At 38.5% G+C, this 72,089-nt stretch overlaps 1 protein-coding gene across 4 annotated transcripts; it reads left to right on the forward strand.

Annotated features, from left to right (window-relative positions):
* The first annotated feature begins 5,228 nt into the window (after window positions 1-5,228).
* MAP3K7 (mitogen-activated protein kinase kinase kinase 7) lies at window positions 5,229-51,719 on the forward strand. Of its 4 annotated transcripts, none has more exons than XM_057379427.1 (17): window positions 5,229-5,532; window positions 16,456-16,566; window positions 17,772-17,837; window positions 18,722-18,767; window positions 19,427-19,565; window positions 20,733-20,857; window positions 24,132-24,260; window positions 26,250-26,380; window positions 26,781-26,862; window positions 27,855-28,006; window positions 28,584-28,743; window positions 31,274-31,354; window positions 37,450-37,517; window positions 43,062-43,170; window positions 45,982-46,043; window positions 46,582-46,697; window positions 48,664-51,719. In XM_057379427.1, exons 1-17 carry the CDS (start codon window positions 5,443-5,445, stop codon window positions 48,842-48,844), a joined length of 1,848 nt encoding a protein of 615 aa, XP_057235410.1. In that variant the 5' UTR covers window positions 5,229-5,442; the 3' UTR covers window positions 48,845-51,719. The 4 variants fall into 4 exon arrangements, with proteins under 4 accessions (XP_057235410.1, XP_057235411.1, XP_057235412.1 ...); XM_057379428.1 differs by having other exon boundaries at window positions 37,453-37,517; XM_057379429.1 differs by lacking the exon at window positions 31,274-31,354.
* The last annotated feature ends 20,370 nt before the right edge of the window (window positions 51,720-72,089 follow it).

The raw sequence follows: 72,089 nt of genomic DNA on the forward strand, positions 1-72,089 counted from the left end.
TTAACGATTTCCCACAAGACAATATATCAAATACATTCAAGATAGTTCTCCCCATTCCCCTTGCCTAAAAATATCACTGAATTTATCAAAAATGATCTTTTGTTAATCTGAGATAATCTACCTTTGATTAAAAAGATGTGACATTTCATTCCRTTTACCTCCATGCTCTTTATTATTCTCTCCTTCACATTTTATTTTAAAGCCTACTGAGAGCAGAAGAAAAGACACTTAGATGTCTGGATCWGTTTTTGCACCTTTCTGAAAAACCTTCACCACTTTACAGTTACCTAGTAACATTCATGCCTTTCTCTAACACACCTTCTATAAGCAATTTCATGTACCCTATCTTTCAGACCCCTCGGTTCAAGATCAGCCAGTCTACTGCCATCTGTCTCCTTCTTTGTGCTAAATTTGTTCCTCTTTTTCCCACTGGCCACTTAGCCAAGCCCAGCCGCTGATAGCTGCAGCAGCGGAAATGTGTTTCCTTGGTTTCAGGACTGCATCTCTCACCTCTACTATGCCCTTACCGCACAATGGCTGCGTTACTTGTCTTTCCTGGCTCTCTTGGTGGTTTAGACTGCTGAAWAACTCTGGGAGATCTAACATGCCTCACATTAGGAGGCAAAACAAGGTTCAGAAAAAACTGTGACCACTTGAGTTTCTGTAATACTCATACAATAAAAGTTTTACCGAAGTGAATACAACTGCTTGCATACAACTGAGTTTGGTATTTAGCAAAGCAGTTCATGGATTTATGTTGCAAGGCCTTTTTTAGGTTGTGTTTTTTTAATATATGCATTTTATCAAAAATAATAAGGAACACCACCACTGAATGAATTCAGAGTTGTTCACAATATTTTATATACTGTGGGGAAGTCTTCCCAGAAAGCAAAAGAAGCAATAAAAAGACACGAAGCACGCTGGGGCTGCTAGCTCAGTGTATTTGGCAGAAGACACTCTTGTGCTGCTTTCCAAGACTTTGCAAACCATAAATGCGAGACAGAATTGAAGAAATTGTTGAGATTCACAGTGCAATCTGACACACACAATATTGCAAACTGCTCTTGGGAAATATTAATGTACAAGCCTAAGGAGTTGCAGGAGAAAAGTGGATACGGCAACAACTCTGCCATGCTGAGAAAAAGAAATCCTTCAATATGATCACAGTGATGTGTCCTCATGAGATATTTTCACTGTATCTTCATTGGAAAAAGCAGTGGGCTCCTCTGGGGTCCCTTCCAGCTAGCACCAGAATTTGTAGGGCACATGTGTTCATAGTGTCCTCCCATACTGCTGCCACCAGGCACATGCTCTGGCCTTGCACTTGGAAGGCAATGCACAAGACAGTTCATCCATCAGTTTCTGTCAGTTATCCAGGCTAATTCCACTCTTTTTAATTTCTGCAGGTTGCCTATGAATAGCACACACCCAGACATTTTCCAACACACAGGTGAGATAAAGTTGATGACTCGCAATCAGTTCTAAGGGTGGAGTCAAGACCTTTAATCACAGAGGGATCCCACAAACCAATATGGCATAACTTTGTATTTACAAGACATTATTTAACAGGGCCAAAATAGAGTCAGTCTTGGCAGAAACACATTCCTATGCTTAATCTAGAAGGAAACCTTTTGTGTTGCAGGTATTCTAGTTGCAGCTACCATCCAACACGTCCCACCACCTYTTTGTAGTATCAATCTTCAATCACTTGAAGTATGACATTTTAACCATTTTTTTAAAAACTGCATATACTGAAAAAAACAACACAAAGCCTTTTGAAAGAAGAAATACTTCAGCTGTTTTCTAAATTAAGTTGTTGGAAAATAATGGTGGTTCACTCCCCTTAAAAAACTCCTACAATTATCAGAGTAATTTTAAGGGAGCTGGACAAAGGGTAGCCAGGATAATGCATCTGTGCCTTGGGCTGTATTCATGAAAATGTATCCAAATTCTAAGCTGSACAATTCTATATGTGTTGGATAAATTTTCTTTAAAATATGCAGATATTAGGGCTAAGTCTCAGATCTGTTAAGTGGCCCAGGTAGACTGCTTATATTTTGCATCAGACTTACTGCTGTCTCTTCTGAAAAAAACAGAGCTCTGAGCTCTAGGACAGGTGTGACAAATAGCTCTGCAGAGCTGTCTCGAGTTTGAGTGTTTGTGCACACTCTGGCCATGGTACCCAGACATTTCCAACAACCTTTAAGTGATCRCCTTCCAGCCAGCGTAGCCTCTTTMCAATGYTAGASGGAGGYGMCTGCGACCCAGAATGTGGGCTTCCCAGGTTCTAGATCTTTCTTCTAAACACAAGAGTGGCTTTTCTCCAAGATAAACACAGCAGGTGCRGCTTTTCCTTTTTCTCCTGTATTTGCTGCATAAGTATTTGGGGGCTGTACAACAAATACCCAGTTTGCAACATAGCTAATCATAGCTAATTAAGACTGTGTCAGTCAGGAAAAGAAAAGAAAAAAAAAAAAAGTAATATCAAAATTACCACATGCTTAAAACCCCTCCTGATCTTCACAGCAGTGACATTTTGATAATGATGATGACTCTGCCTTCACAAAGAAAGAGCTCATTATTTTTGAGATACATATTTCTACATCAATTTCTGAAAGGAAATGAACCTTACAATCAACTATAATTGGAATGCTCTCCTCTGCTGTCTTAATACTCATCAACAAAATATAACAAAGGTAACAGAAAAAATCTCTCCATCAAAATATAAAACACTGCAACTGCCACTTGCTTAATACATATCCTCAAGAGAGGTCTGTGAAACATAACAAAAAGCTAAATATTCAGTTACTTTATCAGAGACCCCCAACTGCCATGCCCCAAAGTACAACTACCCACTTGGCCATCTTTCTAAAGAGCACTGTAGTTTCCCTTCCCCAATGCAGAACACGTGTCCAAAAAAGAAACAAAATTTTATGCTTTCCGCCTGACACCATGCTCATGATTGCAACTAGGTATCAAGACCAGCACCGATAGATTTTCACACACCCTTTTTCTTCATTCACGGCTTTTCCTTGGCTTCAGTCAACTTTGTTCCTTGCCTTGATCCACAAGTGTKTAGGGAACTGAAGCAATTTATCCACCAGAATGAAGCAAGTATGAACCACTATGAAGTATGAACCAGAMTGAAAGGAGTCTGGTTTTCTTCAGACTTGCAGTTTTCTCAGTACCTCAGACATCCATATTCTCCATCTTCCAATAATCAGTATATTTATTACACACTTAGCAGCTGAGACAGCAGCAGCTGTTTACACAAAAATTCTTTCCTTTAAGGAGTTGTGAGGTCCAGGTATAAACATAGTACTTTATGACTGTGTCACAGCATGGCCAAGATGTGCACTAATGGTGGCTTTTGAGAAAATGAAAATCAAATTCATCTCTGGGTTTAAGGGGGTGCCAGGGTCAGTATGAAAATCCAAACCTATAAACAACTTGAGAAACTAGGGGSTCTAAATAACCCAAGTGCTGTATGAAGCAGGTATTAGCCAGATTTTGTGTTACCTGGAAATTTCTTGTGTCTAACAGAAGACTCTTTAGATCTTTCTAGATGAAACYGTATCAGAAAATCAAAAAGCAAAAGATTCAGGATATGAATCTGCTCYCCACGCACACACAAATTGCTTGGGCAATGTAATCGCACTGACCCAGCCAGCTCTGCATACAAGTTTCATCTTGCACGCAACAGAGTCAACATGCACTGTGACTGCTTGGCTGGGMTTTCTGGATTGTTGTACATCTGAAAATCCTGAACAAATTACAAAAGCTGACAGAAAAATGCAAGAGGGGAGCAAATAACCCATAATGGCAACCTGTCACAAAGTACAACAGCTCTGATAGAGGTACCTTCACTTTGGCTTTCTGAACAACAGCTGAGCCACCATGACATTAGGACACCACCCATATTCATCCTTGGTGTTTTCCTTCCTAGTTAATTATTTAAGTGGCTTTCTCAGGCTAGCTCTGTAAACCAAATCTGTCTATGAGATTTCCTTGTGAGGCACATTCACTAGCATGCTAGCAGAGGAAGATCTAGGAAAGCTTACTAGATCTACTAAAATTATGTACTATTAATAGTATTGTACAATAACATAACTTTTTATATATAGCCTCAAGGCTAAACATATCAAAATGAATCACAGCTGTTTCAGTGAAACACAGCAGCTCTATTCACTCATTCCAGCACCAATTTCACACCGTGGATCACACTGAAGCATCAGCCGGAGGCATTTACCACCAAAACACTGATGGGGTGGGTGCTCCAGCCAAAAGCAGAAGGAGCAGGAGCTAGGCTTGGGAAAGAGTGGGTCGAGAGTCCCTTGGAGAGGGGGCAGTTAAGGTATACGTTCATCCCCGAGCTCTATCCTTTATTACTGTTCACATCAACTGCTCAATTAGCCTCCACTCCACAGCCATCCTCCTACACACAGGTTTCCCCTAAGAAAGCACCGCTGAAGAGCACAAGGGCTGCCCTCGTCCCAAGATCCCAAACAATACCTGCTCTGGAGAAATATACGCATATATACATAGGAAAAGCATACAGATATAGATAGATATATATATATATATTTCCATACATATGAGGAAAAGGCCTGCGCCCCCGCACCCTCATGGCGGTAACACACGGCCCTGAGATGGGCCCGTGCCGGCTAGCCGCCCCCAAACCGGAGAGCCCCGCTGGACCCTGTCCGTCAGCCCCAGGAGAGAGCTCCAGCCCAGCCCGGACCCGAACCGCCCGCCGCTCTCCGCTCCCCGCGGGCGGCTCCGGGCCAGCAGCAGGAACGGGAACAGGAAGCGGGGCCGGCGGGGCCGCGGCTGCTCCCCCTGGCGGCGGGCCGGGCTGGGGCGGGGCGGGGGCGGTGCCTCCGCCGGCGCCCGAGAGGCCGCTTCTGCCGGCGCTTCCCTGCCCGCCCCCGCCTGGCGCTCCCTCCCTCCCCTACCCCCTCACTCCGTCCCTCCCTCTTCGGCCGGGGCAGCAGGAAGCGGCTCTGATGTCAGCGGCGGCGGCCGCGGCGCGGCTCTGAGCGCCTCTCCCACCCCCGCCGCGGCCCCCTCGCCCGCTGCCGCCGCTGGGGCTGGCGGAGGAGCCCGGCTGCGGCCCCGGGGGCGCCGCCTTCTCTCGCCCGGGGACGCGCTGCCGAGGCGGCCCCGAGCTGCGCAGAGGCCGCGGCCTAGGGCAGTCGGCGCGGCGCCCCGCGGGGGTGCGGGAGGGCGCGGGATGCGCAGCGGCGGCGCCGGGGCCTGTGCCCGCCGCCAGTGAAGCCCGAGGCCGCCGCGGATGCGGCCCCGGCGGCGCCTGGGCCAGGCCCGTCCCGACCTGCGCCAGGAACCGCCGCCGAGCCCCGCGTAGCCCCGGCCCTCGGCTGCCCAGTGCCGGACCCTCGCGTAGCCCCGGCCCCCTCTCCTCCCTGCCGTGAAAGAGGAGGCATGTCCGCTGCCGCCTCCGCTGAAATGATTGAAACCCCCCCGGTCCTCAACTTCGAAGAAATCGACTACAAAGAGATCGAGGTGGAAGAGGTGAGTGAGGGTCCCGCCGTCTCCCTCACCCCCTCGCTCCCCGGGCACGGCCAGCCCGGCCCCCGTCTCGCAGACCCCGAGCGCCCCCGGGTTCCTCTCCCCGGTGCCGTCCCCACCTCTGCGGACGGGGCCGTGGGCACTTCCCGGGTGCTCCGGGATGCCGGGACCCCCCCAGTGTACCTGGCTGGRGGTTCTGTGCTCCCGTGGATGCTGCAGCGGCTGGCACCAGCGAACAAAGGCGGTCTGGCTGGGAGCGGAGGTGCCTGCTTACTCTGCCGGCCCTGCTGCCGTATGCTTTACTGTGGAGTTTTATTTAAACGGGATAGATTTAATCAGGACTTGAAAGTTTCTCTGCCCATTTTGCCACCCACTTTAGCCTCGATGGCATAGTTGCCAAGCGTTGTCCCAAAAGGGAACTGTTAATTCTGATGTCTCTTTCGGATCTCTATYTCTCTATGCCCCTGCATTCACCTTTTGCCACCAAACTGAGCTATTGCATATATGATGATCATGCCACTCTTAATGATTTGCTAAATTTACAGCTCTACGAGCTGTAAGGAAAAACAGGTTTTTTTCCTTACTATAGACTAGTGATGTTGCACTCACRGATGTGTGCACATTTCRTTTGTGACCAATGTATGTTACCCAGGAAATTACATTCAGTTACTGTATAACATGGTTGGAAGSAAGTTTTTCTTCTGTGGAAAATCGCGTAGTAAAGTTATTTCAGATGTACCTTTCATCTCTCTGGGATTCCTGTGAAAGTAGGGTGGGTGTGATTTAGGATAGCTTGCGTGCTTTAATAATGGGCACAATAGTATCTATATACTATAGTGTTGCTTAACTCTCAGAATCACACGGAAATATTGCTACTATTGAATTTTTCCCGTCCTAGTCTCCTAAGTTCTCTACAGTACTGAAGTTGTTTTAACATAGATCCATAATTAATTTGATGAGGCCAACTTGTAGACCTAACAGGCCAACTCTGGACCTAACAGGCATCCAAGGCTATGAAATAGTCTCTGCTTTTATTTGTAGATTAACATCTTTCTTTTTCAGTAATAACTGCCCTCTTTTTCTTAAAAAGTTTGTGTGGAAGTGGACTTAGTTTTGTGGAGTAGCTTTTATAGGTAAGACAACCTGTGTTKGTTCATAATTCAACATACTGGTCTTGGGTCATCCTGGGAAAGTTCACAAAGCTTCACAAAAAAACTGTTAAAATCTACAGTGTTTCCATAGAACACCAGAGTACTTTCTGCTGTGTTCAGATAGTACTGCATTAATGTTGGCTTTCAGCATAGCAGGAACTGGAAATTTTCAGAAGACAACATCTTTCAAAAGATTGCCTGTATCTCTTTCTATGAATATGGCAATCATGATGCTTTGTAAGTCTAATTGTTCCACTTCCTTTTATGCATGTAACTGTTCTGAAGTGAAGGTATTTTTGCTGGTTTTGCAACACTTACTAATAGCCAGGGATCAAATCACATGTTTTGGGAGAAATGGCRTTTCTCACCCAACAAAGAAAGTTTAACTGGCTAAGAATTTATTCATCATAAAAAGGTACCCAGTGATGGCTCATAGAAGTGAGTAGCACATCTGCTGTGTTAGATATAGCAGTTTGAATGAACAAAGTGCTGTACAAATTGTTAATCCTCACAACACCCTTGGGGAGGTTGTTAGCAAGGATTATATTGCTATTTTACATATAGGAAAYGTGGAGCTGTACAGTGTGTCAGTGGTGTAGTCGCACAGAGCTTGTCTGTGTTCCGTGTGTGTGCCTGGCACTTGCAGAAACAGGACTATCTGCACAAAAATGTACCTAGAGACGAGGCCTAAGTAGAAATTTCTTTAATGTAGTTGTTGTATTATTTTCAGAACAGTATCTTTTTTAAAGATGTATGTCACAAAACTCATGTAATAAAAGCAGGAGAACTCTGATAAAGGGCTGTCTCCATAAAAAAAAATCTGGGGATAGCTGACATAGTCTTTTGAGTGTACCTGTCCTGCCAAAAGTTCTTATACACAATTGGGATGCCATAGTGCTGAAGACAGTCTAAATGTCATTGCACAGAGGAAGAAATAAGACCTACTTYACAGTAAAACAGAATTGGAAACCATACTTAGACCTTGCTTTTCTCAGCTGTGGATGTTGACCTCTTACTCATGATGCAGTTACAGCACAAATAGTCAACTTTGCCGTCATAACAAAACACACATCCTTCTGAGGATTTGTTCTCACTTTGGCCTGGAAGTTTTCAAGTGGCTGTAATATCTCAAAATGGTCATATTTATGCTTGGCAAACTTCAAATATTTCAAAGTAAAATGTTAAGATATCTWCATTGGAAACTCGAACACTATTATAATCATAGCTTTACTGTTGTATTAKCAAGGCTGTCTGGTCAGCAGATAGCAGTCCCACACTGCCACTGGTTTATTAATAGATATTGAAGTTCTGGAATGCTTGTAGGCCTGGAGACCTTGCTAATAAATGTAAGATCTGTAAGTGCACTTTCATTTAGGTTTGTCTGAACTCTAATGGATAAAAACAAGAATATACCATATTTTGCTTTAGCTACCATGCACATGACTAACTACTATAGTGTTACTTCCCTCCWGTCAAACATGTCTACAGCTGGATTCAGGCTGCCTTTTTGTTATTTCAAGTGCTTAAAAGGGGGTAAGATATAGAGACAATTATTATGGAAGTGTTGGAGTCAAATCAAAGTTGATGTGACAGCATGAGCATCTTCAAAACTAGGAGGGGAAAAACAACATAAAACTTACGTTCAACAGAAACATTCTCTGTTTTACTATGCAAGTTTTTGATTGTGAAAATGTCCTTTTTAAAAGCTTTTAGATATTAGACAAATCATTAGAAACTGAACTTACAAAATGTAATATAACTGAAATCAAGTTTACAATAAAAAGCCTAATAGCCTTATTTGAAAATCTCATATTCAAATCTAGCTTAAACACTCCTGTCTTTTCGTYCCAGAGGAGTTTCCACATCTAAGCAACAAACACTGTTTGATTTTTAATTGTTCTGGCAGCCTATTCCCTGCCACTCTCCCCTGAAAATTCCACAGGCCTTCCTTCATCATGTAACTGGATAACAGTTTCATACATGATCAAAACATAGACCTCTTCATCACATGATGTGTTATGCCTTGGATTGCATAGCCAAAGATACATGTCTGGTCATGTATACAGTGGCCCTGCCCAGTTCCTCCATGATGTAGCCAGATTAAAAACTAATGCCATATTTGCATAGTTGCAAGCTACAGTTGGGCAGTCTGAAAGTGTAAATTACTTGAAAACTGTTGTTTAGTGCTCTGCTGGTATTTTGCAGTTTACAGTGAAGTTTATTTTCAACAACCTGGTGGGCAACAGTAGTTAATTATAAGAGAATTAGGGTAATGTTTTCTCTAAGATGAAGAGGTAAGCTTTACAAATATTTCTTTCAAAAAACTTATTTAAGATCCCGGCAGCTAAGGAGGTACAATTTATGGTATGTCMACCTATCTTAGATATTTTTGAAATAGTTGGATTGTTTCATTTACTGAGTAGCATGCAGAGAACTACATGTGTTCCTTCAGATTCTGAAGCAGAGCAKTTCAGAGGCAAGAGAATAAGCAGTACAGCAAGGCAACTGCGTTTTGCTCCCCTTTATATAGTTAAGTTTTAAAAGTTAATGAGATGCAGTGGCTCATTATGTCCAYTATAAGGTAAAGCAGATTTGTGTAAGCTGCTGTTGAGCATGAAGCTGTTACTACCTCTGTTGTTTCTATATGCTGGGGAATCATCTCTAGTTGTAGAATAGCAACCTGAAAAATTGAATAAATTTGGACAAGAAACAGATGGGATTTGAGATCTGAACAGCATTGCAGAATGTTGACATGAGTACAGAAGGTTTGGTTCTCAAGAACCAAGGGTGGAAGTTAGAAATCCATTTGAAATCAGTTGAATTTCTCAGCCTTTTTCAGTAAGACTTCAAGATKCAAAGCTGGATATTCAAAAACAAAGGCAAAAAAAAAAAAGTACATGGTGAAAACATATGCCAGTATTTTCTCTGATTTTACTCTAAATACATTTTTGAATTAATTCAAATAACTATTTAAATTTTGTTTAGTTACACCAATGGAAGATTCTCTTCATTCATCTACATAAACAAATAGCTGAAGTGTCAGGTGGGTTGTCAATTTATAGTAGAAGTCATGCAACACCAATTCTTTGTGGATTTAATTTACTGTGCAGTAAATCAGAAGATGGCTAACAAGACTGTTAACAAGATAGTTAAACAGTTAACAGGACACTTTACACTTATTTCTAGTCACACAAATATATTCAATGAATCAGTTTGTGTCCTGTAAAATAGACTCATACCTTASTCTCGTAAAGAATACATGGGAAAGAAACCGCAGAGACCTTCCTGTTCCAGTGATGAAAGCAAGATCCATATTTATGAGATAATAATAGAGTTCTATGTCTAATGCCTTTCCCTAAGAAAAACACTAAAACAACAGAGCAAGTTTCAGGTGTCCCTTATTTGTTCCACCCGGTAGATTGTAYCAGTATTTTACTGGCTGCAGAATATTTGTTTCTTTCTTGATTTGGTTTGTTTTTTTTCCCAAAGACCAGTAATTTTAGACAGTGCCAGACCAGGAAGCCCAACTCACTTTGGAGTCCTGCTCCCTGAGTGCCTCATTACTCAACATTTCATTTCTAAAACAATTATCCGCTCTCTGGGCTGCTCTAGCAGAACAAGTGGATTCATTCTAGAACATGAGACAGTTGTTTTGGTAATTTTTTTAAATTGCTGGTAATTAAAATGAGTTCAGTTCTCAAGATAGATGTATAAAACCCTATCAGTGCATAAAAGCTTTTCAGTATGTAATAAGCCAGAATGAAAGTATAACTTGATAAACTATTATCTTTGTGATGCATGCATTTCTAGGAATGACTTCAGCTATCAAAATGCAGAGAGGGTTCATTACATGTTCAGAGCAAAGGAAGAATTTCTGGAAACATAATTTTYGAGACCGGGCTGGTTGGGGCTCTGAGTATCTATAAATTTTACTGAATGAAAACTGCCCAGTGTTACACAGCTCTAAAAGATGAAACCATAGATAGGGACCAACTGCTTGAGTTTACATCAAGCAGAACTTACATGTATTTATTAGGAATCTAAGTTGATTTCAATAACCAATTTCTTTCAGGAAAAAATACCTTTTTCTTACCCTTTTTTGCATAACTTTTGAATTGAAACTTGGAAACTAAATCTAAACTAAATTACTCAGTTTACTTAAAATTAGATTAGTCGGATTGCTTACAGGGGTTTTAGGCGTGAGGGAGTAGAGAGGATTTGGAGGTTTCTTCAATGCTGTATGAATCCCAGAAAGGAAAAGCAACATTTAGAGCTGGGCTGACACTAGTACAAGTAAACTTAACCAGTCAAAGAACATAGCTGTAAGAACTGGCAGATAGATCTGAACTCCTTCTTAAAAGTRCTGCCAGGGTATTGGCCACAGTAATTTGTGGCACGGGGCCGATTTGCTTCAACCTACTTAATAAAGCATAGCACACACAGAGGAACCAAAGTTGGAATTTGAGGCTAGTTGAATGAATGATAGAAAGTGCAGGCATATATTTTTAGAAGCTGTAAACTGTTGTTCATGGCTTTTTTTGGCACTTTTTAAATTTATGTTCCATGTGTCATACAGGCAGATATGTGAAAAACTGAAAATATTAGTATGCTTTGTTGGTGTTGCTGGAGCTCTGGTAGACAGAGAGAGTAGAAGCCTTGAATTTAAAAGTGAGATTCTTTTTTGTGCTTTTACAAAGTATTGTGGAAMATTTCTTTTTTTTCCACTCTGTCTTGCATAGTGTCTGAAGCTTGAGAGATCCAAAAGTTCAGTTTGCATATATACCATTTCATTGGCAAATAATACCAGTAAACAAAGCAACATAAATATTAAAGGTAACTTGAAGCCTGCTGTCAGTTTGGAAACACAGGTTTTGTTGGGTTTCTGTTGCTGGATTTTTGTAACTGCTTGTCTTGCTTCCCGAAATCATAAACAAGCATGTCATGCAGTAGATACTGCAAATTATGAAGTCAGTTCTCCAAAGAACACTACATCTGCTAACCACGGAGCTATTATATTTTATTGCTGTCTTATATATCCAGCAAGTTTTTTTTAGAAAGAAAAGCACTAGGTATCCTGCATGCAGAGCTACCTTACATGGAAACTTTATGGGTATAGATGAAAACTTTGCATTTTTATGATTCTAAGTTAATAGAAAACCTGTACAGTTAGGGCCAAGTTGAAGTTAATTCTTCCAAGTTTTTGACATTTGTTAGGGAATTATGGTGCATCTGAACAAACAGAGATGCAGTTTTCTTGTTTTACTTTTACTGGGTGAGGAGAAATTATTGGTCACATCCCTTAGGACAAAATACATCCTTAAGGTCTTAACATATCTGCAGTCTCTATTTCCTGCATGATTTCTAGTCTACATAACTTACCAGTCAGTATAGTCTACATACYTACAAGTCAGTATCATGTATCTTTGTTTATGTACAGCATTTGATACTATTTGTACACAGAGACAGAGGTAATGCTTGTTCCAGGGCTCTTGTATGGTTCATATTCTTTAAATAAGACTCTAAATACATTATCTGGAAAACATGCAAGTGGCACTGTCCTTCACCATGTCACTTWGTCACACGGTAAAATGTAACATTTTACTGGTATGAATTTTATAGGTAGAATAAATTTTAATACACTTCTAAATCTTCAAAGCTCTTTAGTTATTACTCCCAGTTTAAAATGTTTTTGTGTCATGTGCCAAATGGTTTTTGACAAACTTAATTCTCTTCTGTGGGAAAGGTAGAAGCACACTTGTTCTTATTCTAKTTCTAAATGTCTCATCTGCCCTATATTTTCCTTTTTTTCACCTAAAAGGTATTTAGAGGAGCAAAATCTTTTACCACAATAATGTGTTTATTTTTAGATCATTTTCCAGACACACACAGTGCTACAGATCAACTGCTGTTTATTGATTTGTTGTGTCAATAATTCCATTAACTGTGCTTCATATAATTCCGAATATGCACTATTGCCCAAACATATGGTGTGGCACCAACAGCAGGGGACAAGAAGGAATGAGCATGAAGAAACTAAAGTTCAGGCAGTGCCTCCCTCCTGTGCTATTAAATTACTTAGTTCCAGTACTCAGTGCTGAAAGAAACTGCAGTGTTTAAACCGTTCTGACAAGATCTAAGACTTACTGCTTTAAAGAGTAAGTTCAAGGGAAGAAAATTATGTGTAAATGGACTCCACCATTAGCATTCCGACGATTATAAAGGGGTTTTTTGCTATGAATAAGGTACTTTTTCCAGACTAAGTAAGCAAAACATCTTGAGTTTTCACATATGGTAAACTTTAATTTGTATTAGATCTGTCATTGTTTCTGATGGTTGCTCCTTTCGTGTGCTGTCCAAGAGCCTGGGCTGCTTTAATGGAGGATCGGCTCTTCTGTTTTCCCTGTATCCTAGGTAAATATTCACTACATTCATGCCCTCTTCTCAAGTTCAACCCTCTGCTTAAGCAGGCACCAAGTCACTGATAAATTGCTATGAAACCTTGACTGCATAATCATTTATCAAACTATTTTCACTAACAGTAAAATTTACATACTTCCTGGTCTCACAGCTTTTATTATGACATTAAGGTTTAGATTGCCTGATAAACTCTTACTCTTGGTGCTTGATACTGATTTTATTTACTGTTTGKTTTTTTTCCAGTGCTCAGTGGGACTTCTTAAAGTGCATCTGATTCTTGGAATTTATTCCACTTTTCAGCTAAAACCCAAATCTTGTGACATTCATAGCACAATGTGAAATGTTATATTGGGCAGTATACTTGATTTTCTTAGTTTGTTCATTTAATAGAAGCACTGTTAAAAGTACAACAACATTGAAAAACAATGATTTTTTAGTATATGAGGTGGACATATATGTATCAGTTCTCAGGATGTAACTTGCAAATAGTCATGGATTTATCTGYAGGGAAGCAGTATGCATTTATATTGAGTTATGAACTGAATTATCAAATGCAAGAGATAAGTGGGCTTTCTTTTTTTTGTTACAGATGTGAAAAATATATTTAATATATAAAAATATATGTAGTATATATATTGCATAATCATAATATTAAAATTATATACATAATACATAGAGTGTATTTGTACATATGGACATATACAAATCTTTTATCAAGGACAGATATGACTAGCCAGAAAAAAAGTAAGCCTGACCCGTCACAACCTGCTATAAGTGATTCAGGCTAAGTCAAAAAAAGGTCAAATTACTTCATTAAATTTTGAGACCATCTTTTAACTGATGTATATKCACTGTTTTCAAATAGTTCTTTATGTTTCTGTCACTGGATTAAATTTAACAGAGTTGTAGTCAAAAACTGAAAGAATATGAGAAAAGGTATATTAAGCAAAGGAACCTTCTAAAAGGAGGCTCACAGAGGCTTGCACTGTAGTCCAATTGTATCCACCTAGGAGAATTCATTATATGCCCACCTCCTTTCCCCTAAATGGAGGGCAGAGCTCTTTGCACTGATTTGGTTAACCCTCTTTGGGTTCCTTCACAGTGTAGRGGAGGAAGAAATCTGGAAACGGTATTGCTGCTGCCAATACACTTCTTCCTGCATGAGCTACTCTGTGGCATCCTTCTTTTATTAGCTGTCCTTAGCATTTCCCCAGTGTGAGCAGGCTGCTGAGCTTCATGTGCTTGCACAGTGGATTTTTAGGTGCTCAATAATCAGCACTTCTGGGAAATGCAGGTTTWATGGCATACACACCGATGAGATTTTTCTTACTCTGTAAGTCTGGTCATGTGCTATGCAAGGTGGGTAGATGCATATTACTGGACAACTCTTGTGGCAATAGAAGATGGGGGGCCTGCCAACCACAAGAAAATGGGCAATTTTATTCAAATCATGGTCTGAGAAAAGGAAATAACRGCTAAGACTGAGACTTTTATGTCTTCCAGTGACTCATTGTTTCCAATTTGTTTATATGAGCTATTTTTGTAGGCTGCTCGGCRATCATTCATATGGTTTGGTGTTTCCAACCTCCCTTGTGGAATGCAAGAAAATAGTGTGTGTTATGACAGGACAAGAGTCAAGGCCCTGGACTTTGACTGGAGGAGGGGTTACARTCGACAGGTTCCATTCTTAAATGGAGCAGAATGGGGCATATTCTGTGCATATCTTGTGGACATCTTATGGCAGACTCAGTCTGTGAAACACTGTTGTGGAGGGTAAAGATGAGAAGGCTGGAACTTCTGGAAGGCTAAGTGCATGCTGTAATATAAGAGAGAAAAATACTTCTTAATGTAATAAGGAAAGCAGGAGAAGAAAGTGCCGTTGATCACCATGGCTGTCATGGGCAGCTGTATCTCATATCCACATGAAACCTTTCAAAAATATTAAGCTTAATTTCCCTTATTTGATCGTTCTTAATACAAGATYTTGGTGTGTTTTTTTACTTTATATTTTTCATCTCTTCAGATTGGGGCCTGGATTGCAGACTTTCTCATATCCATAATGACAGTTTTGCAGGTCTTGAGTTAGGCACCTGCAATCTTTTCTACCCCATTCCCAGGGGAAATCAGTTTCACTATTAATTCATTTGGAAAGCACGCAGTAAGAACCTAATCCAAGAAYGGATCACATTAATAGTAGTCAGCCCCTTGTTTGTCCTCCCTTCTCCTCCTTCTCATTTGCCCTGCCTTGCATTTTCTGGATTTGGAGGAGCCCCTTTTCCTTAGCTGCTTCTGCGCCWTTGTGTACCTTGTGTTTTCTCCTCCTCACCACTTTTCTTTTGAGCATATAAGTAACAACTCACTTGTCTGTGCTCTCCCATAGCAGCTGCAGTCACTGTTTTGGCAACACCTTTATTTCAATTTTACATCTGTGTATATGTTTTAGTATTTCTATATGTTGCCATTTTGCCTCTGAAGAACAATTAAAAGAAGCAAAATTTTAATTTACCATCATCTGTAACTCAGCAGTAACTGAAAGTGACTTTCTCTCTATCCTGCTTTATTTTCCACGCTTGGTTTCAAAGAGCTTCTCTAAATAATGGTGGTATTAGAGCTTCTTCACAGCAAAGGTTAAAAGATTAATTGAACACTATAATATGCAGAAGCTGCTATTAGTGCTTCTGCAAAGTTACAGTGAAGAGTTAGGACTCTTGTCTGGGGTTGTTTTTTTTCACATTTTTAGGCAGCGTTAATTCTAAACGAGCTAGAAAGCAGACTTCAACAGAAACAGAGAAAGCTTAGTTTATAGACCCTGTGCTTCTTTGGAGAACTTGCAGGAGAATTTACTGCTATCCCACTCTTGAATCATCTGTGAGAAAAAAAAGGGATAACTGATCACACTGAAATCTCATCCTGACTTCATCATGGTCCTGTGGAGTTGTTTGTGTATGCATTTAAATTTCAGAAGTTTGAATTCCTGTTCTTAGCAAGAATAAACAAACACAGCAGATAGATATTTCACAGTTGAAACCTAAAAAAAAAAATTGCTCTCATTCCTGTATTTTTTTCCTAAGCAAATTTTGGTCTAATTAATTGAGATTATACTTTTCTGAAATACTGTTACTGCACATTAGTAATAAAATGTTTTGTATGTGTGTTATCCAATTCTTCAGATGATCTCTTGAGGAAGCTTAGCTAACACCARTTATGTTTTGATGGGATAGTATTCAATTTTTGCTACAAAACTTGAGCCCGTGTATCTTTGGTTTTCTAAATTAAATTTCTTTTTTGTTTCWGAAGTCCTGCACAGTAGATGAAACAATTTCAAGTTTTAATTGTAGTGTTCYATGTTTTGTTCTAGGTTGTTGGAAGAGGAGCCTTTGGTGTGGTCTGCAAAGCAAAATGGCGAGCTAAAGATGTAGCCATTAAACAGATAGAAAGTGAATCTGAAAGAAAAGCCTTCATTGTAGAGGTACAGTAAGTTTGATGAAAAATGTGGGATTTGGTAGAGCTTGTTTCCTTAAATTCATGGGTGCATGTAGTGTACTAAMAGCTAAGTTGTTATCACAAGATAAATGTCGTGTGTGGTACCCCATTCAGATCKGGATCCTTGTCTTGCAGAACAGGAGACCTGTCAAAGCACATTGCAGCTCCTTTAGTTTGCTTCTCATAAAAACTGGGAGACAAGGGTAGGGGAGGGAGGAGGATCACTGCTTTCATTCCATGTCTGCTCCTTCAAAAATGTCTTGAGTAGTTGAGATATACTGACAAACTTCCCAAGATAGTTCTAGAATCAAAAGTTTAATTTAAATGAGATATATTGTGACATGCTGCTTAATATTTATCAGTTATAATTTAGGATGTTCAAGATACACAAAATATGTTGTAAATAAAACTCTTCAATTTAGAACTAACTCTAGTAAAATGTAACACACTGAAGGTCGGAAGAAAGCATGTTTGTAATAGGCTTCTCTGTAAATATTTATATGTTGTTCATTACCATGGAAAGTTTTTAAGGTTATTAAACCAAGTTTAGTTTAATACTGAGTAGATTTGATCAGTCTCTTGGGATTTTTGTGTTCGAAAAASATCTGAGTCAATAATCCCAGAAATGCTGCAGTAATTACTGGTATTTAAGAAACCCTGGACAGTGCAAGCATCAGTTGAAATATTTCACTCTGAGGTAGAACATAGAAAAAATAGCATTTGCTCATTGCTGGAACTGTGTCATCTTAATATTAAATGATTTTATAAAGTTGTGGTCTTGGGCATTTTAGCACATTAATCTTCTGTGTTGTGAAAACAGCCAGTATGATTCTGATTTTTTAATGTAATCGGACWATTTTTATATAGTCCAAAATTGAAGGCTCTAAGAAGAGCACCAAGTCTATAGAGGTCATGGTTACATAGTGCTTGTGACTCGAATGACTTTAGTAGAACCTGAAAAAATTCCTTCTTTATATGTGATTTCTTAAAACTTTTTTTTTTTAAACACAGTTCCAGTTTGACACAAACCTCATTACATAAATTAAAATGCAAAGAGGGACATCAGTGCTAATTCCTAAAAACCACTATCTGGGGTTATGCAGACATAGAAAATTGTACTTGGTGTACTTGGTGTGGTGGTGGAAAATAAAACATTAGCCTTTTTTCCAAATTGTGTAATTTGTATTGCAGCTTCGACAAYTGTCACGAGTAAACCATCCCAATATAGTCAAGTTATATGGAGCCTGTCTAAACCCGGTAAGTTATAGCTTTGTCAGTATGACAGAAGGTGACCAGCTTAACATATGCATGCATCAATGCACAGAATGTGTATTTTATATAAAAAAATGTTTATTTTATGTATTTTTAATGTTTTAGCCATAAGAATGAAGTATACAGCTATTTAGGTTGGTTGATATTTTCAGATATTTGTTTTTTCTTTCTTCTTCTTTCAAGAGCACCCCAAAGCTATTTCTAAACACCAGTTATACTTCAGTTTGTCCAAATGGCATCTAGTGTATAACGGATGTGGTTACATTCATATCTACAATCTTATTAATTGCACATCAGCAATCCAAAAAGTAAATGCATTAGCAACACATGATTATAGATTGTAAATCAGTTCCTATTTTCATACATGGAATTTTCAGGATTTACTTGCTTTCTGCCCTACCTGCAAACAGTCCCACAAATTCTCAAAGCAGAAAAGAGTGTACTGTGACAGGACAATATTTTTCACTAATTCTTGTATGGGATATTTAATTGCTTTAAGTAATGCTGTGTCACCTTTCTTAGTACTAGTGAAATTCTTTTGATATRGCATTTAACGAATTTTTTTTTTTAACCATTAAAGGAAAAAAGTAAAGAACAGTGATCTGCAGTTTGAAGACAGTATTTTCTTTTTMAGACTGAGGAGGGGGGAGATCATTGTCTTATTTTCTAACTTAAAATGAGAACTAMGTGTAAAACTGATTTCTCTTACATGTAAATACATACATTTCAACTTGACTGTTATGTTTTCTAATAGCTTAGGTATAGAGGCTTTAGAGTTGCTCTCAAAGAACTTCCCTTTCTGCTTACAAAAGCTGTTTTCTGCCCCTATATTTAAAACATCCCTATTTTTGTCCCCTTCCCCTCCAAAGGTGTGTCTTGTTATGGAGTATGCTGAAGGAGGTTCCCTGTACAATGGTGAGTATCATTTCAACTTCCTGGAGCTAAAGGGCTAGTATTAWTGCAAACGTAATCTAAACTACAAGTTGTTTCATAAATATATCTCCATTCTTGGAGCTGTTCAGAAGCCACCTGACCACAGTCCAGGGCAACCGGCTGGAGGTGGCCTGCTTGACCTGCTTGGTGGATTTCCAGAGGTCTCTTCCAATTATTACGTGGTTCTTTGAAATTCTTGAAATAATTTTAAGGAGAAAGGAGTGTGCTTTTTAAAACCTCTCTTCAGTCCACTGGTTTGTTCTTGACRCCAGTTTGTTATATTTTATACAAGTAATTTTAGATTTTTCCAGGGAAGATCTGAAAACATTCTTCCTAAATCTGGAAATTCCCTGAGCATTTGTTTAGTATAGATTTACTAGGGAGAGCAGAGAACAAGCAACACCTTTCAATTCATATTGAGTTTAACATAAAAGATTATGGAAATCATACTAAAAAAGTGGAAAATATTTTGACATTTATGTTATTTTAACAGACTGGAGAAGGATATTTTTAGTTGCAGTAATGAGGCTTTGGTAATTGCTTAGATTCCATAGAGCTTTGTGACTGGTATTTTATTAATTCCGTTGTATCTGTTGTAATATGCAATAAAGTTCTTTTTAGTTTGTGCCTTTGTTTTGCAGTGCTGCATGGTGCTGAACCTCTGCCTCATTACACTGCTGCACATGCCATGAGTTGGTGTTTACAATGTTCCCAAGGAGTGGCATATCTCCACAGTATGAAACCAAAGGCTCTAATTCACAGAGACCTGAAACCACCAAAGTAAGTTTATGGTTCGTTTTTCATATTTTCTTGTAATTAGAATTTAAGATAATTTTTAGTGGTTTCATTGCATTTAAAAGAAATAACTTTTAATTGGTACTAACTTTTGGAAGTATTGTATTCCAAATGAAAGCTGTGCATTTGAAACTTCAATTACAGAATGATGTTATGTGATATAGAAATAGATAAAATAGATATAGATATAGAAAATGAACTGTATTCAGTTACTTTCTCTTAAACTGAAAAAATACCCTGCTTCTGCCCTCTGTCATGGAAGAGGATTTTATTAGGAACGGGGCTTCTAATCAGAGGCATTTAAAATCTTCCAGTTTTGCAGTGGTTATGGTGTTCAATAAGAGAACATTGTGGGAGTGTTGATTGGTTCTAATGTCATGTTTAATCTGTTGTGTTTGACCTCTTTTGCCACATGGCTGTCCTCCTTTAGCCTCTCCTGCCTGTTCCACTACCCCTACCAGAAGCTCCCATCACTTTCCACCAAAACAAAATTTAGTAGTTTTCTGCCTAGTCAGTTTGTTATCCAACTCATTTTACAGCTTCAGATATGGCTCCACAGATTAGGTAGAACCAGATATTTGAGGATCAGCAGAATCATCCCTTTTTGGTGGTAACCTGCAGTTATTACCAGGTAAAATTATAACATGAAGCCATAATTTAAATCTTTAGTTCTTTCTTGGATTCCCCAGTTTTGATTTAGAGAGTTGTTCACATGTAACGTCAAGTGCTTCCATTTAAATAAATAGCGATGTTGACTGRCATTAATGGAAGTCTTGATTGTTCTTCTTTTATTAAAATTGTTTCAACGCTTGTTGGTTTTCAGTCCTGGCATCTGAAAGACTAATTTTGTCAGTATATGYTTAGTAGTTTACTGTGACTAAAGATACTTATTTAAAATCTAGCATGTGGAAATATCAATTACAACAATTAATTACAACATATATTGGATTATTTTAAAATATTCAATATGTTCATATTAGACACAAATGACCTTACTTCCCAGATAATSAAACAAAGCACTGAGAAGCAAAGCCTAAGATATTCAGCTATATTAGAATGATAGTTGTTGGGATTAAAAACAAAAAAAATCCGGTGGTTTGTTACCAGACTACTTGATTCTACAATTTTAATATCCTTTTTTTTCTTTGACAGTTTACTCTTGGTAGCTGGGGGGACAGTTCTAAAAATCTGTGACTTTGGTACAGCCTGTGATATTCAAACACACATGACCAACAACAAAGGAAGTGCTGCTTGGATGGCACCTGAAGTTTTTGAAGGTAATAAAAATTCACAGCATCAGTATTACATTTTCTTTTCAGGGATGCAACTATGAGTTAATGTGATGTAAGCATAAAAGTATCATGTAATCTTTAAAATAAAGTTTACTTAAGTTTGTGGTAACAACTGAAAGCATATTGGCAGAAGTCTAACAGTCTGTGCAATTGTATATTGTCAAATAGTTGTGCAGAGGTTTGAAGAGCAGCACTGAACCAACTCTCTGATGTTAATATTAGACATTTAATTATGTGAAGATGTGGAACCTTTGTCATTGCTAAGATTTACATAAGGAATATTTTAGACAGCTGCTGTTCCTTAGTTTGTAAGAGCCAGAGAGCTCTTTTTCCACAGTTTTGCTGTTTCTGAGATTCTTAAATCATTTCAAACTCTTCTGACATTTAAATACACTGTCATTACTTTCACTCTCTGCTCTGATCAGCTTTTAACTTTAGAATCTGTTAGTATCTCTAAATTGAACATCATTGCCTACTTTTTTGATCCCCCAGTTTCTTGTAATTTGATGTTCATCTGCTTTTTGTGTAATCTAGAGATTTGATGTACTTCCTCTTTCCTACATACTGAGGAACTTGTTATTACCAGTTATTTTGGTTAAGTAGGAAAACAAGCTGTTTCTTGGAGTATAGTTGGGGAAGACTGATGGTACTGGATAATCAGATAGGTATAAYTGCTGCATGATTATCAGAGAAATAGTCCTGTAGATATTAAATTKCAGATTAAACACCTTTTAACCAGTCAGTACCTTAAAGGTTATTTGTTTCACTCTGATGCCTGAAAATTTTCTATTATGTCATTTTATGTTCAGGTACCTACCTGTATTTTTAGCCAGGTGTGCTCCTTTCTTAACACTTGTTTATTATTGAACTAAATTTTATTAATAGGAGATTATTTTTCTTTTTAAAATAAGCARTTGGAAAATCATTGTTAAAGTTAGATTTTTTTTGTGAAAAATCCTAATCTAAAAATGGATATAAATAAATGTATTGTAGTAGGGATTTACAGTTTATACATTCCTCTGGTATATGAGTCCAGCAAAGCGGAACAGAGAAATCTCGTGTTGCAGTKGTATCGTTGGACAGCAACAAAAAGCCTTCAGTTTACAGTTGTTTCTATATACTTTTAACTGAAAGCATTTACTGATAAATAGATAATTTGTTATAAATGTGTATATTTTTTAATTAAAATAAGACAAGAATCTAGTAGCTTCTATGATGYAGCGTATCAAATTACTCTTGAAACAGTCACCACTAAGATAACCACTTCAAATGTCAAAACTTAAAAATTCCTTTGCTTATGTTACTGCATCCGAATTCAACAATGGAATAAAGGCTAATATTAATTTGGTGCAGTTCTAGTACTACGGTTCTTAGATGAGAGCAATAAAGGCATGAGAAGTATCTGTTGSAGAAAACTAKGCTCAGTAAAGTAGTTGMCTTAATATTAAGATTTTCCCCCTGWTTTAAACATTAGGACTTGTACAGATCAAATAATCTAAATGAAAATAATATTATTCAGGCCAGGATAAAGTGAAAGAGCAATTCTAGAATCAGAACTTTCATTCAAAGAAACTGTTTTAAAATTGCTTTGGGATAATTGGATAAATTGAGGAATGATTGTGTCTATCCAATCTTAGTCTCTCACATAAGAAACAATGCGAATACTCTCTCTCACTTCTTTTGGACTCTCAGTTTTCAGAACTAGTCCAAGACTTCTAAGCCGCAAAACAGAATTTCATTGCTCAAGCAGGGAAATAGCACTATTTTAGTTTCATGGGCTGTGTGTCACAGTAGTGCATAGGTGAGACTTTTGCTTCCCTTCGTGATCTGCCATTGTTTACATGACTTTAAAAATAAACTGACTGATAAAGTTGACTTGATTTTTCTTATTCCTTCCTTTTGAACTCATTAGCCACACTCAGCTGCTATGATACAGGTGTAAAGAGTTTTGGAGAYCCACGTTCTTAGAGTGTTTTGTAAAGTCCAAATTAGTTCCTTCACTTAAAGAGGGCTTGTGGTTTGTGCTGCAGCCTGTTTCTTATGTTGGTCTTGCAAACTGGCTGGGCTTCAAAAACTGGCCRGAGAGAGCAGTTTGCCGTGCTCAGTTTGTCAGAGGTGTGGGGGCAAAGGAAGCTGGCTCACAGGTAGTGGAGCTTGTTGCAACAGTTGCTATATGGTGAGTATTCACAGGAAACCAGACTTCTGTAATTCCACKGTTATTGAAATGATTTGTCTGAATAATGCTTTCTGATTAGGTATTAACAAAAAAAATCTCTTGGCCACCATATGCCAATTTAAATACTTGTTTGAAGACAGATGAGCAAATTTCCTGTAATTTCTATTCACACATTTCTCATGTCATTAGCCATTCACATTTCTTATTAGCATTTGGATGAGTTATGGTTTCAAAGCACACATTCTTTCTTTGCAGCCTCTGAATATTTTTATATATTATTCTAGGACACTTACGTGTCTTCAGCACCTTAGGAGTCTTAGAAATATTTAAGTTATGGTCAAAGAATATTAATAAAATAATGACATTACAGAAAGAATAAGAATAATAAATAAAGAGGAAATAGGATGGTAAGGAATTGAGGACTCTCCTGATTTTTCATATGGTAACTTAGTAGTTCTTCTGAAGACTTGTAATTAATAAAGAATAATGCATATGACACATGTTACTGGCTGGCATATTGTGACTAAGCTTGGAAGAAGTGAATTGAAGAATATTTAGAGGAAGCAAATATCATGAATTCAACCCTGAATGCAAGAGATTTTTTTAAACCTAATGAGTTGGTGTTTATATTATATAAGAAAACTGATTCATTTTATGATTTCAAGATGACTCCCAGTGAAGAGGATTGATTCCCAGAGGGAATTATTCCCCGGGGCATTCTTAACAGTCATACTGTCAAGGGATTTCAGACTTAGGTTAGCATGAATCAGCCAGATTTAGAAAACTGGTCTTTCTCAGAAAAATAAATGTGAAGTAAAAGTAAGTATGCAAAGCTATTTATTTGTTGGAGCAAGMTGCCCAGGGAAGTGGTGGAGTCACCATCCCTGGAAGCATTGAAGAAATTACTCAGAAGGGCACTTTTTGCCACAGTTTAGCTGACATCMTGGTGTTTGGTGAAAGGTTGGATTCAATGATCTTGGAGCTGTTTTCCAACCTTACTGATTCTATGATCTGCTCAAACTGTATTTCTTTTTACCATGTTACGTAGAAAAGAATCAAATTATATTGATGGTTTTCTTTCAGGTAGCAATTACAGTGAAAAATGTGACGTTTTCAGTTGGGGTATTATTCTTTGGGAGGTAATCACCCGTAGGAAACCTTTTGATGAGATTGGTGGTCCAGCTTTCCGAATAATGTGGGCAGTTCACAATGGTGAGTTGAAAATACTTTGTTGCTTTTGAAGTTGTGTATATGACCTATAAATTTGCTAAACACTCCTAATTATACATCTTTAAATTACTAGTGTTTCCCATTTTATGGTTTATTAAATATGTATTTTTGTTACAAAGACTAAATAGATACTGCCACATTTGTGTCAGTGTGGGTTTTGAGTTACTTGGCAGCTACAGTGCTTGCTCCATGTAACTGGTGTATGAACAAAGAGCGATAAAGAGCAACATCCKCATTGCTACAACACTCCATTTTAGAAGTGATCTGAGAAAAATCTTACCTGTGAATAATAATTTATTAGCTAAGTTGTCTTTCTTTTATAATTTTTTAATTGGACATCTATAAGAAATATATAACTTGAAGTAACTTCAGTAGAAATGTTAGAAACTATGAAACTCCTGCAGGACCATTAGGCATTAAAAATGTTTTTCATCTGTGGTGGTTTGGGTTTTGGTTTTGCCTTTATGCCTGTGCACTCATGGAGCACCACCCTACTGTGCTAGCTACCATACAGAACAGATTTTCAGGAGCTCAGGCTATRAACAGGACACAGTGGTTGTGTTCAAACAGACTGCTTTCTTTAAAGCAGTGGTATAATGTGGGTCAGGGTAGTAGAGTAGACAGTTGTATCTTCATGCTGGAGGTGTAACTCTTTTACTGCTGTGTTTTTAGGTACCATGGCAAAACAGAGTTTTATGAGTAATGAAGTAATGATAGTGAAGTAGTTCAGTGAATGTCTGCAAAGAGTTTCTGCCATTTGTGAGATAAAACATCAAAGCAACTACAAACTTCTTTGGAAGAAGAAATTAACAGGCAGTGAAGGCTGGTACTCTGGCCTGAGTGACATTGCTTCAGTAGTAAATGATAGAAGCTTAAGGTGAGCACAGGCATATCCTGTTCAAAAAAGAGAATGGGCCAGACAGTGATAGAAACAATGGATATCATAGTTATAATAATGCACAAAGATAGATGTTTGCAAATGGAATTTTTGAAYGAAGAAAGATTCCCCAGTTTTTCAAGGACACTGGTCATTGAGATTAGGAGTGATAAGTGTCTTGCATAAAAGCATTAACTGTAAAACTAAGTATAAATCTAATAGTTGTAAATCAAAAAGCCTTAGTAAGGTGTGGGAGGATCCTTTAAAATTCCCTATCTGTACCTACTTATGCTATAAATTTTATCTTTTTTATCTTTTTCCCTTTTTTCCTTCTCTAAGAAGGAGGTTTTAGTGCACTTCATCTCACTTAAAACTATTGTATCATTCTTCATGTAGTATTTGTTCTGTTTAATATATCTTTAAATACTTACTGCTTTCTTTGTGAGCCATCACTGTATCTCATATATCAAACACAACTGGTTGTCCATTATTTGTTCTCGTTGAAATTGTATAAGAGGAGGAACTTGAACCAAAAATCACCTGAWTAGTTATACAACAGTTGAAGTAAAATGTTATTAAACATATGTATAGGCCATGAAAATGTCACAAAAAATGATAGTTCGAGTGCCTCATAATTTTTCAGGATGTTCTTAGGAGCAAAATCAGTTTTCAAAAAGACTTTGAGTCTTTTGGGGTTTTTTTCATATTTTTTTCCTTGTGAAGACAKCATTAGGAGCCAAAGATTGTTATTACTTTCTTCCTAGTTTGGCCTAGAACTTTATTCTTCAGAAAGAAATAATAGTTCATTAGCCTTTGTCATATGCTGTATTTGGTCAGTCAGTGWATATATTAAAACCTGTACTGAAGGAAAAGTTTAATTTTTTTTTCTATTGCTGATGTGTAATGCAAAGGAACTTTTTTTGTCAGTTTTTGTTTGTAAGACAGAAAATTAAGTACAAGCCAGTACATTCAGATTTACAATTTACTCTGTGTTTGCCTTTATTTTAGCAAAATACTTGTGATAGATCAGACACTATCAGTTGTTTCATAGTCTGTTAAAAAAATTTAAGGGTATTTTCTAATTTCAATTACAGGTACTCGGCCACCACTGATCAAAAATTTGCCTAAACCAATTGAGAGTTTAATGACCCGTTGTTGGTCCAAGGATCCCTCACAACGGCCATCCATGGAGGAAATTGTTAAAATAATGACACATTTGATGCGGGTATAAAAATTTATTTTAGTATTTTAATAATTTCTTAAGTTATTAAGGTGGGAAATTGATTTGCAAAAGGTATGCTTTTCATTCCTCTCAAGGTGGGCTTGTGTATTTTCTTTTTCCTCTCTCTTTTTGACAAAAACTATCAAATTATTACAGTGGAGAAGGGAAATAATTTGTCTCCTTATGGGAGGGGTATAATAACTCATAACAGATTTGAGAAAATAAAAATATTCATAACTGTATCTAATGCATTACTAAAAATAATTGCATTCATTTATCTTCTCAATAAATTAGTATAAATGTAATATGTAATTTACACTTATAAATTATGAGGTACTGTTTAAGTAATTTTAAAACAACTGTTATTTACTTTTTTGATGAAATGATTACTGTTTTTTCACAGTACTTTCCAGGAGCTGATGAACCTCTGCAATATCCTTGCCAGTATTCAGATGAAGGCCAAAGCAACTCTGCCACTAGCACAGGTACATTTGTATAACTTAAAGAAAAAGAGCTGCAACATGAAGTTATGCAGATAGATTATAAAGCACATTCTTATATTGATTTTGAATTCAAAATGGAAAAGATATCCAAAATCTGAAGCATCAGCAGACCCTCTTTGTTTTGTTAATACCTCATACCACATCAAAGATAGTGTTCTCAGTTAAATGGTTTTGCTGAAGTGTACCTGGAGTGAAGAAAAGCTCATAATAAAAGCTGTCTCCAAATGCCCAGGTTTAATGTTTCCTTTTTTCCCCCATGTATGTTSCTAGCAATTGGCATTTTTTTACTCTTAGGAGTTGTCAATTTAAGATTTTTTACCATTCTTGAAAGCTGCCCCTGCTTTCAGTAGCAGTCTCCACAATTTAAACTTGCATTTGTTTCATGATTTAACTGCAAGAAAAATCACTAGAAAGGTGGATGGARCAAAATGTGGGCCAGACTTTCAGGTAGTCCTTCCCTCTGTCTCCAAAGAAATTGCTGTTATATTGGATAAAGCATCAATGGCTACTTTGCAACCTAGTGATCTTCATATTAACAAAATCTTTGCAGCTGTAGCATTTCACTGACTTTAGTAGTAGTTATTTATTTCTCAGCACATGATTTTAAGACATAATTTATCACGTCAAACTGAATATATATTGGCTGATAYTTTTCAGGTATTTGTGCTCCTCTGTAGTTAATGATGGTCTTTGTCATTAATTGTGAATGAGGTTGCTGTTCTATTGTTAATATARTAGCTGTGCTAACCATTTCAAAGAAAGCTAAAGATGGACTAGTTACGTATTCTTTTTTCACTCCTCTTGCTTYTTATATTAATTGATCTGTAGTAGTCTTGCAACTTGTCTTGCATTAAAAGTTTTCAGAAGTGTTGCTTTAAAGGCAAGTTAGACTTCTGAGAGCTCTTCTGTGAAGAWATGCACTTCGGTATTTTAGTGGCCATTCTAGAGTGCTTTTTCTTGTTACTGGTTTCTAGGTTCATTCATGGACATCACTTCTACAAACACAAGCAACAAAAGTGATGCTAACATGGAACCAAGTGACTTCCAAGGGGCTTCTACCAATGACACCATTAAACGTTTAGAGTCAAAACTGGCACAGCAAATCAAAAATACAGCCAAGCAGCCGGTAAGCTAATATGTGCAATTTTGAACCATAGTAACAAAAGGGACATGAGTAGRCATAAGTGTTGTATCTGCTCTGAAACATCAGTGTCCTCATTCAAAAATAGTGCAAAAATTGATCCAGTTAGTTATAGGAAAAGAACGTGAAAAGGGACAGAAAAATGTTGAATGATTCCAAAAAGGTAAATTGGAAGACTCCAATAAGATCTCCAATGGAATATAAAAAGTAGTTCATTTTATTTACCAGGATTTATTAGATTAAAAAAAATAAGTTTGAAAATTGCTGCCTTAATTTATAGCCAAAATGTTAGTATGACATGAAAGGATTAAACATTTAGGTGAATTTTAAAAATGCTGTGGATTATTTCAAGTAGAATATCTCTTCTGAAATAATGGCCTAATTCTATTGACTTTTTCATCTGTGTAAAATTAGATTATTTTCAAAGCAGCAGATATTTCATTCTTAGATACCAATAATAGTTAAATTATCACCATTTATTGTGTTATAAATTTTAAATCTTGTCACTTTTAAAATGTGCATTGTAGCAGAATTTTCTTTTTACAAATGTGATTGTTAACAGGGTGATCCTGGCCGTTTGAGTTTGCCCCCATCTCGTGGGAGCAGTGTTGAGAGCCTGTCAGATGTTCGTGCACGTCCTACATCAGCCCTTGTTTCTGGAGAAGCCAAAAGGATGAGTGCTGACATGTCTGAAATAGAAGCAAGAATAGCTTCCATCACAGGTAAAATTTAATGATGTTTGGGGAGTTGGAAACAAATAAAGGAGAAAGGAAAATGTATAAAAAATGTCTTACGGAAAGTTAACAATAGCCATCTGAAAATACTTCAGCAATTAATGTGGTTTTTATTATCCTTTATTGATTGTGGGGGGAAATGCCTTTGTTTATGGTTGTACACTCAGCAAGACTTGAGTATTTTAATTGAGTTTCATAAAGATTTTAGAGATTTTGTTGAATTAGAGTTTTACCTTTATAAAAAATACATTATGAGACTTATAAATATCAGTCCTGTTTCAAATGCACGACTTTCTCCTTTTTATCTGAGATAGTGTCATTCCATCTCTGCTAGCGTAATTATTTATATAATAACATTTTCTTCAGGGTTGTCTCTGTAATATTTTTGAAATTAAGAGGTAGGTTTAAAGTACAGCATGCTCCCAAATAAGTTTTAAAATCCACTTTGACAGATTTCAAAAAGAGAAATSTAGTTGGCTTTTATTCACCAGGTTGAGAAAGCATTGTCTTTTGTTGAAAAAAAAAGCTACAGGTGTTTTGCCAGGTTTCCTCYAGATGTAAACTATCATTTCTGAACCTTAAATCTTTGAGAGAATTAGAATTTATCTGTAAGTATAAGTACATAAGTMTTGATGCATCCCAGAAGAGTGAATTAATAAAAATGTGTACACTTGGCAAACACTTTCTTGTCTCTTTTCTTCATCAAAGATATTGTTTGTTAATMTATGTAAACTTCAGGTTTTAAGTTTCATGTGTGGATTTTTTTTGTGTTATGGCATATAACCGTATATTTAAATAATGAAACAAAATTATCTTGATCAGTTCAGGGTTATTTAACTGTTTGAGTATTTTTCARCCAATCTGAAAATTAGGGTAGTCGATTAGTTGCAATTAATAAGGATTTACACATCAAAATTCTGGCTTTCTTGTGCACCATGACTATTTCATTTTTGTTCTTCGTTGTATTATGATTACTCCAGGATCTTGTTTTACTAAATATTGAGGTACTGAAATAATAYTTATCATGCCCTAAATTCTTTTTATTTTCATGTTTTTATTTTAAACCCTTATTCCAAAATCTGTCTTTTGTATTGTAAGTCCTTGACTGGATGATTGTGTAGCACATTTCACCCTGAATATCTCTAAAGGTTTCTTAACACAGAAGGCAGCTGTGTACTTACCTGGTAATATCACCATGCTGGTTTTATTTTAAAACATATCAGGACTCACTATGGTCGCTGACATTCTTAAAATAACCTTTTGACATTAGCAGAGATAACCTGGCCCTCCTTTGTATGAGTTTTTAATTTTCCTAGTTTGTCTTTGCTCTGAAATAATAGTTGCTATTAAGAATAGTCTAAGGATTTCTTTTGGTTTTTTTGTCATGACTGTAGGGCTTCTTTTTCTTGAAATAAAAGTACATATTGAACGTACTATTTTTGGTTTGGGATTCCTTGGGTATTTTTTTAACAAATCACTTCATGCAGTAATGGACKGTGAGAAATGAGGTCAAATGCATCTGACCATAACTTTTTCAAAAAGAGGTGAAACAGCACTGTATTRGTTTTGGTTTCTTTTTTCTAATCTTGTTAACTGTGATAGAAATAATATGCTGTGAACCTGAAAAAATATTGCGTGGCCGGGTGAGATTTAGGTTGTTGTTAAATCAGGTTGAAAATTATTTAATGTTGTTCCATTCTCCTCTAGATTAATTTAAGAGTGAATCATGTAATACACATCACCATTAGTTACTGAGATGAGTATGCTACAATGTTCTACCTTTGGAAGATGTATTCAGATTTTTCTCTAAATAGGAACTATTTATGAGCAACTACAGAAGTAGTAAAAATTTTTAAAATATGATTAGATTTTATTTCAAAGTGTATAATGTTTCTTGAACATTATTCAAAAATGAAAATGTTGGTAGTGATACCCAGTTTTCAAAACAAAAARTCTTCACTAGTAAGACAAAAGAGTAATGGCAGGAATTATTGTCAAATGTAATAAAAGTAAGTATTTTTTCAGAGGTAGATGAGATTTGCTTTAAAAGGAGGTGATTTAAAGAAATAGAAGTATCTAACTGTTAGACTTTTTTATAAAAAAAAGTTTGTACCCAACACTGAAGAGAAAATGTTAGTTAAGTTCAGGCAATCAAGGATTTTTTTTCTGAATGTACAGGTGAACTGAAAGAATTTAATTTGTTCTCTGTTTGGATAATTACATTTGGTTTTCCCTTCTGTGTTGCCATGCTGCTTTCTGTGTTTGACTTTTGTGTTGCTAACTGTAACTAATTACACTGTGTTGTAATGATGGCTAGTTTTGCATTTTTTGCTTTTTAACAGTTGCTTTACTATGTGTAAGCATGAGTGGAAGGCAATGCAGTTTATTCTGCATGACACGTTTTTGCATGAACTCGAGTTTAACCAAGTATATGAACAATGCAGTATTAGGAATTTAATATTTTTGCTCTTGCCATTTTAGTGTTTTGCATGTGTATTGTATATGTGTATTTTTTCAGCCTATTCCAAGCCTAAACGAGGCCATCGTAAAACTGCTTCATTTGGCAACATTCTGGATGTCCCTGAGATCATCATACCAGGTATCGCAGACCAGGTGAACGGGGCAATTGGTTAAGATGCCGGAATAATGATCAGACTGCTRAAATACTTCTTGCTCCAGTTGCTGTAGGACAGGTCCCAAAATTATCCCACTAAATTTTTCATAATGCTTCTGTAAAGAGGAGCATGGTGTTTTATTACAACCTTACTTTTGTCAGTGAAGGATTCAGTCTTCCAGTTCAAATTTACTTCTACTGATAAAGAGTTTCTTCTCTTATGATCTTGATGTTCTGAGTCTTCTTGTAGAGCAAAACTGTATATGYAGTCTTGTGTTACAGTATCTCATTTGATGAAAATGGACCTAGATCAAAAAATTCCTGTCTAGGTAATGGTTTTGCTCTGATCTTTGTTGTGTTTAGGCTCCCATTTTTAATCAATTAATAGTAGCACAAAAACTAAGATAAATYAAGTGCAGAATTTCAAATCCATTTGATATTTGTGATTAAAACATTAACACTTAGTCTGTGTAATTCTTATATTTGACTGCACTTTTCTAGAGCTAAAATGTGTGTGCATGAGRTATTGCTGTTGTGTTTAAGTTAATGCCAACTAAAATTATTAGGAGAGGCTTCTGATAGGAAAAAAAATCAATATAACCAGGTACCACARATGGTAATATCATTTGGGACTTTAATGAATAATTCTCATGTATCCCAGKTCTAATTTTAGTTAGTAGCATGTCATTTTTCTTTCTTTCATTTCATRTTTCTTAAAGCCTAAAAATAAGTATAATCAATCTTAAACTGTGATAGGTGTACCATTAGCAGTATGCAAGTCACTTCAGAATGRTATGTCAGGGGTAGGAAACACAAGTGATAGAATCTAGAAATCCATTAAAAACTGTGGCCCACATACTCTAAATTTRTGTCATCTGAAAAAGTTTCCTTGTAAATCTTGATCCTGTTTGGTATTATAAAGTTAAATGCAAAAGATAGTTTTGTACAAAAGTCTCTTTCAAATAACTCTGTTGAAGGTTACATTAAAAATACAGACTATGAAAAAAGTGTATTCCAAAGAGCTGTTGTGCCTATGAAAAGAAAACCTCTTTGTCATTGACACTAACAAATTAGCGAAAAGCTACTAGGGTAGCTTTCCACTGTAACTTCCAAGTGGGTCTGGCCTACACTGAAATCCTGAGAAAGCGAGGAAGGCAAAAATGAAGACATCTATCCAGTTTCAGTGTTAACGCATGATGAGAACCTGGTAAATAAGGTCTAGAAGCTAATGAGTGCCTCTTGTCTGGGTACACTGCCCATAAAAACACTCAGGCTTCCAAGAAACACTTAAACTTTTATGCAATAATGAAGAAGTCAATGAAATAAAAAAACWTGTTGTTTTCACAAAGTAGATTGTACCAGTCTTTTGGTTTCTTAGTTAGGCAGAGGCAGTCATTAAAAATTCTTCACCTGGTCTATTTTAACTGAACTTGACAGAATGGGAATTCCAAGATAATTTGGAATACATATGAAGAAAATAGCAACCTGTAGAAATGAAAAAATACATAGGGTTGGAGCAAGCATATTAATGAATTTTCTCAAAATTTGCTCCTAGGGTTTTTAAGTCAAATAAGGGATAGTAAAATTCCCTATTATTGCTTTATCAGAAGCAAGTATTGACAAAGAGGAGGATTAGAGTATCACATAGGGAGAATTTTGCTGTGACTGAATAGAAAATAGGGTAAAATCCAGGGTCATGCATTAACAGTAGTTTCTTTAAATGAGATGACATGGGACCATAGCACGTGCATGCAGATTAATCCCAGGTAGTATGAGCCATTAATCTAATGCAGTTGTGAAAAACTGTGACATTTTGAAGTTCATTTTCAGGAAAGAAGCACTGACACTATTACTGGCCCTTGTTGGGTTTGAATCAGGAATTCAACATACTGTTCTGGTCAGCCAAATAACACAAACATACATGCATTGAAATAATATGAAGAAGAGTTATTAGKATAAGAGGGGTATAGAGAGTATAAAAACAAATCTGAAAGCATGGCCTTTTTTAGCCCACAAAGTGAAAGCTGAGAATGAATAATTATTTTCTGTAATRTTGGCACTATAGAAAAAATACATAAATTGTCTGCAGAAAATCTGAACTTTATATTGAAAGTTTTCTGGTTGTCAGAACAGCTTTCCACTMATAATCCCAAAGCCAGATAGAATGTGATTATCTGCCCAGTAAACTAATTGTATTCATCTGTACGTTTCTCCCTTCTTTCTTCCCTTACTCTGTCAGCTAAAGGCTCTCAGTTCTGGCCTCTGAATATGCTTTTCGCTTTTTAGACCCCTCAACTTCCAAGACCCCCAAACTGTYACCACCATCTCAGTCCCACCCAGTTACATTCCATACTGCTTCTGCCACAGACCCCACTCTTCCGAACTTCCCTGGGCATGTCCCTCGATGGGGCAAGCAGCTCGTCCCTGTCCTTGGAGCCACACAAGTGCCGGTGTGTGCTGCTGCCTGGAGTTGTGCTGAGCACATGGTAGAGCAGCTGCTGCCCGGAGAGGGGAGGCACCAGGCAGGCATGTTACCGTGAGTCAGCTGCTTTGGGCAGGGCTATTTTGGAAGTATGAGTTCTACATCTGCTATCATTGGGGGTTTTCGTAATGTGTTGCCTCAACTGCATTTCGTCCATGAACTGATTATGCTACCAAGGTCGTAAAATACATGTTTTTATCAGTTAAAGGTAAAATATTGGCAGAAGGGGAAAATTTTAGAATATATTTGTTCTTCTTTCTAAATAAGTACAGTAAGGATGAATAGAAATATTTGTTCATTTAAGATGCTATTTTGTGTTACTAGCTTGCAAAACTTAGAAACTGAAAAATGGATTGAATAATTCCTCCTTTGTGTAACAACTTAGCATATGAGTTTGCAGTGGTGGTATCCTGCAGCCAGATTGCCTAGTGACGTATCGGTTTGTTTTTTTTTTAATTTACAGTATGTATAGTACAAGTTACAAGCACCAACTTTTTAAAATATATATATATAATTAAAACCCTAGTAAGTAAAAGGTTTAAATATCTTTATGTGTAAAGAAACAAACAAAAAAAATTCTGAATTCTAGTTTGTATACCTTTTTAATGGAAACAATTCAGGCATCATCTAGCAAATGTACTTACCAGTGCAGCCTTCTCTTCAGTGGCAATGTTAGACATTTCATGCATTTAGCATGTGTGCATTTGGCTTTGTAATTTTGTCATCTGAAACTGTGCCACAGCGTTACGATTTTTATAGCATTGACACTGCATAAATGATTACTCAAGATACAYGCATTTTGTAGAGGGTCTTTAGAAGGTAGATAGGAATTATGGATGCTATCTGCTTTYAAAACCAATGTATGCCAGAAATCCTACCCTTGTCTTCCCAGAACRCTTCGTTCTTCTGGAATTCAGATCAGTATTTTAACTTGTTCAAAATGTCTTGTAGCACTGTTACAGTCACTGATCATCCTGCATGGTGAGAGAGGCTTGAGTCTTGTAGGTGTGTAAGGAARAGAAGAGGACTGTGTGTAAATAAGGAAGTGTAAAAGGAGATGCAAGTATCTACTAAAGGGCAGGGAGAAGAGGTCATAGCTAGTCTGGATATTTGGCGGCCGGGTGGGGGTGGTGATCAAAAGCTTTAATAAGTTGTAGAATTTATTTTTGCCTGGAGTATGTGGGGTAGGACATGATGGAAGTTTCCTGTTCCTTTAGAATTTAATTTTAGAAAATACACAACAGTATGTGAAATGGGTTTTTTGAGGCCAGGAAGTATGTTTGTGACATTTGCTTTTCAATCTTAAAATCCTGTAAAGTACCAAAAGCCTGAGACAGTGCATCAGGCTACTGTGGATTAACTTCTGTGTGTGTACAAATCTCTTAGTTTTTATAATGAGGAAAAATTATTTTTAAATGGACAGAGGTAAGAACAAGATCAAAGCTGGGAGAGGAAAGCATAAAGAAGTAGCAGTGGTATTTTCAAATAACATTTTCTGTTTTATTGTATAGTGTATTTTTCAATTGACATTTGTCTTGAATCTGGAGCAATAAGTATTTGTTGATTCGTAGTCTGTTTCTGCCTTGTTGAAGCTATTTGCCGATGTCTGCAGTAGTTACACTAATTAAAATGGCATTGCCTAGTAGAGCTTGCTCTTCCCTCATGCTACTAACTTGAAGATATTTCATTTAAAGATGTTCATTTTTTYACAACACAGTAGTTTTGGCCCTTCTTCTCCACACCCCCCCCCCCTTCACTTCCCACAAGGCATTTTCTTTTCTTTCTTGCACCCCACCCTGATTATTTTAACATTTTGGCAGCCATGTTCTAATATTTCAGCAACACATGTGCTGGGTTCTTTAAATTCACAAATGTTGCTAATCTGAAATGAGAATTTCAGATATTTTTGCAAGCCTATTTCAGCTGAGCTAATTTTATAACAATGTTGTTGAATGAAATGTGCACATAATTTTGTATTGGTCGTGGGTGGATCGCACATATCTTGAATATTGAGATGAGCTGTGGCAGCCAGATGAAGTATCCGCAGCACAGAACTCTATTAAAGGTATAATCTTGTTTGTTCAATGATTAYGTAGTGAAAATGTTCACTGCAAATGAACAAGTTCAGACATTTTCACATAGATTTGTCATTCACAAGATCCCTAGTATCAAAGTATTAAATGTAACTTAGCCATTGTTGGTTAGGTAAGTATGTGCTTTCCCTGAGTTTCAGAAGATCAAGACCACAGAGCAGTTGCAATTCARTGCATTTGTAGTCAGAGCAAAAAGTATACTCTTGTTCTAGAATGCTGCTTTATTTTCTTATATGCTTGTTTCTTAAAGTACTTTCTATAAATTTTTCAATGTCATGACAAATTGATAAAGTGACACAAAAAGCTTTGTATTGCTGTTTTGTGGTAGTGTGTTCCTACATGTAATAATACATATATTTAAAGACCTTAAGGCTTATTAAATATACCAAGCAATATTAAATAATCTTGTACTTTTGTAGTAACTGTTGCAATTCAAAACACGTGTCAGGATAGGCTTGGAGTCGCGGGAATGATGCTGAATGAGAAGTATCTGAAAGGTCAGCAATGTGATGCCTCTTGCMGGGCTTTGAATGAGCTGTGTTGGTTGCAGAGTGCAGGACTGCTGGGCGAGGGGCTGCCACGGCTGCAGTACATGTTTCAGATGCTCCCCTCCAGTAGCAGAGTTACGTAATGCAGAGCTAACAGCAAGAATTTTGAGCATTGTCAGCTGTTACTCAGGACATTTTGGTGTTTCCTTTTGGACAGCTGACTTGCTCTCAAGAGGTAATATAAACAATCACTGTAATAAAAATCAAAGTAGCCAGGGAGATTCTGTTGCATAATCTCCTTTTATTTTTAAAAAGATTTTGTTTCCTGAAAATGCCTTTGATTGCGTGTCAGTGCTAAAATTTAAACTGTTTTATGTAGCTGTCACTGRTGGATAATTGCGAACAGGTGGAAGGAGAAGAGGAAAAGATTACAGYGTTGTGCTTCGTAGGTTGATGGTGAGATGTGATTTAGCTGAACAGTCCCCTTTTCACACTTCTCAGAGCATGAGAATAGGACATAGTTTCCTTCCTCTGAAGGAGACAGGAGACCAGAAGGAAGTGCTTTCACTTCTTGGTTTTCCTGAGGGGAGCAGCATACAGGCTAAARTCCTTGCTGTGTTCCTTGAGCAAGCCAAAGAGCAACAGGTTAAAGCTGGCAGCCTGTTATCTTCGCGGTTTAGCTTTTAGAAATCCCCATAACGTAACGCACTTGAAATAGATGTCGTCATCAGCTCCTGCCCCAAGTACTAAGCCTGACCAAATACATGTGACAGAAGATGGTGGAGTAGARTGCAGCAGCTATTCATGTGGTAGGAGTGGTTATTGTATTAGGGTATACTTTTTGTTGACAGGCCAGCATGTTTTGAGTTAAAATTCTGCAGCTGTCTCTCTCTCCCCCTCTCTCACTTTGTCTCTGTGGATTTGTACAAATTCCAAGCTCCTCTGCAACAGTCGCACCCTTCTTATTTTGTTCTGAATATATTTCACTGGTTTGTTTTTGTTTTGTTTTTTTCCCAGCAGGAAACGGACAGCAGAGGCGCAGATCCATTCAAGATCTTAGTGTTGCTGGAACAGAGTCCAGTCAGGTAATGTCCTTCTCATCTCTTCTTTGCTTTTCAGTAAAGTCAGCATCAAATCTGTACTGGGGAACTGATCTGGAAATCTTCACCTTTGATGCTTTCATAGAAATTATGTGGAAGCTTGGCAGACTGTAGTGTTGTTTGTATTGCATTGAAATGAGATTCCGTGAGGGTAACTATGAATGGGCTCTAGATGAGAAGCATTTTCAATACAGCTTATGCAATATTTAGCATTTTTATGTACACATGTTTTTTATGTACCGCTTAATTTGGCTGAGGGCAGATATTACACAGGAAAGCCTTTTTGTCTCTCTGTATGTAGAAAACAAGTGTAATTACGACTTATTTTCTGAAGCAGTTACACAYAGACTCACTTTCTGCAGGAGAATAAAAAGCATGTGCATCAGTATCATAAATCTTATTTATTATCAATCTCTGACTCCTGAATAGTAACTTACAGTAATATATCTCTATTTCTTGTGATACAGCAGGGTGTTGTCACCAAGTTTTGTTTAAAAAAATACTATTTCAAAAAGATATTTTATAACATACCTATTTGTCTGGTATTGTAACTGCCATGGTAACAGAAACAGTGGSATTCTACATAACATGTTTCTAGTTTCATTTCAATTTTAAATGAGAAAAGTACAGCTAATGCTTCATTCAGATGTGTTTATTTTGTGGTTTTAGTTCCTTTAATAATTCACAGAGTCCTTCTTGTGAATTGGCAATTTTGAGATACCTACTATTATTTGAATGTGGCATACTGGCACTTAGCATATTCATCAGGTTAATCAGGTTTCCATGTTAAACAACCTACTTCTGTGATCTAAAATAGGTGGTAATTCTTGAGGTGTAGATATCAGGAGATAACCTTTGATTTTTCTTTAATTCYGTGGAGAATGATAGCCACAGAAACCTCATAAATCCTGTATGATTTGGTAAATTTACTATGTACATGTATCAGAAAATAAGATATAAGTCTAAAATACATTTTAATATTGTCAGAGAAGACAGGTTTGTTACAAAAGAAAAACTAATCTGCAAAATTTAGGAAAGCATTTAGCCTATTCAGATAATTGTAGAATTAAAATTATGCAAGWCTTGGGGGAAAAAATTAAGTGACAATACATGAGTTATACCAAATTGTGCTGATTGATGTATGAATTATTTAATTATAGCTTTTTTATTTCWAAGTTTTCAATCTGTTCATTTTAATGAATGGTTGATACTTCAAAATACTGATTTTCATCATTTGCTTCATGTCTTAATAACTATTACAATAATCTTTGTTTGAAAGCTGTTCTCCTGCTTGTGTAGATGTTTTTGCTAAACTGTCCTTGTGAACAGAAGGATACAGAAATTTTGTTCTATGTTTACCTCACCAATTTCTCATGTGGGTCTATGGAAGTTCTAGGGTCCCATTTTACTTTCTTGCTTCTGATAGTATACATAATGGAAATATAAGTGGAAATATTATGGTTATCTGTTGCTATCATGCAGTTTCTTTGGAAACATTGTGGTAAAATCTGGAAAACATAATATTTTAACCAGCATGAGAAATACAATTTCAAAGATCTTTTTGAACTGTCCATATAAACAAATAATTTTTATCCGCTTTTGGATGTGAGAACAGATAGAAAAGTCCACTGAAACTAATGCTAACTTGATGTACGTGTGCTTGTATATTAAAAAAAAATTTGGAAAACCATGAAGAAACAGAGCACAAATGAAACTATGGATAAAGACTTAAGATTAATATTTATGGGTTTCTATAGCTCTGGACCTCGGTGCCTTGATTTTTTGTTAAAAATTTTGGGCTGCTATCCGTATAGGCAATCAACAAGCCAAAGCAAAAAAACCTGTGTCTTGTGTAGTTCTGATTTATGCACTATACCATATATAGGGTATCCCTTCTAATGTGAAAATCCCCTTCCCACCCTTCATTGCAARCATCCTTCTTCCCTGCACTCCATTCTCCCTTACACTTACCTGCAGCACAGCCTTCTTCACCAAACAGCCATGGCACTGCGTGCCACTGCCCCTTCACCCAGGCCGTGAAAGCCCCTATCCCACTCAAAATGAAAGGATTGCCATGGTASCTCTTTTCTGGCTTTTAACTATTTGATTGACTCAGTAAAGCTGATCAGAAATCTTTTTATTGAACATATTTTRCCTGGAGATTGCTGCCCTGTCAATAGAAAATTATTCTGTTAAAACTACTGATTTTTAATTAGAAAATTTTTTCCAATTCAGAATGGATTTTTTTTTAACGTGAAGGAAAACACCAGGGATGTATATGGATATCAATTTTTATATATATATATGTGTGATGTTAAATAATATACAATAAAATATATGCTATATATATATCTAAATATACCATACTTAATAATAAATATGCCAAAGTTTGGGTGCTGACCTGAAAGGGTAGACCAAGACTCTTGTTGTCCTGTTTAACTGTTTGTCTGTTTTAATTTGAGCACTTAGTGTGTTTTATGATTGTATGTCTGTTTTATTTCTGTGTGCTCTTAGAACAATTTTTTTGTGTGGCTGTATGGCTGACAATTGCTATGTTTATGTTGTTGAGACACTTAAGGCACTTTACAGTATTGCTCTTACTGTTCTCAACAGCAGACAGTAATAGTGCTTTACAGATGGTTTTGCCACTGAGTGTGGACAGTTTAGATAGGAAAATTTGCTAGGTCAAAGGTTTTCCATCTTTGGATCAGCTGTTGGAATGATTTGGTGTTGAGAACCTGTGTTTAAGTCTAAATTTTCRCAGATTTTAGTGCATGGTGACCTTAGACTGGTCCTTACTCCAAGTGACATGAGCAGCACTKATGCAACCATCCCTTCTAAAATCGAATGCTACATTTCATTTTCAATGCTACATTTGTTTCTCTCAATATACTGTGATACTCTATTAATTTTTCCTGTTATTTTCCCACTGAATTGTTTCTTCTGTCTATTTCCCTGTACATGCATTTCAAAGCATTTTAGTGTGTCATCTACCTAGTGCTATTGTTCTTGCCTAAACACCTTTGTAACACAGATGTGCAGACTCCAAACTGCAACTACTAATACTTTTGGGTGCTTGAAGAAACACAGCATATTGCTCTTTATGCTGCATGCACTTTTTACAAAATTTAATGTTTTATACGCATACTGAGAAATATATGTATCATAATGACTCAACTCTGCGATTTGTGATCAGATGCCCMGTGTGGTATCCATCTCCTGGCCCATGTATGTTTTATTGGTTTAGTTGTTTTGGTACCTCATCTTTCAYAGAACTATCATAAATACCAAAACTACCTTCTACCTCTTTTAAACATTTTTTTTGTTTTGTTTTGGGATTATCAGCTTTTGGAGGAGAGGGTGTGTTGCAACTGTTGCTGGGCCTTCATAACTCTTGTAGTTTACTTTGAAGTGAAAAAAAAATTAGTATATTAAAGCAAACCATGTACTGACATGAACAGTTGAGAAGCAAGGTCAGRGTGTACATGCCCACATGCATGCAAGCTAAGTGGGATAATTTGGGGATCTGATATTATACACATGAATCATTCTGTCCATGAGATTGTGAAATTTGTCACAGATGCAGATTTGGGTTTTTTTCTTCCCTTTCACAGCAAGATGAAATTCACAGAGATGAGGAAACAGGACTTGTAATGATGATTTCTTTAAATTGTGTTAAAAGAAACATTTAAATTAAACTTCAGGGGGGATTATTCCTCAGAGCGCACCAGCTTTTCAATACTCAAGTCTTTGCGAAATGGAAGCTAAGAACATCATGTGGGTTTGACCACCAGGCAAAGATGATTTGAGAGTAACCTGCTAGCAAGTTTGGAGGATGCAAGGATGAAAGGGTAGCAGAAATCGATTGCTGAAGTACAGACACTGGTTTACGTGTCACAGGGGCTGCTGTCCACGAGGCCTAAAGCATCTCTCACACTCAAACGCTGTAATCTAACCAGTATTTGGTTTGGGCAATTCCCCATCAACTTTGTGGTGCTTTTTAGATATGCTTCAGATGTGATTCCTTTATTTCTATATCTGCTGAATTTCGTGTAAATAGTGTTATCAAGGAAATTTTTTTGSTTGATGGACCAAAACAATCTGGTGTAAAGCACTGAGAAGTTACTGCAACTAAAGTATTTCTCAGGAGCCCTTCACTATCCACCATAGATACTCAGCAAATCTCTTTTTACCTAAAGGACTTGCATGCTTTTAAAAGTGCTTTCTCTGTCTTCTGATCTTTTACATCAGCAGGGTGTGTTTATCATTCATATCTGAGRACACTAACAGTAAGCTCAGCAACTTAAACCTTGCTTAATGTCAAGAAAAACTCCAATACAAAAGATTTTTCAGAATGTTTGATGCCATTATCTTGTTAATATCTATCCGATTATTTCCACAGTAGTTTATTGTCCTCTTTCTGGGTATTAACATAAAACACAAAATGCTTAATAAACATTACAGAAGAAAGAATTTGCATTTGAACTAATGGATCTTTCAGTATGTAGAATTTTGTTATTCTTTGGATTGTTATTTGATTGAAATCCTAAATTTTAAAACTTATAGTAGGATATTTAGAAATTAGAATCATACAGTTTTTTGTTAATGTATACTTGAGTGCTTCTTTTGAAAAATTGAGTCATTTAGTGAATCATTTCATGATAAATACACCATCTTGAAAATAGTTGTATTTTAGTAGTATCTTTTTATTTACTTATTTKCTGAAAATCTTACTGGAGCTTATAGTCTTGAATCCTTTATTGTGTTAATTTTATGTCACTGAAATAGAAGCATATATACTGTAACATTTCTGAAAAAGCTAATAGAATAATCTATTCTGTATTATGATTTTCTGTTTTAGTAAACAAAAGGATTAGAGGAGTCAAACAGTATATAAAAAAAACATCCTACAGAATTTTGGTTTAGTTCTTAATTTGCTTCATGTGGGAGAAAGTACTCATTTTCTGACAGATGTGCTTCAATTGATTGATCCTTTTTGATAAGCACTTTTTTCATGCTTTCTGATTATTCACATAACCTCTGAATTACCAAAAGAAGAAAACTGTAGATAAATACATGATAGTCTAGTGCAGCTACTCAGCTGTATTCCTTTAATTGAATGTAGTTCCATTCACTACTTAAACATTGAAAATAAACTGTATTTCTTCCTTATGTTATAGAGCTCCTAGATTTTGCTGAATGATAGTGTGAAAATTACTGAACATGTTGTCATGATTTTCTGTAAAGATCTTTAGTACATTGTTCAGCATTGCTTTTTATTATGCTGAGTAGAAAATTTGTATTAATTTCTTTTACACTGTAGAGGTGTAGAAATGGGGATGAAATTATCCCTGCAAAGCATGTAAAGTTGATCAAACTATCAGGAGAGATTCAGGGTAAAAGTTTGGGGAGGGAGAGTATTTTGGATGATTATAGGTTCAGATTTCTTCAATTTTTTTTTTCTTTTTAATGAACTTTATAAAACGTCTTCTGTTAAACTTGTAATTTTATTTTATTTTGTCATTTCAGGAGAGTAGAAACAGCAGTAGATCATCCAGTCCTAGTGTGAGAATGATCACTACCTCGGGACCAACCTCTGAAAAGCCAACACGTAATCCGTGGACACCTGATGATGCAGGTAATTCTTTGTTCATTACTTAACTTTTTACCTGTAAGAAAACTTAAATATTTATTTGATTGTCATGTGGGGTGTGTGCTCAGACATTGAAAAAAGTAAGCAATGAAAATCATGGTTCTTTTAAGTTCTGCTTAAATCCAATCATTACATTAGTGCCTTGTTTTTCACGTGTGCTTTAAGAATGCTTTTTTATAGATGGTTAGGTTACATAAACTTGTAAGCATTTTGCTAGTAAGAAAGTGCTGTACATATGCAGTGATAGTAATATTTAATGAGGATCTTGTTAGCACAAGTATTTTAGTATAGTGTGGTTTTGGAGAATTAGGGGAAAAGACATCTTGGAACAATTTAGTCTTGCCYATTTGTATTTTGAATGTACATTTAAAGATTTCATTGCCCTGACATCTTGAATTAGATGCTATGTAGGTGAGTATCTGCTGGAGTAGGTTACTTCTATTTGTCATCTCTGTTGTAATTTTGTTTATGCAGAATGTACATGTGCACACAAAATTACTGGTTTTAAATGAACTAGCATGTTCTGCAGACATTGTAAATACATCTAGTGTAGCATCACTGTTCTTTTGTTATGAAATAGGGTTAAGAATGAAGATAATTGAATAGTTCAATTTGATTTTAAAAGTCATAATGCATTCTGTTATGAAAAGATCCAATACTTGACTGCAAGAAAACAGTGGATCCCCACAATTCCTTTTTAGAATATAAATAAAAATTACATTTTTGTTACCAAAATGTAAATGTTGAATCTTAAACCTTAGTCTCAAGATGGTACTTCACAGTGCCTCAGATTCTGTAGTCTTTTTCTTGTGATCCTTTCCATCTGGATGATCAGGCTCTTTTCCTGTAACCAGCTGCAGAATAGAAACTCATGTGGTGACTGACTCTTGCATAAGCATATGTATATATACATTTATATGTATGTATATTTGCACACTTGTATTTTACCAATTATAAGGTGATCATGTAAGATGTATTTTATTTTTTTCAGTGTTAGTGGGAAGACAACATACTCTTATGTTTTGCTTCTCTATTTTCTTCTTCCTGTCTGTTGTTGCTTTGCCCAACCACAGTCAGTGCCCTGTCACTCATAACTTCCCCAAACCCTTGCCCACTGCTACAGCCCACCCTGTGCCTGTTATGCACCATGGATCCCCAGTTGCTTTAGGCAGTGAGCACTGATGGGAATTGCTGCCTCACACTGGAAGCAAGCTCTTACTCAGTGAGCAGTTCATTGGGAACTGAAAGTTGCAAATTGTATGCCAGTGCAGCAAAAGTTTGTGCCAAGTTTTTGGTCTTAAATGCAGCTCAGCACGGAGCTAAAAGTCAGGCCTATTTTCTGGCCCACAGAAATCGCTCACCTTATACTCACGTAAATACAGAATGTGCCATATGTATATTTTTTCTTGCTAGGTTTATGTAGTCCATGCACTAAGAATTGTTCAACTTTCTGAACAGAGAAATAATTTTGGTTTCCTGTAAAAGGTGCTACATTGGTMATTTAATGAAGCAAAATGATAAAACAAGGATGCAGCCAAATCTGGTCAAAGGAAATTTGCAGTTCTGTGACACGGTGCTGAAACACTCTGAAATTTGAAGTATTTACATGTATTGATATATTTTTGAAGCATTTCAATGATTCCTTCATTATCACAGTATCCATATATGGCAGTAGAATAATGTAGGGAAGGGCTTCTCATGTTGATTGCATTTAAGATACCATGGTGATTAAGTCTCTGGTTTTAGGGTTGTTTTCTTTTTCTTTTTTGTTTTTACCACCTTCCAGTTTCCTTCCAAGCATACACTTAACCACTTTTTCTCCATTCCCACCCTCTTATTTCTGTTTCCTTTTGAAGCTGCTCTTGGAAATAGCATAGTCTTTGAGGGCAACACCTTAGTTTCTCTACCACGACTACTCTGTGGCAGGTGCTTTTGGGGTATGGGTAAGCAGCCCCTTTTTTTTCCCACCTACCCTCCTCCATATAATCCTCTAGTAGCAGTTATGCAGCTGTAAAATCAGTAGTTTCTCCATGTGTCTTTACTCCTGTGTCTCTTAAAGCTTAACAGTAACCTTGTGATCCCCAGACTGTGGACTACCAAAAGATAATTCAGGAACATATTAAATCTGGAAAGAAAGCTCTAGAGAAGTCCAGAGTGTAAGAAATGAAGTATAACAAATGAGAACTCTAGAGATATCCAGAGTAACTGGAGTGTAAGAAGAGAAGCCATGCCCAGGAGACAGATTGGTTACTGGGTTCCTTACTACCCACAAAGTATCTATACAGAGCAGAGAAGATGCCCTAGAGCACATTGTGAGGAAGATACTTAGAAACCTCACTGGGAGCAGGTTTCAAAACTGAGCAGGAGGTTGTGCTTATTTTATTTTGGCAGAGCTGATTTGCACAGCTTCTAATTTTAAAGTCATTAGATGCATGGGCTGGCTGGCTGATCCTTCATAAACAAGAATGAAATGGCAATTTTTTTATAAACAGAAATGATCGCAAACTACAAAAATAGCATTTTTAAAATCTGTGTGCTGTTACATGGCTTGTAGAAATGTAGGTTGATAACCATAATTTTTATTTCTTCTTGATGTGATAGACCATACTTTTGATGTTCTTAACTATCAGAAAAACAAAATGATTCATCTGCCTTGGGATTGGAATGCTGCTATTTCCATCTGCCTATCCACATTCAGATTGTGTATTGTGAAAATACTTAGAATTCTTGGTTTTGTTCTGTAAGTATGGAATTAACTCTTGAAAATACATTAAAGTTTTCTTGGTATTGTTACAGAGACCAATGGGTCAGATAACTCCATCCCAATGGCATATCTTACATTGGATCATCAGTTACAGGTAATAACTAYACTATACTTCATTAGATTCTCAAGCATTTCATCTTAACGTGTGACTTTGGGACTGCAAAATGTACGGCCGCATATTAACCTGGGCTTATGTTCTGGCTAATTTTTGACCAAGGCTAAAAAAAATATATTATGTAATCTGAGATTGGTTGACTCAGGTTTGATCAAGCTATTAAAAACAAGCCCTGGGAAACATGATCCTAAAACCAAATGTAAACTGAGTTTGACTGTCAAAAATAAGACATTATTTTCTTGAGTGTTACTGAATCAAACTGTTGTATACACTTTATTTTTTGTGTGTGGGATTAAACACTGCTTTGATTTTTGTGATGAGTGTCAGATTAAGAACTTCACATTTGAGTGAACTTTGACATTGGCTCAGTAATATTTTCCAAGGCATGGTTTAACGCTTATTTTTAAAAGCTTACTGGTTTTTAAAAGACGTTATAAATACACTGCAGAGACATTCTAACACACTATTTACTAAGATATCAGTTCATTAGTCTTTAACATGTCTGATTTATTTTCAGCCTCTAGCACCATGCCCAAACTCCAAAGAATCTATGGCTGTGTTTGAACAGCACTGCAAAATGGCACAAGAATATATGAAAGTTCAGACAGAAATCGCATTGCTGTTACAGAGGAAGTAAGTGAAATGTGTTCAAACTTTTCTGTCCTTCTGTGTTTTTCCTTTACACAAAGTCTGTGTGTAATAATAAAAGTACATAACAGAAAGAAAATAATAGTCACTGTGACTATTCTTTCTGACTTTATGAAGTAACATTTCATAGGGCATAATTATTTTCCAATCAAGACTCTTCTTCTGGATAAATTCTACATAAGGTCGTGGCAAATCTCTGTATGTAATGAACTGGTAATGTTTGTTTGTATCATCTCAACTGAAAGACCTGGACTGTTAAAGAACCTTGGTATTTTATTTGCAACACTATGTATTAAAATAGTTTCAGTTGTAATTCATAGGTAATCGTTTAGTTAAGGGATTATAGAATTTTGAGTAATATGTCAATGTTACTCATTTTGCACTTAGTTTTTGTTGTACATCTGACTTTTCTCAAGCACTGCATTTACAACAGTATTACCAACACTCGTATGTTTCTGCCATGGGTTTAAGACCTAATGCTTCAAAGCTGTTATGTACCTTCTCCTTGTACACTGGAAATAAACTCTTTCCTCTTGCACTGTTTACATGTTTAAGTGAAGCAGCTTCACATCTTGTTGTATTAGGTCAAAAATTATTGCTCATTCAGAACTTAAGTTTATAACAAGTTCTGTTATGCTGTTTCCTCTCTGAACTGGGGACCAGTTCAGAGAGATCATAGTTCCACACTGGACCAAATAATCAGATTGTTACCCATCAGTGTCTGAGCCACTGCAGGCAAGCAGCTGTTAATAGGGAGCTTGCCATTAGCTAATGGGAAAAACGTGTGTGTAAACCTTCTCTACAGTAGAAATAGCATAAAGAATGGGGGAAAACATTACTGTAAGATTGAACTCCTATCACATATTAACTTTGGGCTCAGTATTCTGAGAATAATTTGGTTTTTTAACATGTAACTAGAATTTTTAGACTTGAACTAGGAGATAATGAAGCTAGAGTTAATATCTTGATTTTATTTATGTTGTCCATGAGGGTCAATAAATTATTTAAAATACGTTTGTTTCAAAACTGTTAATATTCTACTTTTACATTGCTGCTTTTTTTTTTTCTAGGGGGTTTGTATTCTTATTTCTTCCAAACTGCTTTTTCTTAGTCAGAATGTAATTGTCCATAGGTGTTAAAACAGAAAATGATATTGTCATGGATGAATTTAATGCTGGTTAAGGTAGTTATTAGTTCAACCCTCATAGAATTATTACATTTTCTTTAATTAAAAATCATATGGCAACAATTAATTAACATGAACTTTCTCCTTTGCTGTTTTGTTGCAAAAATAATGCTGACAGCTTGCCTTCTTGTCACCTCATGAAAAATAGTAAAACAAACTGCTACATCAGTTTTGCAGAATAAATTATAGCAGGATTATCAGTGTGTTTGGTACTCTAAAATCTTCGCTAAAAAAAACATGTTGAATACTTACAGCATAAGTAATGTGAAATGCCAGTTAGAAAAGTAATTTCCTTGATTCTGCTTTTCCACTTGTGCTTTAATAAGCACAAGTCCAGATAGAAAATACAACTTCACTAAAAAGTTACACAAATTACTGCAATCTCGTGTTTTAAGTTGCCTTTGGAGATCTAAAATGTACTTGTAGTTACCTAAAGTTAGAGTTGAATATATTTTTAAAGTTTTGTGTGGCTCCTTAGATATTTTACTGTGACCTGTAAACCTACATCTGAAAGATATTATCTAAAGGACACTTTTAGATTCTGATGTTCTGTCTTTCAGCTGTTTTAAGTTTAAATGTCGATTTGATTTGGAAGGGAATTTTCTCCCAGACTGCATTAAGGAATAACATTTCCTTTGTCAACTGTTTTGCACAAAATACCATCAGCTGTGAGTTCAGATTGATAATCAAATACTGATTTGAAACATGAAGTCATCTATACACAAATAGAAATAGATTATACATGACTTTTTTTTTTTATTTCAGACAGGAACTAATAGCAGAACTGGACCAGGATGAAAAAGACCAGCAAAACACATCCCGTCTGGTACAGGAACATAAAAAGCTGTTAGATGAAAACAAAAGCCTCTCAACATACTATCAGCAATGCAAAAAACAATTAGAGGTCATCAGAAATCAGCAACAGAAACGGCCAGGCACATCATGATTTCCTGGGACTTTTCAAATGAAAAATATGCACAGAAAAGACTGATTTTTTTTTTTATTATTATCCCTTATTATGACAGCTCATGAGTGTTAGCTTCTTGGTGTGATCTGTACTTGTCTGCTACACTTAACATCATTTAATTTTCTTCTTCCTAGGTGGACATCCAATTCAACAGGTTAATTGAATAGGGTGAAAAAACAGTGACTTGRATAAACCAATAGCCCTCAATTTAAAGCAAGAAGAGTGGCTGTTTGCATGCTCCTTGTGTGAAGGCTAGCCTAACAAGTGTTGAGGAGGCTGCTAAATTGTGAGATCTTATTTTTAGTTTTTGGCGTTACCTCGGTAAGAGCAAAAAAACCAACTTTCCTGTTTAAAAATGGTTTTGTTCCAGTGTCTCATCTCAAACTATTATTATGATGATTATTTTCATAATAAACTGAAACATGCACCAAGCTGCAGAGGTGGTGGTGGCTGACCAGAGTAATTCATGATGCATTAGTGATGCCTTTTGCCTGTAGACATAGTGTATTTTTTCCACATGCAAAATGGTAGGCAAACTGATGCCAGCATTCTTGGTTCAGTGCTTGATAGCCCTGCATTTTGACTAATATATTTCTTGTAATCTTGCATTCATAAAATATTTGAAGTAAAAGGTTGTATTTTCTTTACTTTCTTGGGGTGAATGACATGCAGTTTCATTTGAATATTGGGCAAATGTTAGGAAGGTGATCACCGGACACAGTTGGTCCCTTGTATAAAAGAGAAATAATCAAAAATATGTGAAAGTGTGTTTTAAACCTTTAAAACTTTTGTACCTGTAGTGTCTTTGGGAGAAAATTCAGAAAAGAAATTAATACAGAACTTGAAATACTTGCTCCCTTTATGTTTTTGCTCCCTTATTGGTTTTGTCTGAAAAGGTTTTTATTTCTTGCAACTTACTTGGTGACAAACACTTACCATAAATGTAAATAAGTCTGTTTTAGATAGGGAGAGAAGAGTTTGAGGAAATGAATTTATTTTAAATAGCAGATTTTAAAATGGAGTTGAGTATGCAAATAGTCGAAACTGTTAAGAAAATGAGGGAAATGGCTTAGATCTCCATCAGGAATCTCAGTTATTCCACTCATTTGAACACAGCTCAAAGGAAGTCCATCACAGAATGCCTGCTGCTTTGTGACTGAAGAATTGCATTTAATGAACTCGAGTGGCACATGTAGTGCTCAGTGTTGTTATTTACCGTTATTACATATGAGAAAATAATTACTTGATTACAGTGCAGATTGATTATTTGGATTATGAATTAACTTTTAACTGGTACAAAAAGGAGGCACTTCTAAATATAATGGTAAATTCCTCCTTACATACATACCTAAGTTCTTGATGTACTCAGTTACAGGCAGGGTTTTAATAACATATGTTTGCAAAAGAAAAATAGGAAATTTAAGGGTTTTTTTTGCTTCTGAGCCCCATAAATAAAATAGAAGTAATCTGAAATTTGAAATATGCCCATTTCAAATGAATGGTTATTCATAAGAGTCCATGAGCAGAACTTGGAAAAACCTTGAGGGGGGAAACTTTACAATATTTTCTCTTTCCTGCCTACTTAATGAAAGCCATTAACACTGTTGTGCTTATCTGCGAACAGCAAAGATGGCGAACAACTTACTGAATGTCCTATCTGGAAAATAAATCTATTGTTGGCAAACCTTTGGGAGTTAGAAACCTTTCCCTCATCTTATTTAAATAAAGGAAGGGTTCTCATTCCCAAAACCTGAACAGATAATTTGATTAGTTAGCTGAAACTGATATTGGGATCAACTTAAGGCCACACGTATTTATAGCAAAATGTAATTGGGGGAGAAAATAACTCTAGTATTAGGAATAGCACAAGTTATCCGAAGCATTGCTGTTCACATACATCTGTCTGTCTACCAAAATGGAGACACTCCGTGATCAGCAGCTTACTGAACATGCACTGAAGCATTAGGTAGAGCAGCATAAATACTGATGCTTGACTTCAGAGGCATGGTTGGCAACACAAAATCATTTCCCAGTACAGTTTTTACATCTTGCTGTGTGGCAAAAGAGATATACTTAAGGTAAATCAGTGTTGTATAGGAAAAGTCACTTTATGGCAAGGTTTGAATAATGAAAGTGAATGCAGTGATAAATTAATGATATATAATACATAAGTAATTTCTAGCAGTTGCTTGTGATTTTTCAGGGTTTACATTAAAAAGGGACTGACATGATAAAATAAGCACTGTGCTACCATGCACTGTTGGCTTCAATCAATGGTTAGGTTATATCACTCCTGTAATTTTCAAAGGGAATTCGGAGTTGGACCTTTTGCCTTCAAATTGTCCCTTTCTTAATTCCATCAAAAATTTAAAAAAATACTTGCACAGATTTATCRCTGAGGTTTTCCACGTGGCAAAATCTGTTTATCGCAAACCCTATATGGGTAGAACATAGCAGTTTGGGCTAAGAGTTTAACAGCTTAACTTTCAGTGACCTTTAAGACTCTTGTTTTAAAGTTGTTTACAAATGTACTTTTATTTTTCTGTTAAACTATCTGGACTGTTGAGGAACTTTTTTCATGTACTCTTCTGTCCAGTTAAAGCTCTTCCTCTAATACTGGAGATGAAACATCTAGTTTTGGCTGGGCACTGCCTTCTCAGAAAAGGTAACAGGCTCTGCTTTTTGTTACAGTATGTGTTCTGTAAGATATTGTGTAATTGAAGTATACTTCTGTATACTATGCAGTTCTTCCAAAAAAGCTTTTTTGGGCTTTTTGGTTTGTTATATTTTCTGATGAGGAGTTGAAGATTGTAATTCAAAACTTGTACATAAAATGGTGAATTATTTCATATGATTCAGGAATGAGCAGTGTGGCTTTCTGTTACAGGRTTTTACTGCTTTGTTGGGAATCTGATTAATAAAAGCTGAGAAACTTCCACAGTCATGTAGTAATGCCCCAACGCTTGCCAAACCATCCATGATCTCTGATGGAATCCCACACTGGGTGGAAGGTAATCATCGTGCAGTTGTTGCCACTGCTGAAAAAATTATTCTGCTATGAGCTCGTCCCTTCCTGTATGCAGGACTAGGGTGTAGGATGAATAGTCCTACTCATAACTGAGCATAAAGATATTTTAAGAATGCCACATCTTCCTTGTGGATGTTCTGCAGAGAGATAAGTGCTTGTCTTCTATTGTTAAATTCAGGAAAATTCCCTTCCCCAGAACTTCCATTTTGTTCGTAACGGATGTTACAGCTTGAGAGGCTCCATTGCCATACCTCAGACAGAGATGACCCCAGTAAGTGTCTCATTGCCTGTGAAGAACACAAATTGTGCTTCAGACCTKTTCTGAAGTGTTCTGAACAACTTGAACCTTTCAGGTGCACTGTTGTAACTTGCAGGGAAACTTTGAAGGAGCAAGGGGAAAGAAAAAATGTGTAGCACAGCCGACCCCTCAAAAAAGAGATATCTCTGGTGAACTGGTTGATGAGGAGGCTCTTAGRAAAGTAAACCGGTGTAGATGTATATGCATAGATACAGTGTTGYATACTCACAGATTCTTAGCTACCTGAAGGGAGGGTGTAGCCAGGTGGGTGTCAGCCTCTGCTCATAGGCAGCAGCGACAGGACAAGGGAGCACACTCTTAAGATGGGCCAGGGAGGTTTAGGTTGAACATTAGGAGGGATTTTTTCACAGAACGGGGTGACTAGACATTAAAATGGGCTGCTCACAGAGGTAGTGTAGTCACTGTCCCTGAAGATTCTAAGGAAACACTGGAGATGACACTTACTGCCATGGTGTAGGTGAAATGGTGGTGTTTTATCACAGGTTAAATTTGATGATCTCAGAGGTCTTCCCAGCCTCATTGATTCTGTGGTTCTGTAGAGAGCTGCATGTATCAAATCAGAAGTGATAGATTACTTTCCAAAATCAGAGCTTTCTTTAGTTTTTATTTATTTTAATAATGTCTCTAGATGGGTGATACTCTAAGTCTGTGAAAATCGGGTACTCTAGAGGCAGATAAATACAGGTGTGTGAGTGCATCACTTATGTTCTGTGCCCCTGTGGTGATTTCGTGCTTCTTGCAGTGACAATTCACATCTCCCACTGAACTTGGAGAGATTTGCTGCAAATGTTTTAACTTTGAACCTACATCTGGTCATGCAGCTGTACTTAATGAGAGAGCAAAACCAAATTTAGACTAAGTAGTTTTAATTATTAATAAAATACTGTCTTAAAATACTTAGAGCACTGCTAATCCTAGGGCTTTAGCCTAAACAAGCATTAATGAAGAAAAGATTTTTATTCATAGCTGTGTGCTTTACACTAAGTAGCTAAAAATTTGAGATACTCCAAAGGATACAACAGGCTTGTGCCTGCATAATTTTATGGTTTGTCAGTACTTCCCTTCTAACTTGGATAAAGGCAGCCGTATACTTGGGAGCCATTTCCTTTTATGGATGGATGGAGAGGAGCACATCATAGAATCACAGAGTCATTAAGGTCGGAAGAGACCTGGTGGACAACAAACTGTTCATTAACTAGCAGTGCTCTTTTGGCCAAGGAGATACGTGGTGTCCTGTGGTGTGCTAGAAAAAGCATTGCAGGTTTAGGGAATTGGTTCTTCCTCTATATTCAGCCCTGGTGAGGCCACATCTGGAATGCTGTATCCAGTTCTGGGCTCCTAGTAGAAAAGAGACATGGAGGTGCTGGACCAGGTCCTGTGGTGATAATGGGATAAGGTAGCTGGGCCTATTTAGCCTGTAGAAGAGGTGACTGAGAATGGATCTTATTAATGTCTATCAGTATCTGAAGGAGGGTGACAAGATGATGGAGCCAGGCTCTTGGTGGTGCTGAGCAATAGGACAAGAGGCAATGGGCAGAAACTSATRCACAGGAAGTTCCACTTGAGAATGAGGAAGAACTTCTTTACTGTGCAGGTGAGCCCCAGAACAAATTGCCCAGATAAATTGTGGAGTCTGCTTCACTGGAGATATTCAGAAGATGTCTGGACACAATCCTGAGTTTCATGGTCTAGGAGACCTTTGGAGRTTGGACAAGGTGACCCACTGTGGTCCCTTCTTACTCATCCTGTGAAACCATTAACACTGGTGCAGGTTGGTGGAAATGCAATGATCTTTCCTTTTCCCTGTCATGCTTTTCCCTCCCACTGATACTCAACAGGAGAAGCAACAGAGCGACTGCATGTAGACTGTTCTCCTGTGGTAATTAGGCAAAAGACCAAGTAGTGACTTGCATTCATATAACCTAGGGGCTTAACATGTGCAATGGAACAAAATCTTAGTTTATACCATAAAACTAGAAAAAAAAAAAAAAAAACATAGTTGTAGGCAGCTTGAAGATTATATAATCTTTATATTTTCTCTGTTCTGAGGGTGGTGAGGCATTGAAGCAGATTGCTGAGAGAAGATGTGGATGCCCCATTCCTGGTAGTGTTCAAGGCCAGGCCGGATGAAGCTCTGAGTAACCTGGTCTAGTGAAATGTGTCCCTGCCCATGGCAGGGGACTGCAACTTGATTGCTTCAGAGTCCCTTCCAACCCATTCCATGATGAGGTGGATATGCCTAAGAGCTTTGTCTGGGTCTGTTCCTATTCTTTCTCATTAAGAGTAGCAGTGTGGATTTCACAGTTGTGGCCACCTTTGAGTGATGTGCAAAGCTACATGACTGACTTGATAGCTCCTGCAGTGTTAAAAGAGAGGTGGCCGGAAAGGTGCTTGAGAAAAGGAGGAGAGCCTTTTGCACCTTTGCTGTTCTATCTATACAGTAGATGCTTTAGACTATTCAGACTTCCTTCCAAAAATAGGCAAAGTTATAGATTGGGCTAAAAGAGGGAATAAATCCCCCTATCATCTGGGGATATCCGTACTTGCAAAGGGTAAGGAGCTGTGCTTTGCACAGAGCACAGTGCCATGGCTGAGGTTACAGGGMTGATGGTGAGAGTGGGGCTGCTGCTTTTCATTAGCAGCCTTTAGCCACTGCTCTGAGAGTCTTTGAGTGCTGCCAGACACCAAGGCTGCTGTGAAGTGTGAGATTCATGGTGRTAATTTAATGCTTGTCAAAAACCCTCATTCCAAATAGATGGCTGAAGAAGGATTTGGTTTATTTGTTTTGGGGAAGAAAAGAAAATGGGGTGAATGTCATTGAGTGCACTGTATTCCACATCTCTGGATCAGGGAAATACACCTATAGCCTTGGCAYAAGCCCTTCTCTGAGTATGCTACCAAAAGAACCACGTGATGGAACAAGTGGTGTGGTGATAGCTTTCATGATTGCTTCCCAGAGTGCTCTGTGTTCTCAGACCTGAAAGGAAAAAGAGGAAAAAGCCTTAACAACACAGCTGGGGAACTGAATGTGGCTGGGTTATTGATAATTTTGCATATTATGCTATGATCCCCCAAAAAAATGCTAGGGGTCAAGGTGAGTTTTCTATCTCAGCTGCTTTAATTCAATGGTTTTAGAACCATGTAACCTGCATCTCTTGGGCAAACCTCAGCCTTCACCTGGTCTTCACAGCTGAATTTGCCCCTCCATAAAGCAGAACTTTTAATCCAAATATTTCTGGAGCATGACCTTGGGTTAAGAACTTGATATCTTTTTGATAAAATCCTGTTGTGGTAAATCACTAAAGATGCAAAAGATGARCATTAAGAATCCTGTTATTAATTGTCTGAAAACTATGGTTTTGGTGATTTTTTTTTTTTCCCATCTCTGATACCCAGTCTCAGGGTGAGAAAAGGTGCCAATATAACCAGTTGCACACAGCTTTTCTGTATTCCAACGAGCTCCTCCAAATTTACTCTCTGTGAGTAAGGTTTATTGAGGAATCTGCAGTACAAGTCTTATGAGGAGCAGCTGAGGGAACTGGGGTTGTTTAGCCTGGCGAAAAGGAGGCTCATGGGAAACTTTATCACTCTCTACAACTCTGTGAAAGGAGGGTATAGCCAGGTTGGGATTGGCGTTTTCTCTCAAGTGATAAACGGAAATGCCCTCAAGGTTTATCAGGGGARGTTTAGATTGGAAATTYCTTCACCRAAAGAGTTGAAAAGCTTTGGAACCCCCTGCCCATAGAAGTGGCTGAGTCCCCATCCCAGGAGGTATTTAAAAGCTGTGTAGATGTGGCACTTAGGGGCATGGTKTAGWGTTGGWCTTGGCAGTTCCGGCTTCATGGTTGGTCTCGATCTTTGAGGTCTTTTGCAATTTAAATGTTTCTRTGATTCTGTGATYRTATGTACAGAGTTTAGTTGCTGAAKATAAAATATRATTTTAAAGAAGATKATTYTAGGGAGGTTTAGCCCCTGCTTGATTTATCTGGGGGCAGTTTTCATAACAAGTGAGTCATTTTCACATCATCTTTATCAGGGAAAACACCGATCTGATGGCAGGTGTTGATGTTACAAGTTTTTAACCAGCACTGTGCCTTCAGTGGCCTGAACAGTTMCTTCTAGTCTGGATATTGAAATTGCTGGGTGGAAGCAGAGCTTTGGGATCATAGTCCATTTCTGAAATCAAACATAATGCTGAAGTCTCAAAAATGTATGAGAAAAATGAAAGAGAATGCCAATGAGGAAAATGAATTTGCAGTCACTCTGGCATATTAATCCAGATGCCTAAAACTGGCTGGGAAGGAAGTAAATGGTGTATTACCCTCACACCGCTTCAGGAAGATGGTGGTACCAAAAAATTTGCTTTTGTCCTACTCTGTCAGCTGGGCTGAGATAACAGTACTCTCCCAGAGAGCCATGTCTGGCCAAGACCCTTTCAGACACAACTGCAGGCAATACTGCACTCTTTAACAAACACCAGGCTCCCAGGACAGTACAGTGCTTGAGCAGTAACAGCACATGCAGGAGTAGGAAGAGGTTCTTCCCCATTTCCCAGGAGAGTCTCAMTAATATCACAGCAGCAGCTGCAATGGCCAAGTTTCTCATGAATGTTTTGTAGTGATCAGCAACTGGCTGCTTAATGTTTCTTCATTTGTATTGGCCTCTTGTACCATAAGACAGCATTTCTTATTCCCTCCCCACCAAAAAAAAACCAACAAAAAAAAAAAAAACCAAAAAAGCCCCAGAATAAATTGAAAGGTAGCCTATTAACTAATATTTAAGATATCTGACTTTTGAAATACTTGTTAAAACAAAAGAACTGCCCATACTAGCACTGTAATACAATACTATCTGTAGCAGCCCTTTGTCAGCCAGTTCAGCTGGGTCCCAAGAGCCCTATTTGTTTGCAGGATGAATGAGCTGAATGTTTTCAAGTGTGCTTAAAAGAAGTATAGAAGTGCTGACTGATTATGTTCTGGTTCAGTGTCCCTCCTGCTGTGTAATGGACAACTGTGCAGTAGCTCTTAAAATGTGCCTTAAATACAGATTCATTCAGGCAAGGTGTTTATTCATCTGTATTCAAGCCACCGCAGCAGCACGCTACACTGTGAAGTTTTTGCAAGATCATCACAACTGATTTCTCATATTTCAGCGCTATTGACTCCATCATCTGCTCTGTGGTCCAGCCCGAGCATGTCAAGAGAAGAAAAGTGGCCACCTCCTCGAGCCAGTCAAAAATGGAATGCAACATCAGTGTTATTGTAATCAGTTGCATAAAATATTGCTGGATGGTACATCAGTGAATTGCRGGCAATGCTGTTCCCTTATTAACTTGGCATGACTTCAAATCCCTTAAGAATTAGATGATGAACACTAAGCACTTTGAGCCCTCCTGAACATTTATGATTCAGTGGCTGGTATTTACTTGGAGTGATGTTCCCCATGGTATCAGTTCAGATCTGATCATTGTTCTGTGAGTGATGATAACACACTAATGTGGCTCCCCTTTCTTTCAGGCACAGCAGAGTTCAAAACATTTCAACATGACTGTAAGTAAGCTGTGACTCTGGGGATGTTTTTTGTTTTGCTCTGAAGAGCTGTGGCAAAGAACACTACAGTTTCTCTTTATTTACAAGAGCTGAGTGGGATTCTCGGGGTTGGAAAGTCTACCCCAGTGTACCAAGACAGCAGTGAATGGAAGATGTTCCTGCTGCTGTGAGCCTGAAGATACACAGCCTTCTTCATGACAAGGATCAGGCTGTAGACGGATGGTGCTGCCTCTACTCAGCATGTGGCTATTCTTCCTGTGCTGACCATTTTCCCAGAACTTTATCACTTGGAGCAGGTAGCTGGAGGGCCGGAAGAAGCATTCACAAAGACACTTCCTCCCACGTGCCTCACAGGCAAGGGAAACGTGTCCCTCTGCAGTAATTCAAATTGTGAGCCTAATTCAGTGGTTAGGCTGAAATGGATGGTGCAGAACATGGGTCTCTCTGCCTTACAAGTGAGGCTACACAGGAGGATACAGGAGAGATTGCTCTCAGATGCTTTTAGCATTTGTGAACACAAGAATTCCCCAGCTGTCAGTATCTGCCAGTGAGGAAAATCGGAGATTATACCTGCACTCATCTTGACCCTTCCGTTGTATTTCTGCTGCTTAACCTTTTTTTGGACTTGAAAAGCATTTAATAGCCAAATACATGACTGGCACTTCTCATGGTATGAATGCATAGCACAACTTGCCCTGGTATTTTGACCAAGGCTAATGTTTGATGTATAATAGCCACTTATATCTAATTGCCCCTAGAATTAGTAGTATCAAGAGCAGCACAGGCCATGAGTACCCTTAGTGTGGCTRCAGGAGGACCTGTGACACAAGGAGAAGTCTCAGAATTACCACATCTCTTCACCTCAAAGAGCAGCAGGGTTGTGGCAGTGATTTTGCAAGGTTTATGCCTACAATCCAGGCTAACATCAYTAATTCACTCTGTTTGCCACTCAGCAGACAAATTAATGGTGTGAGTCATTGTCAACTCCTACTGAATAAACCAGTGAACTAGAGATGAAAGGCTCTGTATCCAAGTTGTTTTCATTAATTGCACTGTGGGGCAAGGGTAGATTTAATTTCAAGGACAGGAATATTAACCTCAATTCCTTTTCCTTAAKTGAGTGTGGAGAAACAAGAGGCGTAAGCAAGGGAAGCAGAGAACAAGGACATGGGTCATTAGCACTGTCATCTGGTCTCACAGGCAGCAGAGCCTTGTAAAAAATGTCGTTGCAGCAACCAGGAGGCAAAAGCTTGTTTGGCAGTGCACAGAGCATAAGTAATAAGGAAATTTACATCGGTGATTGAATTTTCACCAGTATTTAGATGATAAGCCTCAGCACAGGCTTATAGCGATGAACCAGTAACTGGAGCCCATCTTCCAATGATTAATAGGGTAAAAATACCAGCAAAATCCTGCAGAACCATCTCCATGGGTGACACTGGCTCCATAGGAAGCTTTTAAGGGAAAATCTATGGTCATTAGGCCTWCTTTTATTACTGATATATAACGCTTGCAGATCATTTCTCACCTGGAGGCTTCAAATCACTTTCAAAAAGCATGATTACAGGAAAGTAGAGGCCCAGGGGAGCATAGCTGACCTTCCAGAAAGGAAATAAGAATTTGGGAATAAGATTCATGTTTCCTGCCTGTCATTCCAATAGTGTGTGGTGGACTCCAGTGATTCCATCACTGAATAATTATCAGTTAAGCCGCACAGTTCAGGAGAGGCTAGATCCAGGAAAAATCCTTTTAGTTAGCAAGGATTGAGTACTTTTTTTAATCACTTGTAACTGCTGTTTGAGTTGATTAAACTGATGCAAATGGAAAGAAACCAATCACAAACCAGGTCAGYTGTTGTTGTGAAAGTGGGATAGTATTGAATGAATGGGTACATCTTTTGGATATGCATAGCAGGGTGATGAAATTACATCTTAGTATGAGATAAGGTGTCTGCTATRTATAAAAGACTTTAATAAAAGAGCATGAATTTTYGGCTTTCTGCAAACTAGCTGACTGYTTTATCTTGTTCAGGATCATAACTGTTAATGAAATAAGAAAACCTAAGAGACAACTYTCTGGTAATGTCCTAAAGAACTTTATAGTTCCAGAAAAGAGCAAAATATTTGAAACTAAACACATTGCTAATTTTTAAAAATTCTGCAAAATAATTTTTAAATTGTGGTATCAATTTTGTTGACGGAGGAGGCTTACAGAGATCTATTTATGTTATACATTTCATGATCTTTGGTTGGTACAAGTGGCTGTTCTTAATTACATTTAAATGCTGTGCAGTTAGGAAAGAATGTGCCTAAAGCTGTATCTCCACATGCAGCACTCATAAGGAGAAAGAATTTCTCACCAAGCTCAAATTCTTTCTTTTCTGCTATTTAGAACACAGGAAATGTAAGATCATCTTCCTTTTATGAATCCAGCAGTGATTACAAAGCTGTAAATAAAAATGCAGTTCTTTCTTGTGATGCCCCTGAGTGAGAAAACCAWAATTAAATAAATAAATGTTTCCCTTACATCTGCAGAAAACCTTTAGGGCTCTATGGAACAGTATATTGTGGGAGTCTCTTGATTTAGCTCAGTTACGCTTGGCTCCCTGGAGGCCCATCATTTTGAAAGAACTGTGGCCTACTTGGCTTGAGAAACCAGGTCAAACTCCCTTTACTTAGAAAAAAAGTAAAAATAAAATATTAATGCYGGAGTTTGTTGCAGTAATCCTAAGCACACAGCTGCAATCAGGAAGGTACAGCCAGAGCCCAGCACACTACAGAATGGTGTTGTTCTGTGTTTGCTCTCAGTGTATCATGGCTGTGTTAGTGAAGATCTGATTTACCCTCTCTCACCAGGAGAGTCACCTCTTTGAGTCCTGCAGGAATTGCTGTGCRTGCTCAGCCTGGGGCTCTGTTACATCCTCAGGACTCCTGGCCAGGGAACCAGCCAAGGCCAGTGCCTGTCCAGTGCAATGTGCCCACAACCTGTGCCACCAACGCCCCAAACTGATTGAAATGATCAGTCAATTTTCTTATCAATGTCTTTTTCATGCCCAGCRCTGGTTTCTTTTTCCCATATTCCTCATTGCTGAAGCTTAGCTGAGTACAGAGGCCTTACGTCATCCTCTACCTRTAATCTCTGCTGTAAGACTGGATGTGACTACACTGGATGTGAGGTTTTAAACTACCTAATCACTGACCTTATTTGCCAATATTTAGAAACTAATATATGATAGACACACATTAGCCTCTAAATTCRGGCAAAGTGAAAAAGAAAAGTGGGCTATTTCCTTTTAATTGAGCACACTAGGAGATAAAAGCAGTATTTTTTCACTGTAAGTGGTCGTAAGTGCAAGTAGTTTTTCTGCAAAATTTCTCAGCGTCAGCTTTGCAGTAGCCAAGACACAGCATTTGCGCTGGATCTGCAAGAAACTGCAATAAATTTGAAAAAATTAATTAAACAATACTGAGACTGCCAGCAGGGGCTAAATTAYGTCATGCTGTAACCTGGGTTTCCTGGAGGTGGGAGACTTCTACTGAAGGAGGGCTGAGCAGCAGAAGAAATTCCTTTTTCTGAGCTGTGCTGCTCACAGGGCCCTTCAAACCTTGGCATTCTGCTCTGTGATGAGACCCTGAATAATGACCTGGGGACACAGAAATGGTGCCAGATAGCCCTCATAATCTCTTTTGTTCAAGGCAGTTTTTCCCCTGCATTAACATGCCAGAGCACTGAGGACTTCATATTTACTATGACTTTTTGTCTTGCCATTTCCCACGGAGCAATGAATTTTGTACTACTGAAAGCTGTGATTATGCAAAACTATGGCCCTTTTTTTTCCCCCTTGCCCCTGGAGGAATATCACTGCTTCTGAAGAAGCGGATTTGCTCTGCAAAGAGAACCCAGCAGGCTTGGTAACTTAAAAATTTGATTGCCAATGAGCAAGTCGTGAGTTGTGTGCACATTTCAACATTTCATTTCAACACAGTGGCTTGGGAATGTTCTCGAGCTAATTAAAACGCACTGAGTAGTCAGCTGGTGGTGCTGAAAGCTGCTTTACAGGTTGGAAATGGGAATTGCAGTGGTTTCCTCCTTATGGTCTGGAATTGTTGGGAAGGAATGTCAGGTGGAGCCTATTCAACGCACAAAGCCTCTCTAATGGGTGCAAAATGGTTTTGGGGTTTTTTATGTCTGAATTCAGACACTGTTAATAATGTAAGAGCAAGGAAAATGTGCTCTTGGGGAGAGGCTGGGCTTTGCAGCTAYGCCAAGGAGCCCACTTAAAAACTAGGCTGACCTTGATTACAGCTGGACAGGCTTGGACTCAAAAAAAGTTGGATTATAGCCATAGAGAAGAGGTATCTCAGAGGTATCTGAAGTTAACCTATATTTAAATAAACACCTTGTGTCTTTCTTTTGCTTTAGAATTTTCCATATTTAAAAAATGTGGAAACCAAACCRTAGCACGGTACCTAAGTCACTCAGATGAATCACGAGAGCAGCCTTTGAAATGACCAAAGGATGCCTGTAGTGTTTGCAGCAGCTGCTGAAGGACACCTGCAGGGCTCTCCTGCTCCATCATAAGCCCTGGTCTAAGCCTTCACACCCRTAGTGGCTTCTTAACTTCAACCCTGAAAGGATTCAAAAAGCACTTGCTGGAGTCCAGCYTCTGTTTCAGCAGTGGGCAGGACTCTTTGGAAGGCAGAAATGGGGCATTTGCATCACTGTCATCCTCCAACCTGGCATAAAAGATGCAGATGAACCACTTGGAGGTGAAGCATCTCTGCATTTAACTACGTTCTCCCTCTGACTRCCTTTTTGCAGCAGTGCAATCTTTTTAAACTTTATCAGTGATTTACTGGAGCGTGACAGAGAGGAAAATGAGGTGTGTTTTTACATTTTGTTCTGCCAAATGAACACACAGTCTCACAGTCACCTACGGAAACTGGAAGGGTGGAAAAGTGAATTTTCCTTTCCTCGCTGCAATTTAAGGAAACTATATGGAAACTATTTTGGTGGATCCGCAATCTGTATCTTATTTAAAATTAAAATTGTCCATTGAATAAATTTCCATTTACTCTAGCAGAGCTCTGGTGATTTACATCAGTTAAGAATCAGCTCATCATTTCCTTTAAAGCTACTTATATCATTCTGTGGTTATGAGCACTCTACAGAGCATTTAGGCTGCATTTTTAAAGAGTAGAAACCCTCAACAAGCTTCCTCTTGCACATACAAGTTTGAAGTGATATTTCACCAAGAAAGTGTGGTTAATTTTCCTCTTCCAGAAATTTTAGTTAGGTTTAGTGTTATTTTAGATATAGTGATATGTTTAATAACATGGAAAATTTTTCTCCTGATGGTCTCTGTGTCAATGTTTGTTCTTTATATTACGTTTTTTTAAAAAAAAAGTATTATGACAAACCATTTTATTTAAACTTATCATGTTAAACATGGCTTTCCTGAAGCTCTGATGTAATATCAATTATTTAATAGGCATGGAGCTTACAACTTAGCTAAAGGTTATMATCTATTATAGATACATCTGCTTGTGTTTTCCTGAAAGCCAAGATTTTTGACCTTTTTGCTACACAAAAGACTAAACTGTTCCTGTGTCTGTACAAACTGATGACACCCTGGTTTTCCTCTAGAGTTTGTACTGCTTGCTTTACATGATCTTGATTTTTTTTTTAAATTGCAGCAGATTTATGCCAGAAAATAAAATACAAACACTGTTGTACTCTCTTGARCATCATCACTGTGATGCAAAACTCTGTATTAAAACCAATTTTGCACACTGTCAGACTGCGCCACAATACACTCCTCAGGACAATGTTCGTGTCAGAGCAATTAAACTTTTCTAGCAAATGAGAGCATTTCCAGTGGGATAGCACTTTCTCAAAGAAACAGATGGCTTTAGGATCTGGCCTCCATGCTCAGGAGAGTGTTTCTCGCTTGGAAATACAGGTTTCAATGAAGTCAATGGGACTTGCATTCCTAAAATATCAAGTTGCTTTTGAAGATGAGTGCTGGTTGGCCAAACCATTTTCATCTGGAGTAACAGTCCCATTAAAAGCATCAGATCTTTTGGCAAATGTATCAGCAAAACCATGACCACATTATTCTTCTGTGGTGATTGATGCCCCCAGACTTGGGATGACACACACCACAGAAATTTGATGCTTAACTTTCCAGATACAAGACTGGACATTGCTGAAGAGTGGTCCAGCAATCCCACAGCTGGCACCAGTCAYCATCAGTGGCCAGAGGGATCAGTCTTCCAAGGGCGTGCATTTATTCTTTTTTAATGGGACAAAGGCTCTTAAATCATTTGATATATATAAGCTTTTTGTCTGGTCCTACCAGAATTACAATTTCAAACAYGTACAGAAGAGTTTTATGTTTGTGATGATAACCCAGAGCTGCTTAATTTTAGTTTTATATTCATTTAGGGGTATTTTTATTCCCAACCCACCCCTCTTTCATAATATGAAGAGGAGTATCTCCACTGGGAAGAAAATTTCCTAAGCTGATGCTCAGTGCTATGATGTCTTGGAGTTRGATTTTGCAGGTGGTCAGCTCAAATGTTTCTCTGGTTTACTCCTAAAGGAACATACAGCCAAGACTTTCTGGGAGACTTCTCCCTGTTACTTCCATACTGAAGAAGGTAGGAAACATAAAGCAGTCCGTTATTTTTAAAGAAAGATTGTTTAAACCAGAATGCCTGGAAGCACCTTAACTCTAGATGACTGGAAATCATTCTCTAAAACCCCTTATTCACTAAGAATCATTTAATTCTTTGAAATTTAGTCCATTTTCAAGTAATTTTCTACAACAAATGGGACCAGCTCAATCTGTTCTTCACATTTTAGTAATTTAAAAGGACATAACTGAATTTTATTTTAATGGTAATTGCAAACTCATGCAGAAAATGTAAATGCACACTTCCCGATTAGCTTGCAGCATAAACCACGGCTTCTATTAATGTATTCCAATTTGTAATTCTTTGCACAGTATGAGATTTGAAAGCTGTGATTAAAATTAATTAGGTTAAGTAAAGTTTATCCCCCCTGAGCACTGCTGTTTGAAGAAAGAAATAGTAAAACACTAGCTACATCTGGCACCGCAGGAGGCTAAAGCATCACAAGGCGTAGCAGCATTGCTTTTTCAGAAGAGTTGCTTATGTTGCTTTTCTTGGCAAACCTTAAGCACAGTGTTTCCTCCTCTAAAAGCTAATTTGGAGCTGTTGAGTTATGCTTTGCCTCTTGTAAATGCTCTGGAGCTACAACATCTGTATGAGCATCTGACAAACCAATTTTTGCATTACAGTGGTTGATGCTAATCTGCRAGTGGCATCATCCCTACCTAGCTTGGCATTAGAGTGCTGCCCCACTGCCATGGGAAAAAAGTCTCACAAATTCAAGAGGCAGCAGAAATGTCCTGAGGCAGCTCCCAAAGCTTCTGCTTGCTGGTGTATTTGGTTGTTCTTGGAAGGGTTTTTGCCAAATCCTTTTTGAATTGTTTTCTTCCAGAAAGGGAGTATTTGCCTAAAAAGGAGCACAAGTGTTGGGAACATTGAGCTTGCTGGGATGGAAAGGCCTTTTTGAAAGAAAAGACAGTCATACCTGGATCCTCCATTCTRGTTCAGGGACAAGGAGACTGGTTGGAAGCACTGTGGAACTCATCTGTGTGCTCCATTCTACGCTCTGAYTTTTGTTACTCCAGAAGTGGCAGCCAGTACCTCAAAATCTGGTCTTTTGCCACTCTCTGTTCCTTCATAAACTAATTGAGCAATTCCTCATCAGGTGAAGCCTTTTGCAATCAGCATGTGTCACAGCCAAACTCCTGTATTAGTTACTGGGTATTGAATATGCTTGACCTAATAACCAGGTTTGTGCCAGAAGCAGGAAGGTATTTTTGGAGACTGATGCCATTGGTGACTCAAGATGAAGCCTTCATGCCTCTCTGATGAAGACAGGCTGTTCCCATCAGGGGAAGGTAAGGGCGCCGTGCCAGATGACAACTCCTAAAAGAGTTTTGCCCTGCCAGACAGTGCTCCCTTTGCCTTCTCTTCCTGACAGATCTCATCATAAACTGTACCAGTGAAGCACTTCCAGTTCCTGTGAGCCATTCTCCCATGCCTGGAGTTCCTCTGTGTTTGTGTTTACCAGGATAMAGCTCAGACATTCAGTCAGACAGGAGAGTGAGGAATGATAGGAGATGCATCCCTGCAGAGGGCTTATCTCACAGCACCTGTGAGGCACCCCAGCAGGGAGCAGTGGGACACACTGGCACAGGGATGTCTCCCAAAATATCCCAACTGGATAAAAATTTTAGAGGAATTAAAACACTCAAATCTTGATCACACAGCAGTGAAGACTGAGAGGACGCTTTCACATAACTATCTCTTTTTCTGCTATGACATCTGATCGGAAAAGAAATGGAAATTAATTTTGCCGTTGATACCCTTGTTCTGGTCCAGTATTAATAAGGACAGCAATAACAAAAGTTGTGGTGTTTTATCAGCCAAACAACTGCAGTCTCTCACATATTTCATTGCCTGGAGTCAGGCACTGTGCAGAAAACTCAATCCTGGTKGATGCCTCAGGCCAAGCTGCCACTCATGATGGAGAAGCCACCACAGGCTGGCACCCAAGGAAAAATTGCTTGTTCCTCTTACTTTGATGTGAGAGYTGAAAAAGAAATGGGAAATCCCATTAAGATCAAAATGCATTACACTTCCTCCCTCACACTAATTTCTAAGCAAGAATTTCTTACTCTCTRTGGTCTCTCTGGACTAGAGGGAAAGACCAGGAAACACACAGATGTGTAAGCCTTTAGCTATGYAGCTGCCCGAGATGGTGAAAGCACTGCCACTGGGGTGGTAAACAAAAGGGACTGGAAAAAAAMCACAACTTTTCAGAACTGTGTAAAGCCACAGGCTCCACAAGGTGATTCATGGTTTCCCAGGCTCACAGGGAAGCTCTGCAATCCCCAGGTCTATCATCCTTTCAACTCAGGCCAGGAAGTTACACCCAGTAATTTTGGTGCAGGCCTGTAATTTACCTGAGCTACTGCTCTGTGCTTTAGCCAGAATGGCAGGGGGAAAGGAGGGAGCCTTGGCACAGCAGGAATTCTGTCCTGAGGAGATGCCAGGGAGCTGTGGGGCCCGTCAGATGTGGTGCCTCTGGGATGGGTGCGGTGACAAGGCAGATCAGGAGGCTGTAGCTGGCTGAGGTCTGTCATGTCCCATGTCCCCTTTGAAGGATGTCCCTCCCACCGGGCACAGAAGGTCTTGTTGCACCCTGCTGTTCTTGGGGCTCCTGTTCTTGGGGCTGCTGTCACAGGGCTGAGACTGGAATGCAGTCAACAGCAAGGAAGAGACTATACATAAACCAAAACCCACTTGACTTGCTGGGGACAAAGTTCTACTTCCATTTTTTAATCCCCCTCYTCCCAGCTGTCCCTTCACCCTCCTTTAGCTCTGTTCTCAGCACAGCACTGATACCATGACCACTCTTCTCTTCCTGCCCTTCTGCTCCTCACCCCCACTGCAACTAACACAGTTAGTGTTTGGGTTTGCTGGTTTGTTGGAAAAGTCCAAGAGGAGGGGAAGGAAAAGATGTGGTCACTACAGAAAAATTAAATAAACAGGACATGATGGCTTGCAGTACTGGCAGTGTGTAGGTAAGTGGGACTGGAAAAAATACATGATGGTGGATAACAATGGGAAAAGGAGAAGCATTGCATTTACATGGGCTTCAGCAGCTGTGAAAGATTTGTAGAAGTGCAAAAAGCGAAAGCTATCATGGTAAGAGAGATATCTGCTCCCTAGCACTCCTTCACCCTTTCATTTCACAGAGTATGAGAATGGCCAGGCTGAGCCATTGCAAAGGTCTCCCAGCCCTTCCAKCCTGTCTTTGATGGATGCTTAGAGAAACAGCACATAGATGATGAGCTCTTTCAGCTGGCAAAATGTCCTGGGCCCGTGTGAACAGTTTGTACTTCTCTTGAGCTGGAGGTTGCAACATAAATCACCGCGTTCCATATGATCCTCTGTAGCTGCCRAAGTACAAAACGAAACCAACTGCGAAGCGTCTTGAAAACTGAGATCTTCCCATTCAACACTTACTCTAGAGGGCTCCCTTTTGCCATGCACCTAAGGGAGATGGCATGTCATCAASAATTAGGTAGAAAAGGCTTGTGAGAATAACTTTCCCATTTCTCCATAATGCGATATTGTTCCAACAATTACAATTCTAGGTCTCCTTCTGTGAGGAGAATCCCCGTGCAGAGCTGGCTTTACAAAGCTGAGGTCATGAGCTCCTGAGATGACCACTAATAACCTGCTGCCTCATCCAGTGCTCTTACATGGGCTTCTGCTGTGAGCACCTGAAAATTTTGGGAGTTGTTGTCTTTCTGGGGTTTTTTGCTTAATGCCTGAGCTGTGTGTTCTGAGGAAAAGACGATCGTCCTGATAAGAGATCTGAAGAAAGGACGTGATCAGCTGCCACACAGTAGCGGCATAAACTCTCACTGACCTGCATGATGTCATGGTCCCAAAGCACCCGAGTGGAGAGGTTACTCTGCATATGGGACTTTGCATAAGGAGAGGTTAATATGTTTCTGCTGGCCTGGCAAAAATTCATAACAAATCTGCAATTCTGCTTCAAAGATCGCCATAAACAATTCAGTGCTCTCGTTAATGTCTACACCCTGCAAATGTTTAAACCACAAGAAACCACAAACCGCAAGAAACCTGCGAACTGAATAAACAGCTGCTGCTCCAGCCTCCAAATCAAATTTACAATATTCTGCTAATAGACTGGCATTTGCATTGCAAAAGCAGATTTCATATTGCCAATATCTATGTCACAATTAAAGTATAGCTGAGCTTTTAGGTGATTAAATGAATTCATGATAATATACTCTAGAAAATTATGGCTTCCATTAAAAAAAAGAGAGGAAGCTCTAAAATGTCAAAAGATAAAGTGGCACAGGATGTGGATGTATTAACATCTCAGGTAAATGGGACTCATTAGCTACAATATTTCATACATTACAATGTAAGGTATGCACATAAGGAAAAGCTCCCTTGGGCTTTTGCAGTGCATGAGCTCTCTGGGTTTTCCACAGTGTTGTTGCCTGAATTGTTTTAACACAGCAGCTCTGTGTGTAATTCTATCTGTCCTCACGCTGAAGAAAACATTCCCCTCAGTGCTCTTGTCCTTGGACTTCATGGCTGCACACAGAGTGAGCAAAGGGGAGCTCCCATCGAGGGCACATCCACACCCAGAGTGTCCAGGGGGAATGCCTGGGGAGCAGAGCASGGATGAGGGGATCCTCCCCTCACCTCACAGTTACCTGGGAATATCTGAAGAAAGAATGAAGGGAATGAATGAAGCTCCTTGGTGGATCTTTCTGATGTGGGTTAATCCCAGCACTTCCCCAAACCTGTGACACYTTTTTGATGTCAAGGAAGGGCAGGTCTCATGGGAGCTGCACAGCCATGCCAGTACAGCCCTTGTTTGCTGAGAGGAAAGGAGCAGAAAGCTATTCAGGGAGGAATTGTTTCATCTTCTGGCTGATGAGTGAGTCATTCTTCATAACAGCTTTGATCAGGCTGATTACAGATACCTCAGTAAATAAAATGGGCCCRAGACTGCTTTGAGAGTCCAGCACCCACCCTCTCACAGCACAGGTAACCTCATCCAGCTGCTGGGAGTATTCCTGTGGAACACCCCAGCACTGAGGAGGGAGTGCCAGTGKGCCAAGACCTTGCTAATTGACCACACAGACCACAACTGCCACTGCTCAGGCCCTGCTCCTGGGCATGGCTGSTGTGTCTGACATTCACAGGAGAAGAGCTGGTAACCCAGGATACCTGTGTTAGTCAAAGCTGTGCTGRTGTAGAGGGAAGAGGGGGTCCAACAGAAGAGATGGCAGGTCACAGCAGAGCTCACTGGTTCCCTTAGCAAAACTCGCTGAGCCCTGCAGAAAGGGACAGCAGGAAATGCCACGGGGAAAGAGTTCAGCAGGAGCTGAAATCGCTGGTGCAGGTCTCAGTGAAGGTGGAGAGAGCAGCTAGTGCAAAGATGGGTGGAAGAGAAGAGGAACCTCCACTGGGAACACTGGGAAAACTCAGCACCATCCTAAAGTTCCTATCGGTGATGTCCACAGCACATGAAAGAGACAAAAACAGCTGGGAAGCAAGCTGAGGGGAGAGTAAAGAAATGCCAGGAGCTGTGAGCAGTGAGGAGCTGTCAGGCTGGAGGTCTGAGGAGAGCTGGGGTGACAGGAGCAGGGGGTCACTGGTGAAACCCTGAGAAGGGTCAGGGGAAGGCTGCCCTGGAAGCAAGGCCAGCAGAGAGCCAAGGGGACAGGCAGGAGTGTGTCCCCTCTGTGTCAGGGGCTGCAGATGGAGGACAAGAGCAGGAGGAAGGCAGCAGGGCCGCAGGCGTGCGCTCTTACTGACCTCCCTCTTTCTTCTTGCTGTCTCCTGGGAAGATTTCTTCCACCCCTGTAGTCTCTTGAAGGCATTTACTGGGCCATTTTATCAGCAGCCTGGCTGTCAGTGTCCCCCTTAGGGTGTTCACTAGCAGCARAAGGCACAGCCCATCTCTCACCAAATGCCCTGACCCTGTCTCGCTGGGTGCACACCAGGCAGCACGAGGAAGGGCCCTGGCTCATATGCCCTTTATTAAACCTGTCCATGTGGATTTCCCTTTCCTGACGTTAAAAGTTCACATGAAATAGGAACTTGGATCTGAGCTCCCTCCTTTCATCAACTTGAACCACCCTAAATATTTTCCTTTTCACAGTTGTCTTCTGCAATTCTGAAATAAAATGATCTGAGTCACCTTTTTTCCTAAGGCTCTCTAACTCAATCTTCACTCTGATGTCTGGGACTCCCCTGACTTCAGTGCTGATCTTTGCATTGKACCAGACAATATTCTAATAAAAAATGTCAGCACAAGAAAAATACTGTAARGTCAGTCTTGGACACAAAGGTTGGTGCTGCAAACAGCTCTACCCTCGCAGCCGTCTTGGGGTGAACTCCATAAGCACAACAACCACTAGGTGCCACTATAAGCATGGCTTTATATTTAGAAATTAGATTTAAAAAAAAAACCAACAAGAAACCAACAAAGTGAACCGTCAAGGTTTGCCTAATTGGAAAACAGTCCTTTCAGTTGAGGTGCATTTCCTTTTACAGGCCAGCTTTGCTTTAGAATTGCCATTTTTCTGGGCAAACTTTCTGTTGCCTGTCTCCATCATGATCACCATCCTCACACACAACACATCAAAATGCACACGTGTGTRAATGTGAGTACCTCTATGTGTTTTGCCCTTCCTGGGCCACCCTCCACAGGAACAGTTGAAGCAGAAATTACCTTTGACATTCTCTCATCTTTCAAAAGCACTTTTCTGGTTTCTGAGAGAGTCAGGGAGATATTCTGTGCCACCTCGGGCAGAGGAGTGTACTGCAATGTCAGCAATGTGCTTTGCTGCGTGTCACCCTCAGCCCCACTCTCCTGCRCACGCTGACCCCATTTCTTACGGGACACGGAAGGACCGTGGACTAATGGGCTTTSACCCTCATGGCCCTAAGAGCTCTGCCCACTGCAAAATTGGGAATGGCTCAGGATCCTCCAGGTGAAGGAGCCTTCAGACTGTGAAGAGCAGCACATCTGCAGAGAGGACAGGAGAGCTGGGACACACAGGCACCATGCCAAGACCCCATCACATCCCAGCCATTCCACATTGTCATCCCCTCCAGCACCGTGCAGTGCTGCAGGAGAGGAGCAGCCTTATCCCAGGCTATGCTTCTCTCCACAAAAAGAGGACTTTTCTGCACCTCAGGGGCCTCATGCTCCCCAGACACCAAGCACACGCCCTCGCAGAGGGAAGCAGAGGCCACCCAGCCGCCCTCCACCGCTGAGCATCACCCAACGCGCCGCGAGCAGGACACACACACGGTTTGATAAACCTCTCCCTCCGCCAGGGAGCCAGTGAAAACAACCCCACTGGGGAAGGAGAAAGGCTGGGTGGGAGAAAGGCCCCACACAGCCACAAGTGAGCCAACCCCAAACCCTGCTCGCCCGCAGCAGCAGCAGCCACGGCGCTCATCTCCAGCGTGGCTCAGGCGGGAGCGTGCGAATGTGGGTCACGGATGGCCCGGGCCAAGATACCCCTCAAAGGGATCCTGAGCAAAGGGGGTTTTTCTTCTTTGTTGCCAGTGTCGCAAACTGGAGCCTGAAAATTAAGCAATTATTTCTCAGCCTCAGTTAGTCATCTAAGAGACGTCTATTTTAAGGCTAGGCGAACCTATT

Source organism: Malurus melanocephalus, unplaced genomic scaffold (assembly GCF_030028575.1).
Source record: "Malurus melanocephalus ecotype Western Australia unplaced genomic scaffold, MMel_1.1 scaffold_405, whole genome shotgun sequence".
In the NCBI taxonomy this organism is placed as follows: Eukaryota; Metazoa; Chordata; class Aves; order Passeriformes; family Maluridae; genus Malurus; species Malurus melanocephalus.